We start from the raw sequence: 60,948 nt of genomic DNA on the forward strand, positions 1-60,948 counted from the left end.
GGAGAGAACTGTCTCCATCTTGTCAATCCAGTTGTAGAGCCCAATGGCCCCTTCGGTACCCTTGAATGGCCAAGGCTTACAGGCCATAAATGTCTTGTAGGAGCATCCTTTGTCCAAAGCTCCTGATTCGGGTTCTGGGGTCTCGTTCTCCTGACGACCCTGACTAGATTCGGCCTTGCTGGCCTCATGTGTTGCGATCGCTTGCGCGATTATTTCCGCGAGTTCCTCGGGTGTCATGGTAATTCCCTTGGCTCTAGTTGGAGGCATTCTCGCTTTAAAAGAGTGAAAACATATCAACTTAGCGCATGTACTCTGAGCACATAATGTTTTTATCTTTATTTACTAGACACTGTGTGACCCGTGTTCCTAAGTGTGTGTATAGTTTCTTTTGAAAATATTTTCTTTGAAAAATATTTCATGCGATTTCCCCAACGGTTATAGTCTAGGTTAAAACTTCTTTTCCTAGTTCGCTATAACCAGTGCTCTGATACCAATCTGTCACACCCGGCCCTGAGCGGCGGAATCAGCCGGGCGCGCGCGAGTGGGGATTGATAATTAAGCACGGGCCATTGCAAACATTCAAAGTAAGATTTTCATTGCGCATGAAATGTTTAATACAAATACATTACATTGTTTAAAAATTACATAAAAACATCCAAGTATAAAAACTGTTGAAGATTTCCACGCCATATCCCCTTGCGCGGCGGGAACAACCATGCGCATCGAAGGGATAGAACTAAAATCTTCCAAAAAGCTAGTTTTAGATGTTCATCGTGAGGTGCTCTAAGTGTGACTCCATGCGCTACCTAGTTATCTCCTGAAAGACACGTAAAAACATTTGAATCAGTATAAACTGAGTGAGTTCACAAGTTTTAGTAACTTGATAAATCGTATCGCGTCATAGTCTTGATAAAAATCATTCTATAACATAATTCTGATAGCATCATTGAAACACATGCTTAGTAAAACATAGTTCTGATAACATAATCTGATAAAATCGTTCCGCGGGTTACGCGCGAACATTTCTGGGAACTGTGCTCGTCTGTGTAAGTGGCGCTGCCACTACGAGCGAAATAAGTAATACCGTCCCGCGGGTTACGCGCGAACGTTTCTGGAAAACGTGCTCGTCCATGCAAAGTGGCGCTGCCACTACGAGCTAAATAATGTAATGCCGTCCCGCGGGTTACGCGTGGACATTTCTGAAAAACCGTGCTCGTCTATGCAAAGAGGCGCTGCCCCTACGAGCTAATCAATAATTCCGTCCCGCGGGTTACGCGCGGACGTTGTGCCGGAAAACAAGGCGCTCGTCCATGCAAAGAGGCGCGACCCCTACGAGCGGGCTCAAACCCATAGTACTGCCCCATGACCATACTAGGCACTCGTCCATGCAAAGAGGTGCGACCCCTACGAGTGGGTGGATCAAACCAGCAGTCCCTACCCTTAGAGTTCCAATGGTAAAGTGATCACTTACTCGAATTCTAGCGCACATACATCGAAAACCATAGATAACCGTTCGCATTGCTCATCATGAAACATAATTTAAACACATAATCGCTTGCATAGCTTGTAAGTATACCATGATAAAACATTATTTAAGTACGTGTCCCTCGCCCCGAAAACAGTTTAAAAGTAGTGAAAACAGTGAAAATAGGGGCTGTGAGACTCACCTGTGGTTCTTGTTAAGGGGTTAATCGAGATTCGGGTTTTCTTGGTGTTGGCCTTTGAATTGAAGGTCTAGTAACAGGAACGGAATTGAAAATCAAACGGATGCTTGGGCGATGATTAGTGCGTGCAACTTTAAGAGAGAAGTTTGAAGTGTGTTTTGGGTGATAATTTAGGTTACATATTTATAGGCAAACTCAAGGGAACACAATCCCTTGCTTTAGGGGATTGAAATCTTTTCATATCTAGGTGCAATGATGGTAAAGTATGGAAATTATTATTATTTATTTAAAAGTGGAGTAGTGGATAAAAGATTTTGATTTGATTTGGACAGGACATGCAGGTCTGTGGTTGGTGGGAGTAGGGTGGCTGACAGTTGACTTTTCATGTTACAGGGTGCTTTTTCAGATACTTTTGTCAGTGTACAGTAAAAAGTGGAAAATCTCTGAAACACGCTACTGTTTCCTTTTGGGCGGGAGTAATCTCCTTACATCTGGAGAATAGACTAAGTGTTCTGCGCGTATCACTTTGTGCGCATAGCTTTCTGCGTGAAGGACATTTCTTTGCTGCGGGTAGGTGCGTAACCTTCTCGCAGTCAGGGACATTGAGTTTCATTTGTAGATTCTCCAGGTGGTCTTGGTATTTCAACATAGTGATCAGTCATGTTGAAGTCAATTCCATCTTGGAGCTTCAGACAAACTAGCTCTCAATGTTCCCGCCATGCGGGGAGGTTAGTTCCCCTTCCGCACGCGCATAAACGATTTGGGATGCACCCGCTTTAGCATCATGCGGGACGGTCAACCCAATAGACAACATTATGGATACATAAAACCAATACACTCGCGCATGGCGCATATAACATATGCCCACGCAGGTTCTTAACATGGTGCGCTCGCGCACGGCGCATATAACAAATGCCCGCGCTGATTCTAACATGGCGCGCTCGCGCACGGCGCATTTAACAAATGCCCGCGCTGATTCTAACATGGCGCGCTTAATATTTACAATCACCTAATTATTAGGTTGATTACTTAGTTTATAGGATTGGGAAATTACCGGGTGTCACAAGTACCGATGAAGCTTATGCCCAAGGATGTGCTTAAAGACCTAAAGTGGTGGTTTGTAGATTGTGAGACAGCTGAGGCGGTGATGGAAGACGAGGATGAACAAGAAGTGCTAAGAGTTTACGATCCGATGCATTTGGTAAACTTATCGCAAGCTGATCTGCAGGTGCTCAATGAGAAGAAAATCTTTTATATTCCTGCTTGGAAAGACGAAGCAAGGAAATATCAAAGAGTTGTGTCGGTTTGTGTTAGAGAAGGAGTGCATGCGTGAAGATACAAGGTTGAAGATTACAAGACACGTGTTTGAAGCTAAAGAGATGAAGCTACTGCCAAGGGGGGGTCTGTTGGTGCATGATGTCAGTAGTTCAGTGTCTAGTGTCTGTAATCGCGTTTGTAATATTTTATGTTTTGTATAAGCGAAGTTGCTAACAAGTTTGCTGATATGAGCGAACTTGTTAGACAAGCGAAGTTAGTGACAACTTCGCCTGAACATGCCAGGCAAAGTTGTCGTGATTATATAAGCTATATGTTACGGCTTATTAGTAATTAATCATTCATTCAGTTTTCGTGTATTCGAGTCAGAGAGAGTCTGTAATCAAGTGATCTTCGTATCACGTGTTTAAGGTTGGTATACAACGTGTTTGATTATCGTGTGTTAATCGTATTGTTTTCTATACTCGTAACGTCTTACGTAGGGATTCCGCACCTGCGTAGTACGTGATATCTCGTGTAGATCCGGCTGGGAACCTACATCTGCAAAACAAACGAGCCAGATCAGTTCTGTTAGTGCACGGTTTTGCGTCTAGAGTCTTTGTATTTATCGTTAACATTTTATTTATGTTTAATGTAATAAATAGTTTATTTATTAACCAGTTCGCTAAGTTAAAGGCTAGTTCACTAGGGGATGTTAGCGAACTAGCCAAGTAATGTATACCTTCCTGGTTCGTTAAGGTATAATCTAGTTCGCTAGGGGATGTTAGCGAACTAGATATTTAATATATTCCCTCCTGATTCATTAGGGGATGTTAACGAATCAGGGGGTGCTTCGTTATGGTTATTTATGCAACGAAGGGGAAGCTGGTTCGCTAGGGGATGTTAGGGAACCAGATCACCTTCTATATATAGTGAACTACTATTCACTTTTAATTAAGAAAGTTTTTGGGAGTTAAATTAACGAATGGCCGTCCAAACTCTCTCTCAAGCTTCACCTAATATTATACAGATAATTTATTGATAATAGATATACATATATAATACTGAATCAATGTTAATTATGAGCTAGATCCTTAATCGTATTAATAGTATAAACACAGATCTGGGATATGTTCGTTGTTATTGTTATTGATACGAATCATTAGAGTTCCAACAAGTGGTATCAGAGCTGTTGGTGCTCATTACACTTGATTTGGTGTTTTAATTATTTCGATATTGTTAAGTTTTCTGTTTAAGAGGTTTTGAATCAATTTTGGATTGAATTGGTTGAATTATGGATGAATTGAATTGAATTCGTGTTGGTTAAGGTATTGTAGAGGTTCGGATTAGAGGAATTGAGGTGTGGTTTGGATTTGTGTTGTTTGGTATTGATTTCGGTTTAAGTCTGAAACAGGGTTGTGGTTTGGTCAAAATTGGTTTGGCTATTGATGTTAATCGGTTACGAGATCTTGTGTATTGGATTCGGAATTTGATTACGAGAAGATTGATAGGTTACTTGTACGATTTGGTTCAGATTTGAAAGAGTATTACAAATTTGGTATTTCTGGGTGTCTGGATTTGATCTTCAAAATTTCTAGAAAATTGCTTTGAATGTTTGAAGATTTGAAGATGAACTTAATTCGTTATCTTCTTCCTAGTGATTCGTTATCTGTTTACTCGTGATTCGTTATCAGATTGGTTACTTCGTTACTTTGTTCATTAACCAGTTCGTGTGACCTATTAGTTCGTGCTATCTAATTCGCTATCTAGATTACCGATTCGTGTGACACGTGTTCTTCTTGGAATTTGTGTCCTAACAACCTTTTCCACGTGGCATAAGGTGTCAGAGTTTGCTACAAACGGTTGTAACAACCTGATTCGCTATAGTGTGATTCGCTAATCCACTGTAGCTGATTCGCTAAGCATTCCTTAGTGATTCGCTAAGTTTATTTTGGCGATTCGTTACTGATTATCTTCTGATTCGCTAAACTAATCCTTTGTAATTCGCTAAACTAATCCTTTGTGATTCGTTTGGTCAATTCGTTAAGTGACTTGTGATTCACTAAGTTGACTTGTGATTCACTAAGTTGACTTGTGATTCGCTAAACCTTCATCTCATTCGTTATCTGTTTCGCCATTTATTAAATCTTAACCTTGTTAAGAGTTGATTCGTTAAACACTGTTCACAGTTCGCTATAACTGTTCACAGTTCGCTATAACTGTTCATAGATTGTTAAATTTTATTTGTTACACCCTTTAAATTTTTGAAACTTTTCAAAGATGGCCGGTATGTATGCATTAGCTTCTCAAAACATGTTAATGCAACAGATATTGCAACTTGATACCGAGATAGGTTTGCATTCTAAATATCCAAGATTGATGAAGTTCAGTGACTTTGCCAAGTGGGAACCTCGGTTTCGTGCACATTTGGGATCTGTTCATCCTGATTGCTCTTACTGTCTTAATGAAGTTTATATGGCACCAATGATTGATGATGATACTATTGGGTATACTCCTAAAGCTGTTTCTCAATACTCACAAGAAGAGAAGAAAGCTTTAGAAATCGAGATAAAAGCCTATTCTACTCTGACTATGGCATTACCAGAAAATATCTTTCATCAAGTTGGTAGTATCAAGAGATGTGCGTCTTTATTTCAACATCTGCGTATGAGAAGCATGGGAAACACAGCTGAGAGTAAGAATGTGATGCTCAAATTCAGTTTCGAAACTTTAATTTATTGAAGGGAGAAACAGTTGAAGAGATGACTACAAGATTTAGTCATTTAATTGCTGAAATGGACAAGATGAAAATGGAAATTTCTGAAAGGGATAAAATTGACACTATTAAAAGTGTGCTTCCAAGTTCCTACTCAACATTTCTAATGGTTTTGAAAGAGAATGACTATTTTGTGAATGAAGACTTGATAGCACTTGAATTTTAACAAAAGATCAAAGCTAGAGAATACGATCTTAAGTGTCAAAAATCCTCCAAAGAAAATCAAGATCCAGCTTTCTATGGTGGAAGTATGCCTCTTAGTTCAACGATCTCTCCAATCACTGCTTTTCTTACTCATGCTGCAATTGAACAAGAATCAACTATGGTTAATAATCCAAAAGTTTGTTTCTACTCTGCTGGTAATTCGGGTGGTTCTGGAAGTTCAACTAATACAAATCCATTTGCTACACCACCTAGTGTTAATATGAAGGAAGCTGAGCAAAACTTTGCTTTTCTGACAGCTTTTATGTCTTCATATGAAAACTTAGTGAGTAGTAAGATTTCCACAAGTGATTTAACAGATGAGGACTATGATCAGATAGATCCAGATGATCTAGAAATCATGGATTTAAAATGGAACATGGCTATGATCGTCCGTAAAGTTAAAAGATTCATGCAGAGAACTGGAAAAGATCTTCCAGCTTTAAACAAGAAGTTGGGTTTTGACAAATTAAAAGTAAAGTGTTATAATTGTCAAGAATTTGGGCATTTCGCGAAGGAATGTGACAAACCAAGGAAAGAATACACTGGTTCTCGTGGTCAAAATCAAAATGCTTCTTCTTCACAAGGAAATGATGCTGAAAAGAAACCATCTTCTTCTACAACACAAGCAATGTTAGCAGATGGAACCGACTGGTCACAACGGTTACTATGCAATGATGTTCAAGAAAATTTGGCTATGTTTGGGTTACATAAAAATTGTCAAGATGCAACTGGGAGTGAGATGTCTTCCAATAATGATTCTGGATCTGATTCTGACAACTCTTGCGACAAGTGTTCCAAATCAATATTTGCTTGCATGGCCAAGATCAATGAGGGATCATCCAAGACCATTTCTGGTGAAAACTGGATCATGGACAGCGGATGTTCTCGTCATATCACTGGAAATCTCAACCTATTATCAAATGTGAGAAATATTCAAGGGGGTTATGTGGTGTTTGCTGGGAATTCTGGGGGTATGATCACACAAGAGGGTGAAGTTTCAAATGATCACATTACGTTTGAGAAAGTGAATTATTGCGACAAAGTTGATCATAACTTATTGAGTGTATTGTAGATTTGTGATAAAAAGTACACTACGATATTTACTGACAAAGAATGTCTTATCTTGAAACCGGGTTATGTTATTCCCGAGGACATGGTTGTCATGCGATCACCACGATCAAATGATATTTATGTCTTAAATATGATTTCTAAGGTATCCATATCGATCGAAACATGTTTTGTCTCGAAAGCAACCGAGAAAGACTCGATTCTATGGCATCGTATACATGTCAGAAAGATGAATTATTTAATGGTAAATGACTTAGTTAAGGGTGTCTCGTTAAAGAATTTTAAGTTATCCGATCACTGCGTTGCATGCAAAAAGGGCAAGCAGAAGAAGAAGACACATCCCTCTAAGTTATTAAATTCCATTGATACTCCTCTTGAACGACTTCATATGGATTTGTTTGGTCCTGTGAATCATGCGAGTATTTCTGGGGATTGGCATTGTCTTTTAGTGACTGATGATTATTCAAGATACTCTTGGGTGTTATTTATGAGTTCGAAGGATCAAACACCGGTTTTTGTATAAAACCTTATTACTAAGATCGAATCACTGTATAAACAAAAGGTGAGGAGAATCCGAAGTGATAATGGTACTGAATTCAAAAACACTATATTGGATTTCGTTTGTATTCAAAAGGGAATTCACCGAGAATATAGTGCACCTTATGTACCTCAAAAAAACGGTGTTGCTGAACGGAAAAATAGAACTCTGATTGAAGTTGCACGCACATTGCTCGCTGATTCTAAGCTTCCTGTCCACTTCTGGAATAAGGCAGTGAATACAGCTTGTTATACGCTTAATCGAGTTCTAACCGTGAAACGACTCAAGAAGACAATCTACGAGCTCTTAAATAATAGAAAACCTAATTTAAAGTACCTGGAACCATTTGGGTGTCCGTGTACAATGTTGAAGAAGGATTCGGGTAAATTTGAAGAAAAAGCTATCGAAGGGTATTTCTTGGGATATGCATCTCCAAAGAAAAGGGTTTTTAATTTCACATCTGGTTGTGTTGAAGAATGGTACCATGTGGACTGTCAAAAGTACACAACTTCTCCTCAAGGGAAAGGTCCAGACTGGATGTTTGACTACGATAGTTTATTTAATTCATTTACTCCTTCGACTAAACACATCGACGAAGATCTGGTTCGAGCATACTTTGAAGATCATTTGACCATTCCAAGATTTTCAAGTTCTAATGATGTTGAAGCTCAACCAGATGCTCCAACTGAAGAACCTCAAGTTGTTTCTCCAGTTGTTATTGATAATGTTTTTACTTCTTCTGATGATGATCAAGCTGAAGATTAAGTTATTGACCTTGACAGTGATAATGTTTCATCTCCCGAGTTAGGTGAACATTACACTAACTTATTTGATAAGTTGTTGTTCCTGAGAATCCCACTCTTCGGATTCATGGATATCATCCACAGGAAAACATCATTGGATAACTTGATGTGGGCATTCGTACCGTCATCAAGTTGCTTCGTCAAGTGATAATAATATATTGTGTGCTTACACTAACTTACATTCTTCGGGAATTGTAAATCTTGCTAAATTCTCTTGCTTTCTATCTCAAGTTGAGCCAATGACAGCTCGTAAGGCACTTGAAGATCCTTCTTGGGTAGAAGCTATGCAAGAAGAATTACAGCAATTTGCACGTTTGGGTGTTTGGGACTTAATAGACAAACCTGCTAGAGTCAAGAAAGCTATTCCGACTAAGTGGGTATTTAAATGTAAGAAAGACGATCGAGGGGTGATTGCAGAAACAAAGCACGTTTAGAGGTGCAAGGATTTCATCAGCAAGAGGGTATTGATTACACAGAGGTATATGCTCCAGTAGCAAGATTAGATTCGATTCGAATCTTCCTGGCATATGCAGCTCATAAGAATATCAAGGTTTATCAAATGGATGTTAAAAGTGCTTTTCTCAATGGTGATTTACACGAGGAAGTGTTTGTTTTACGGCATTCTGGTTTTGAAGATCCTGATTATCCGGACCGTGTTTACCGATTAACAAAGCCCTGTATGGTCTTCATCAAGCCCTGAGAGCTTGGTATGGCACGCTCGCCGACCATCTGACTGATCTTGGCTTCAAACGAGGGACTGTCGACTGCACTCTATTTCATAAAACTGTTGGTGACGATCTTCTGCTAGACCAGATTTATGTCGACGATATTATTTTTGGGTCTACAAACGACACATTGTGTAAGGAGTTCGAGAAGTCCATGCAAACAAAGTTCGAGATGAGCTCGATGAGAGAGATGAATTTCTTTTTAGGGTTGCAGGTTCACCAGTCTGCTCACGGAATTTTTATTCACCAGACTAAGTATGTGAACGACGTCTTGAGCCGATTCAAGATTTCTGCCGGAAAAATCCCTTCTACTCCTTTTCCAGTAGGGCACAATTTATCACCGGATGAATTGGAGGATTCCGTTGATCCTACCCTTTATCGTGCTATGATCGGTTCTTTAATGTATTTAACGGCTTCTCACCCTGATATTATGTTTGTTGTTTGTCTTTGTGCTAGGTATCAAGCAAGTCCACGAGTGACTCACATAGCTGCAGTCAAGAGAATTCTTCAGTATTTGAGGGAAAATCCAGACATCGGGTTCTGGTACCCCAAGGATGATACTTTTGATCTTACTGCCTATTCAGACTCGGACTATGGAGGATGCAAGATCAACTTCAAATCAACGACTGCATGATGTCAATTTTTAGGAAACCGGCTTGTTTCCTGGCAGTGTAAGAAGCAGACAATGATCTCCACTTCAACCGCCGAAGCTGAGTGTGTTGCAGCCTCGAGTTGTTGTTCCCAGGTTTTGTGGATACAGCAACATCTTCGCGACTACGGTTTGAAGTTTCTTACTACTCCTATTTTGATTGATAATTCTGCTGCTATTAGTATCACCAAGAATCCCGTACAACATTCTAAAACGAAACATATCGAAATTCGATATCATTTTATACGGGATTGCTATGAAAAGAAATTAATTGATCTTGAGAAAGTGACTTTCAGAAAGCCGATCTGTTTACTAAAGCTTTTGACAAAACGCGTTTTAAATTTTTGCTTGATTTAAACGGATTGAAGACCCTCGCTGATATCCATAAACAAGGATGAATATCTTTATTTTCTGTCATATTTTTATTTTAAAATTTATTTTAGTTTTAGGGGGAGAAAATCTAGAAAATGCAAAAGGAGTGTGTTTTTCGTTTGTAGAGATAAAATCCAAAAACATTAAAAAAATTTCAAAATTCAAAAATATTGTGATTTCTGTTCTTTAATGTTTTTTTTTCTTTTAAATATTTAGAAAAACCTTAATATTTTTAAAAACCAAAAAGAATGTGATTTATGTTTGTACAGAAAAATTTCTGAGAAAATCCAAAAAGATTATGAAGGTTATTTTGTTTATAAGAAAATTGAAAAAGACAAAAATATTGTTTTTTTAAAGTTTGTATAGAGAAAAACAAAAAGATTTTTGCAGGCGTTTTTAGAGTATTTTTCTCGCTGAAAATTATGTCGGTTATTTAAGTTTGTGAAGCATGCTTGCATGTTTTGGTCCTATTATTCACTTGTGAATTGATGGTTAGCCATTTATTTATAAACTTAAGTTAACTGGGGCGATTATATTTATTTTTTCTTTATTTTATGCTCCTCAAAATTTTGAGTTTTTGAAGCAAAAAGGGAACATGATAGTACATTGATTATCTTGACCCCAAATCCAGCAAAAAGTAAGCCTAAAAGACTGTGTGCTTAATTGCATTGGTGCATTGGTAGGTCTTAAAACAACCCAGTAGAGTAAAGTATGTGATATAAACATAAAGAAACGCCAAATTGAAAGGGGTGTTAGTCTCTAGCAAAAGTCTCGGTGAGGATGGCAGAAATGTAATAACCAGTCATACTCAAGCCTTATATTTGTTGATCACCCAAAAATAAAATAAAGCAAATAACAAGCGTTAGGATTCTGGACACTGTGAGTCTTTATGCGGCTTAATCATCTGGGTATTCATAAGCATGAATATTTCACTCGCTTTTAAGAAGCAAACCCAAAGTCATTAAACTTGATCACTGCTGTACTTCGTACAATTTAAATTACTGACTTGATCAAAATCCGCTGTTAGTCATACAGTTGTTCCTCCCTTGCAAGCGTCTTAATACCAATAAAAAACGGACCCCAGGGGATACAATGTATGTAAGCCGACATATGGACTCGTGCATACTCACTCACAGTAAAGGAAACTTGATGCATTGCTCAAAATTTCAAAATTTGGTATCAAAAATTTTGATCAACAATATAATGGTTTAAGTCAAGTTGGGGTGATTTGGCAAAAATCAAATTAAGCTTGAACCGAGATTAGAGGCTGATAGTTTCTGATATTCTGTGCTTTAATTGAACAAATTAATCATATCACAAAAATACTTGAATGTGTGTTATTAGATTTATGAGGATAACAATACCAATGACCGACTTATCGCCAGTCATAATATCGCTGAAATATAAAACTGTGATGGAAGGGCAATTTGGTTAATATGATTCTCTGCTCAAACTCAACAAAAAATACAAAAATATGTTCTGTTTTTGAAAAATTAACGAAAACACAAAAAGATTGTCTATTTTTAATTGTTCGGATATTCTTTTGTAAATACATTCTTTATTTTTTTCAAAATACCAAAAATATTTTCGTTTTTCTTTGTACATATTAATTTAAGTTATGTTTCGTAAAACTGAAACATTTTTAAGGTATTTGGTTGTCGGGATAAAAGGATTCTCGATAACCTATTTATTTATTTTATTTTATTATTTAATTCATTTAATTATTTAATTTAAAATTAAATAAAATATTTCTTAATTAGAATCTAATTCGTTATTTATGGATAACGAACTAGGTGATTCTTTAGCGAACTAGCTTCTGGTTCGCTCACCTAATTCGCTTCCGCACTCTGTAACGAATCATCCCTTCGTTATGCATATTTAACGAATCATGACACGAATCATGTCTTGATTCGCTACATTTAATTTAACGAATCAAGTAGTGATTCGCTAACCTAAGGTAACGAATGAATTAGCGAATGGGCTAATTCGCTAACGTTAATTTAAACGAATCGTCTGATTCGTACAAGTTGTACCTCGAGTTGTGTGCAAGGTTATAAAAGAAAAGAATAATGAACAGTCCTCCACTGTTCGCCTTCTTCCTTCACCTTAAAGAAACTCTGTTCAAATTTTCTCTGAAATTTCGACCTTCTCGTTTTGACATTTCAAGGATATATTTGGGTTTCTTAGGTATAGACGATCATTGCGATCTAATTTTCGTCAAAAATGGTTGTGATTTGTTAGCTAAATTATTGATTTTTTTTAGGGTTTAAAGGGTTTCTGAGTTTTTAAACCTATTTATGTATAATTTATGTTAATAACTTGATGATTTATAATTGTCATTGTGATCGGAATGTGATTTCGATACCCTTGGTGGACTTCAATCATCATTTGATTGTTGTTTGCTGGGTTAATTATGTATCTGGGTTCCTTCGGTGTTTATGTTCTGTTTATTTAACCTAGGTAGTTAGAGATGTTGAGTCTCAATCTCATCGATCTTAGCTTAAGAGCGTGATTCCGAGTACAACGAGATCATTATCTCGATGTTTCAACGATAGTTATGGCCAAATTGAATCTGGGTTTATAATGTTGACTGTTGTTGTTCTTCCTGATTTTGACCTTGACTATGCGAGTCAAAGAACAAGTCTTCATTATCTTGACCATTCGTTAATCTTAGCGAATTGGGACTGTTTCGTGTCCAATTCGTTAAGATCGTATACGAACTAGCTAAGCGAATAAGATGTTACACGAATCAGATATGGATTCGCTTAAAATATAACGAACTAGAGTTTAGTTCGTCAAAATTAAATAGTAATTCGCTATGTTCAGTTCGTTAAAGTATTTACTTGATAGCGAATCTCCTGATTCGTTATCTTATTGTAACGAATCAGTGTGATTCCCAACGAATGACATTTATTAATTAACTTAATTTCAATATTCAATTAATTTAATTAAAGAATTTAAAACGTCTAATATGCGTAAATATATTAATTATACCTATCCTTTGATTATGTATACACCATCTATAGATATGGTGATATATTTTTATATCTCTTCTCATATTCGATTTTATTTATACAGTAAAACATGGCTGATCAAGAACAACAAAATCAACCACCACCATAACAACCTCCACATGATCAACAAGCTGAAGTGATCTTATTGTCGTTTGATAAAAAGCACAACATTTGTGCTTATGTTGATCAAGATGTACCTGATTTGGAAACATTTGGAGATTTGTTGACTTTCTTACGACGATCAAAGATACACTATGCTATCACTGCTAGACCAAAGGTGTGTCTAAGTATTATCAGACAATTTTGGAACACGGCTGCATATGTTGAAGAAAATCAGATCATCAGGGCTACAATCAATCAAACTCCAATTAAAATTGATGTTTCTGTGATTCACCGAGTACTTCAATTCGATGATAATGACGATTACCCGAGTGAATTTGACAGGTCATTAGTTAGAGGACTATTCACCCGTTTGCACTATAACCGAAATATTCTTAAGTCCATGTTGAATAAGAACGGGGTGTGTGCACCATACAAGTATCTGCTACACGTTTTACTTCATTGTATGAGTGGCCGTCGAGATGGTTTTGATGAGTGTAGACTGAGTTTGCAGTCGGTCTTTGTTGCCTTGATTCTGAACAAGCCGTATAATTATTCAGAGTTAGTATTTGATCATTTGAAGGAACAGGTTCAGCAAACTCTACAGTCAAAGAAGTTCTTGATGTACCCTCACTTTTTACAGCTAATTATTCAAGATTTGATTCCGAATTTGGTGATTGATCGGACGTTGGTGAACGATGTTCTTGATATGGAACATATGACAGCTGAGACAGTGCATCGTATGTTAACTTATAGAAAGGAGAAACCACATAATAAACGGATGATTGGTCATATAATCAATCCGGATTATGTATGTCCTCCTAATGAGCGCTGGATCCACGATGATTCGGATTCTGAGCGTGAAGGGGAGAAGGTGGGAACGGTGATGGTGGAGATGATGATGGTGATAGTGATGGGAATGATGGTGATGGTGGAGCTGGTGATCGAGCTCTTAAAGAACAACAAGATGCAGTCGATGCTGCTCTAGCTGCCACCATGAAAGCTCAGCTGGAAAGAAAAAGAAAGGGTAAAGCTATAGCTACTGGTAAACCATAAAAGAAGCCCCGTGTGTCTGCTGGGGCTGGGGTAATCATTGGAACCCCACCACCACATCATACAATGCCTCAAAGCTCGGCGGTGCCGCTAACTACTAGCACTCCGATGCTTACTTTGACGACGACATTGGTGTCACACGAGAGGCTCGGTCTTATTCCTCAAATGGCGTTAACCGAGATACCGAGACCTCCTGCTGCATTGTCTACAGTATCTCCTACCCCATCCATTAGACCTCCTCCTACAACTACAACTCCTCCTCCACCTCCGCCTAGTGATGTCTCGTTTATGAGAATTACTCGGCCTCAAGGACCAGTACAACCTGTTCACCTGTCCGTATACAACTTGCCACCAGGTCGTCAAACTGAAATGCTGTTGAATCTTCTCCACCTCTATGAAAATCAAATGGCAGCTGACCGTCAGAACCAAGAAAAGCTTATGGAGAATCAACGACGGATGATGGGGTACATTTCTTTCTGTCAAAAGGAAACTACAGCCCTCCGTGAGATTGTTACGTCTCAGGGGGTGAAATTGAAAGAGCAGGAGGAAATTATCCTACAACTGACGTGTAAAGATGATGCCCTGAAGCGACTCAAGAACGATGATGAGGATCCTGACGAGTCGGGTGCTGGGGGTGAGCCGAAACAAGCTCACGGTTCATCTACTGGTGCTGGTGTTTGTGGCGGTGATGATTCGAGCAAACAAATTATTATTTATCAAGATCCAACAGCTGCCAAGCCAACTGAAATGATTGCAGCTAACACAGTGATATTTGTTGATGGATCAGGGGTGGTTAAGAGTGTGGTGAATAGAGATGAGTTAGAGGTTGGTGAGTTTGTAGAAAGATCCTTAACACGGGAGCAGATTTCAATACTGCTTGGGCTGAATGACGATCAATTGAATGTGTTAGAGGCTGAGCCCGATGTTGAGGTTGTGAATGAAGAAGGGTTGGATGAGGATCCGTTGTTTATGAATACGGATTTTATTTATGAGAATGAGAACATTGAGATGGAGGACGTAACTGCTGATGAGTACCCGGACTTGTATCAACACACGAACGTTGATCAAGGTGCTCCGGTATTTAAAGAGACTGAGGATGAATTGGAAAAGGTTGTGCAGCGAACAGTACCCTCACTCAAAGAAGTGACTGATGAGGACGTAGAAAGATGGTTCAAACGTCATAAAGTGGGTAAAATTATCAGTGCTTATCGTTATGTAGATCAAGAAAGAAAAGATACTGCTGCTGCTTGGGTTAAGGCTAATCAGGTGACTACCTTCAAGACCGTTTCAAAGGTACACGGTGACATTGTTTCATGGGCTTATGATTCAGACCTTAAAGTATGTATAGTCAAGTGGGAAAAGGGTGTCCAGTATTACGAGAAGATAATGGACGTGCTGACATTACCGCGGTGGGATGTTCGTACCCTCGCGAGACGTCCATTTATCAATCATGGGGGTTACCGAACAGCTGAATGGTTTCACCAACACTTACTGTTCGAGGTCAATTATGGCTTCAAATTCTTCAAGCCCCAGGTCCCAAGACGTAAGCGCATTGACGAGATTGATCCAAGAACCGGCTGGAAGAAACTTGTCTTGAAAGTGAAGCCGCCAAAGATGATGAAAAAGGTTCCTGTGAAGACGATGCCTCAAGATATTTTTTTGTCTTTCAACCGTTGGTACTATGACAATCGTACTGGCGAGGCCGTTATTGTTCGTGGTCGAAGACTGCAGACCGAGCTCAACAAGATAATCGACCCGATGTGGTTGGTCAATTTATCAGAGACCGACAATGACGTGCTCTTCAGGAAGCAGATTTTGTTCGAGCGCTGTGAAAATTACGATCTGGCTATACAATTCCAACGAGTTGTTCGTGTGTGTCATGAACATGGAATTCATAGTTGCAGAGACTGGCAGTCCAAGCGCTTCAAATAATTTAAAGGCAAAGAGCTCAAGAAGAGGGGGTGTCTGTTAGTGCACGGTTTTGCGTCTAGAGTCTTTGTATTTATCGTTAACGTTTTATTTATGTTTAATGTAATAAATAGTTTATTTATTAACCAGTTCGCTAAGTTAAAGGCTAGTTCGCTAGGGGATGTTAGCGAACTAGCCAAGTAATGTATACCTTCCTGGTTCGTTAAGGTATAATCTAGTTCGCTAGGGGATGTTAGCGAACTAGATATTTAATGTATTCCCTCCTGATTCGTTAGGGGATGTTAACGAATCAGGGGGTGCTTCATTATGGTTATTTATGTAACGAAGGGGAAGCTGGTTCGCTAGGGGATGTTAACGAACCAGATCACCTTCTATATATAGTGAACTACTGTTCACTTTTAATTAAGAAAGTTTTTGGGAGTTAAATTAACGAATGGTTGTCCAAACTCTCTCTCAAGCTTCACCTAATATTATACAGATAATTTATTGATAATAGATATACATATATAACACTGAATCAATGTTAATTATGAGCTAGATCCTTAATCGTATTAATAGTATAAACACAGATCTGGGATTTGTTCGTTGTTATTGTTATTGATACGAATCATTCGAGTTCCAACAAGTTGGGTTTAACTTCGCCCAAAATCAACTTCACTCAGTCAACGCAAGGTCAACTTCGCCTACTTTGATAACTTCTCCACAGGCAACATCGCTCACCAATTAACATCGCCGTTAAGTTAAGTTCGCCCGTTATAACTTATAAACAGAAACACATAAAGTTGACCAAAGGTCAACTTTGCTTTAAAATTATCTGAAAAAGATTTAAACTTAACGATCAAAGAACCAAGTAACCAAAAGAATAAAAGTCTAAACATAATACCAAATACATAATACTTAATGGAATAATAGAATAAACGGGATCGAATTTTAGTCTTGACGAGAACCTGCATGTTTTAGAAAAGATCCGAACAGGAATGATACTAATTAAGTGGTTGTCACATAGATCCATGTTCAGCGATATTATGACATAAAGAAACAGGTTGTAGGCAGGTATAAAACTTAGTATGGTTTTCATCGCTTCTGTGATACGGATTAGGTTCAATTAAGCTCAAAGTTTAGATGGACATCACATGAGAGATTGTGATGCCTTTGATCTATTCTCAAAGCGTATTTAGCTTTCCCCAAGTCACCCCGAGTTGACTTCGACCCGTAGTGTCTGATTAATCAATGAGCACACGTCGATCTTCGGAGTCTTCTTCCCGTTCTTTCTTATACTTTGAAATATTCTTTCTTGCCTCTTTCTAGATTTTTGTAATAAAATAAGCTTCAGAAGGCTTAACAATAATAATTAGAGTTTTTTTTTATATCAAAGACATTAATACAACTTCAAATTGAAGACAACTGCAAGTCCCGAATCTGGATCACTGCAGATACTTAACACTATCTTCGCGGGAATCAGAACACTCACAGGCTCGTGTATGACTGGGTAATCACTTTTCTGCCTATCATTCGGAAAGATGTATATGGAGACATGCAAAACTCAGAATGATTCTCCACATTAAATCGAGAAGATTTAGTTTGTATCACTTCTACTTTTACGCACCATAGAAAGCTACCATAACATACAATGACTGTTCTAGAGTCTTTTAGGCCTAATAACCTCACCAGTTAAGCACACAAAATCAGTTTTTCTATCACTTTCAAAGGTTGGATCAATTTTCTTTTAAACACCGTATTGAAACTTCTTACGAAGTTATAAACTTGAAAAATTATATCATTTCCCCAAAAAAAAAAAATTAATTCTAGCGCCCCGATCAAGTCAAAATCTTTAGGTAAACGGTTATCCTGAAAATCCAATGGATCAGCCTGACCGACCACATACAAGTATGTGTCCTTCTAACTAAGTATGAATGACTAATTTTAAGCGAAAGAATAAAAACCTATCATAAACCGCCCCGGTCACTTCCAGTCATATGGTTAATGGCTATCCTTATAATCTACACGTAGAAGTAAGGACCAAACATATCCTAAGATATGTCCTTCAAACTTAAGCAACCGACATAATTTTAAGCGATAGTGATTTTTTTTTAAGACAAAACTGAAAACAAGGTTACTCGGGATTGATCATCCCATTAAGCTCAACAAGATTTTGAAAACGGGATAGGTCAAACGCTTTAGTAAAAATATAGGCAAAATTATCCAGTGAATCAACCTTTTCAAGCACAATTAATTTCTTCTCAGCACAATCCCGTATAAAATGATGACGAATGTCAATATGTTTAGTTTTACTGTGTTTAACGGGATTGTTAGTTACTGAGATAGCAGCAGCATTATCAATGCAAATAGGAGTTTGAGTAAAATTCAGACCATAATCGCGCATTTGTTGTTGTATCCATAAAACCTGGGAGCAGCAGTTTGATGCTGCCATGTACTCTGCTTCGCAGGTGGAAATGGCTACAGAGGTCAGCTTCTTGCACTGTCACGACACCAATCTTCCTCCGAGAAACTGACATCCACAGGTGGTTGACTTCCTGTTCTGATTGCAACCTCCATAGTCAGAATCGGTGTAAGCTACCAAATCCAGTTATCCCCCTTTCGTGTACCGTAGTCCCAATTTAGGCTTTCCTTTAAGATACCGCAAGATTCTCTTCACTCCCTTCATGTGTGATTCCTTCGGGTTTGCCTGAAAACGAGCACAAAGACAAACTGCAAACATAATGTCAGGTCTAGATGCAGTTAGATACATTAAAGAACCTATGATTGCCTGATATTGAGTGGGATTCACATCTTCATCACTGTCGGAATCAGAATCCAGTTTGTGGTTGACGCAGATTGGAGTGTCAAATGGGGTACTATCATCCATCTTGAAGCGTTTGAGCACATCATGGACATATTTCGTTTGATGAATAAACATGCCATCTTTCTTCTGATCTACCTGCAATCCCAAAAAGAAAGTTAATTCGCCCATGGCACTCATCTCAAACCTCTTCTTCATGACCGCTTCAAATTCCTGACACATAGTAACTCTTGAGGCAGCAAAAATGATGTCGTCCACATAAACCTGAACGAGTAGAAAATCTCCCCCTTTTCTCTTGACAAACGACGTACTATCAATCTTTCCTCTCTCGAACCCATTCTCTAGCAAGTAATCTGACAGTGTTGCGTACCAGGCACGAGGTGCCAGGTGTAACCCATATAATGCTTTGCTCAGTTTGTACACACGATCAGGAAAATCTGGGTCAGGGAAACCCGGAGGTTGTTCAACATATACCACCTCATCGACTTTACCATTAAGAAAGGCACTTTTCACATCTAACTGGAACACTTTCATCTCTTTGTGTGCAGCAAATGCCAAAAACAGTCGAATTGCCTCCAATCTCACCACAGGAGCAAACACTTCATTGTAATCGATTCCTTCCTGCTGATTAAACCCTTTCACTACCAATCTTGCCTTGTTACGTATGATTATCCCCTTTTCATCTCTCTTACATTTAAAAACCCACTTTGTACCGATAGCGTTCACTTCTTGCGGTTTTTCAACTAATTGCCATACTTCAATCTTCTCAAACTGTGCCAGTTCTTCCTGCATAGCTTCAACCCACGAGCTATCCTTCAGTGCCATTTGATAATTCTTTGGTTCAATCTGGCTGATGAAGCAGGTGTACAAGCATTCATTTATAATACCAGTGTCTTTAATGCTTGCATAAACACACGTGTGTTCATCCAAACTTCTTCTAGTACGTACACCATCAGAAGGATTATCGATCACATTCTCCAAAGGATGATTCTTGTGAATTTTGGTGGACTGTACCGGACCGACTTCCAGATCATTCTCAAGATTTGAAGAAAGTTCATCAGTGTGAGACTGAGGTTGAGTGTGAAATGGATTGTAGAATTCATCTTCATTCGAGACAACAGGAGTTTCAACCGCACTTGATGAGGTTGGTTGATTTTCATCATATTGTGGACGTTGCACAATGGTCTCCTCTTCGTCATACAGTATATGTGAGGCCATTCTCTCATCAATGTCTGCAAAATTCAAGTAGGGCATATTAAAATTTATGAATAGCTTATCATAGTCGAAAGCCTCTGCCGGTCCCATGCTAGGCCTTGGTGATTTGTAACTAGTAATGTCAGTGTTACAGACCACCTCAACCTAGCTGTTTGATAGATTAAAGACTCTTCTGTTGAGTGTCTCAACAACATAGCCAACTAAGATACCTTCGTCAGCTTTCTCACCAAATTTAGAGTTAGTCTTTAATATCGAACAAGGGGACCCGAAAGGTTCAAGACCCTTCAAGTTTGGCTTTCTACCATGCATAAGTTCATAACATGTTTTATTTAATCTTTTAACAGTTAAAACACGATTAAGGATATAACAGGCTGTAGCAACAGCCTCAGCCCAGAACACCACAGAAAGTTTAGCATCTGCCAGCATGGTCCTGGCGCCTTCGGTTAGAGTTCTATTCTTCCTTTCAGCTACTCCATTTTGTTGTGGAGTATATGGGGCACTATACTGATGCTCTATCCCTTTCTGTAAACAAAACATCTCCATCTGATAGTTCTTGAATTCTGTACCATTATCACTCCTGATGTACTTAACCTTCCTCCCAACAATATTTTCCACCTTGGTAATCAAATTAATTACCAACTGAACTGTCTCATCTTTTGCCTTCAGAAAATATACCCAAGAGTATCGAGAGTAATCATCGGTTACAACCAAGCAGTATGAAGTTCCTCCTAGACTCTTTACATTCACAGGACCAAAGAGATCCATGTGAAGTAGGTATAAGGTGCTGACAATTGAGTTAACCTTCTTGGAGTGATGGGGCTTTTTGTGTTGCTTTCCTTTCTTGCACGACATGCATTGATCTTCAAAGTTAAAATTCTTCAAGGGAACCCCAAGTACCAGCCCGTTCTTGACAATGTAATTCATCTTGCGAAGATGAATATGACCCATTCTTCGGTGCCACTGTTCTGACTCAGATTCTGTTGCTTTTGACAGGAGACATGACTCTTCTGTTGTATCTCGGTTGATCTCATATCCATCACATACGTGTTCTTCTCTCTTGGAGCTCTCATTACAACCCACAACTCCGGTATCTTGAAACCAGGATAAAGTACGAGTGCCTCATATTTAGTAAAATGAACAGTGTATTCTTTGTCACAAATCTGAGATGCACTTAGCAAGTTATGCTTCAACTCTTCCACAAAATTCACCTTTTCCAACTTGATTCTTCCATTCGTCACAGCCCCAATACCAATAATTCTTCCTCCACTTTCTTCTGCGAAACTAACCCTTCCTCCTTGAACAGATTTCCAGTCACGTAACAATTTCTTGTTACCAATCATGTGCCGGGAACAGCCACTGTCAACAACCCACATATTGTTTACAGCCCTGTTTGACTGTTCCTGCACAATTAAAGAAATAGATTAAAATCTGAGGACCCAAGACCTTCTGGTCTTGGGTTGATTAAATCTGTTATCCGGCATCCAGTACCTTGGTTGCCCAAAGTCAGTTTGAGGAGAGTTTCTATAAGTTCTGAAAGGAAAATTTTTAGATGACTGGCTATGAGGCCATCCAAACCTTCGTGAATTATTGGAATTATAATTGTTGGTTTGGTAATTTACTGGAAAAAAACGAGACTGATTTCTTTGAAATCTTGGTTTAGTCCAATGATTGAAATTTGGTGTGTTCACATTCTTACCAGCATCATAATTAGCATTCGTTTTATTCTCAGTTTTAGTAGGCCTCACATTTCTAGATTTTCTCTGTTTCAGAGGACAATCAGCGACAAAGTGTCCTATCCTGTTGCATCTAAAACAACTTATGTTCGAACTATTCTGGCTGTTTGGAACTTTCGTCTCAAAAGTAGTTGCAGATGTCGAGGTTGCGTTACTATCCGTTTGTCTCACATATGGTGGGACAAACGGATTTAGGGAAGATTTCTTTTCATCAAACTTATAGTCCTCCCCTCGTTTTAGTAACACAACCTCTTCTTTTATCTCACTCGATTCGGATGACTTGTCCGAATTTGACGAGACAGAATTAGAGACAGAACTTGACTTACTTGTTTCACTCTTATTAACTTCAGTTTCTTTAGCAGAAATTTTTATTGGAACTGTCTGACTAATCTCAACACTCTCAGATTGCTGATTACTAGGATCATAAGTATAGTTATTGTTGTATGGTGGTGGAACTTCAGAAAATCCAATTCCCCCTTTGTTAACCGGGGAACGTTGAACACTTATGATGTGCTAACTTTGCAGAAGAATTTCTAAATTGTTCAATTTTTCTGTTCAGTTCCACCACTTTTACCTGGTAATCAGCTATCTGTTTATCTTTTGGAGCAATTAGTTTGGACTTTTCTTCTAACACTTCATAACTAAGATCAATCACTTGTATTTTTTCAGCTAGGGTGCCTTTAAGACTTCTGATATCTTTTTCACTAGCTTTTATTTTTACCGAGTAACTGTTTTCTTTAGTTTTAGAATGGTGATGTTCTTCTTTTAGGTTTTTAAATTGAGTGTCCAAACTAACAAACTGATCAGTTAGTGTTTTCAATTGATCAGACAGGTTTTCACATTGTTCACAATGAAGTTCATAACTTACCTCAGAGAGTTGATCGTTCACTTCTGCCATGTATGCTTGATCTTCACCCGTCTCTTTGTCACTTCCTCCAGTTTCGATGTTTACCAGATTTGCCTGTTCGAACACCTCCTCAACTTGTATATTCCAGTTGTATCCACCGTTCTGTTGAGATACCATAGCCTTATTTTCATTAACACCCCCATTCTGTTGAGCAGTCCTGTCCTGGCTTCGTTCGACTCTCTCATTTGTACATTCTTTAGCAAATTGACCATTTTGTTGACAGTTATAACAATGAATTTTCGACTTATCAAACCCCGGTCTTTCTCCAACGAACTTTCTACCAGTTTTCTTCATGAATCTCTTTACCCTTCTTACTATCATAGCCATCTGCCACTCCAGATCCATTTCTTCCAGATCATCAGCGTCGATTTGATCATAGTCTTCATCCAAAGTTGCATGGTCGAGTATTTTACCTTTGATGTAATTCTCATAAGATGCAATGAAGGATGCATAGAGAGCAAACTGTTGTTCAGCTGATTTCACACTCATAGGCATCTGTGAGTAGTTCTTGCTTGGAGCATTGGATGAGAAATTACCAGTTGTGGTTTGAGGTTTTGAGAAACTACTACCTCCTGCTACGAAACATACGTCACCATCCATATTGAGAATCACGTGACCATCTGGAGTGGAGTTTGATTCCCCCTAGAGTAGTAGGCAGTGGATTCGGATTTTGAACTTGAGTTTGGAGTGACTTTCGCACCATACATTCCCGGATCCTGAACCTGATCAGTCGGTGTCTCCTTTAGAGCCATGTTAAGTTCAAAATTCCCTAGCTTATTTACCACCGTCTCCAAATCAATCTTATCAAAGTCCTTATCTTCTCTCATCAGAACAGTGTACATCTCCTATTTTGGTGGGAGAGCATCAAGAAGCTTTTCCACTATCTCTTCTTCATTGTATTCAATGGAGTAGTTATTTTGCTCGGTTATCAGATGATAATATCGTGTGATGATGTCATCAAGTGATTCGTTTTTCAAATACTTGAATACTGAGAATTGGGTTTTTAGCAGCATTGTTTTGGAGGTTCGTATCCCAACATTTCCTTCATATCTATTCTCTAGTGCTTCCCATAGCTCTCTAGCTGTTTTGTATTTCTTAAAAGTATAAAGAATCTCTTATGGAAGAGCCATCGTTATAGCTGCATGTGCTTTACTCTCTGCCTCATACATTTTCTTCTCATCATCATCCATCTTACTGTACTTTTTAATCTGTTCACGACCCTCAAACATGGATGTTGGAGGAATGTACCCGCCTTGAATGCAAACCCACATCTTTGCGTCCTGATACTTCACATACTGTTCAAACCGATCTTTCCATGCAACGAAATCAGTACCTTTCAGTAGTTTTGGAGCTTTAGTTGTAGAACCACCCTCAACCTCCATCTTTACCAGTTCTGTGATATTTATCGAAGTCATACTTGAACGAAACGAGACTTAGAATTTAAAAATAAGATTCTGGGTGCAGTAGGCAGCGAAGTTACTACAACTTCGCCTGTAGAACTTCGCTTAATGACAACTTCGCCTGCCACACAAGTTCGCTAAGGATAACTTCACTAGTCACAACTTCGCTGCTATACAACTTCGCTGCTATACAACTTCGCTGCAATACAACTTCGCTAGCAACTTAACTTCGCAGAAACCCTATATCTTCGCCAAAACCCTAGTTTGGGCGACGGCAACTTCGCCAGAAGAACGAGTGGTTTTGCAGGTTTGGTTACGGCTAATTTTGAAGGTTACGAATGTGATAGGATGGTGTTTTGATGAATAATGTTGAGAAACAGATGGAGAAGCAAGATATGATATAAACCGGTTCCGTGAATAGTCGAACGGAAAGAGTTTTAATACTCGTGTGATAATCACGAACCACACAATCACGAGCAAAAGCTCTGATACCAATTGTAGGTTCCCAGCCGGATCTACACAGGAGTATCTCGTAACACGAGGGTGCGGAATCCCCACGTATACGATACGAGTATCGAGACGATTTATACGTTGAATATGTAGGTAAACACATGAGAGTATACTGTAAATTTGAAATATTGCAAGAGCCAACACGTGATACCAAAGATTACCAAAACCAATTGTTCCAAAAAACTTAAACAAAATAGCCGAAGTTAAGGTATTTATAAACCTCGACAACTTCGCCTAACATACTAGGCGAAGTTGTCATAACTTCGCTAATCCCCAAGTTCGCCTAAACACTAGCGAACATACAATAAACAGTATTCAACACGAAACAAACAAACTAAACGATTACAGACACAGACAAACACAAGATACTGAACTACTGGCATCATGCACCAACGCGGCACAGCTTGTTGCCCGTTTGCCTGCCACTTTACTGTAATCATTTTGTACTTATAATATAAAATTTTAAAACACAAAAAAAAAGTATGATAGAATAGTCCATCATTTCTAAGTGAACTTACCCTATGACATAAAAGATAGTAGCATGCATAACTTCATGTCTACCACTAGAATGTCAATTTAAGTAAGCAGGTAGTTCTAGCCAAGTATAAAGATTATAATTGACTTCGATTTCTCAAATACTAATTCTAAACAACTTCGGTGGTTATAGCTTAGTCACACAACCTCCCCTTGGTTGATTTAAGTAGATTATAATTACACGTTCCTTTAACATATGATTTCTTTAACAAGTATGATAACCTAAGCAATCGTGTTAACAATGTTATTTCAGAATTATCAAAACTAGAAAAATAGATTATAACTTATATCTTATTATTTCTAAGTATAATATAAGGATCCATGTTTTATCTTAAATAAGTTATCAAGATATTCTTTTTACCATTTCTTGTCTCCAAGAACATGAGTGAATCATGAATGATTGTTAATTATCAACCTTGATTTGTTGTGTTAAAGTGACAAAACATTTTTCATCAAAGGATAATTTCATAATAACCATGTACTTTACTAGAACTAAATCACATATTTAATATAATCAAGTAAAAACAAAGCTTCTTCATAGAAATTAGATGGTAAATGGAGTTTTAGCCCATGGTGAGCATAGTTATGAACATCAAATGAGATGAAGATAACAAACACATGATAACATTCTAACCAAATATGGATGAATCTTCCTTCTTTAATGATGATGATGATGACCTCCAAGCCTTAAAACTCTCCCACAAAATCTTCAATATGAGTGTAAAGTGGATGTTTTATAAGTGAAACCCATGTAGAATTCTCTCCAAGCACACCAATTGAATGCAACATGCACCTCTATTTATAGGCTGTCTAGGTCATCAGGCACGACACCTTGTCTAGTGAGGCACGCCCATGTGTCCAGATGTCCAGTCACATTAAATGCTCTATCATATCGTACATGCTAACTCACCACGGGGGCGTGCTTTGTGAGGCACGACCCCGTGTTTTTGGGTGCCTGTTATATTTTCTTTTGTCTTTTTAGAATGGTGACCATGGCCCCATGTTCTCTAAAGCACGGCCTCGTGTCCAACTGTCTAGTATTTTGTCTTTTCTTGCATATTTTTATCTTTTTTCTTGCACAAGAAAGCATGGGGGCGTGTTCCATGAAGCATGGGGGTGTGTTTTGCTGTTTTCTTTGATTATCTTTGGTTTCTCTTTGCATTTTCATTTGTTTCTTCGTTTGAGACTTGGATATACCTGAAAATATATTTTAACATGATAAGTAGTTATTTGAACTATATTATATGTTAAAAGTTGCAGTTTTAAGAGATTATTTGATGCTTAAAATATGTATATTTTTATATACATAAAAAAACAATATCCCTTAAAACTATGGGTGACAACCTTGACCCAAACCATTTCAAATGGGTTAATTTGGGTTATTTTAAAATTTAAATGGGTTGATTTGGGTCATAGGTTTTAATTAAATGGGTCAAAATGGGTCACTTGAAATTCCACATTCTTATTTTTGGGTCAAAATGGTTGACAAATTTAACTACATGGGTCGATGTGGGTTAGTGTCTTAAGGAAAAGTGACATGTTTGGGTGAAACGGGTTTTAGATTGGAACGATATCGGTTTAGGTTTCGGCCCGGATCAGCTTTCGTGCCGACATGAGTTTTAGCACTGGACGGGCTGGGTTTCGGTTTCTTTCGAGTTTTCGCACTAGACGGGTCGATTAAGGTTTTTGATTCGTTTTCGTCGACATTTCGGTTTCGGTTAATTTGTCGGCTTTTTTTTTTTTGAAGAACGAGGATAACGACGAAAATATTTTAGTTTTGTTTACTTTTTTCGTTATTCATTTATATTTTGAGTTATGATTTTTTATTTCTTTTTTTTTTTAATTTTTTTTTGAGTGATTTTGATCTTAATAGAAACCATCAAAAAATATTCAAAAAAATCAATAAAAAAATCATAATTCAAAAATAAAACAAAAACAAAAAATGTAAAAAAAGTAAAACGTTTCGTCCGTTGTCCTCGTTCAAAAAAAATCGACAAATTAACCAAAATTGAAAATTCGACAACAACGAAACAAAAACATGCTGAAACAAGCTGTTAAGTGATGAAAGGAACAAATCGCTAAAGCAAGCTGTTAAGTGCTGAAACGAACTGAAAAATCGCTTAAACGAGCTATTAGATGCTAAAACGAACTGAAAAATCGCTTAAACAAGCTGTTACGTGCTGAAACGAACTGAAAAATCACTTAATAGAGCTATTACGCGATGAAACGAACTGAAAATCGCTTAAACGAGCTGTTACACGATGAAACAAACTGAAAAATCGCTTAAACGAGCTGTTACGCGATGAAACGAACTGAAAAATTGCTTAAACGAGTTGTTACGCGCTGAAACGAACTGAAAAATAGCTTAAACGAGCTGTTACGCGCTGAAACGAACTGAAAAAATCGCTTAAACGAGCTGTTACGAGCTGAAATAAACTAAAAAATCGCTTAAACGAGCTGTTACACGCTGAAACGAACTAAAAATCGCTTAAACAAGCTGTTAGGTGCTGAAACGAACTGAAAAATCGCTTAAACGAGCTGTTACGCGCTGAAACGAACTAAAAAATCGCTTAAACGAGCTGTTACGCGCTTAAACGAACTGAAAAATCGCTTAAACGAGCTGTTATGTGCTGAAACGAAATGAAAAATCACTTAAACGGGTTTTGACCCAAACCCGTTTTGACCCGTTCCACCCTTGACCCGTTCTAACCCAAACCTGTTGACCTTATCCCGTTCCGACCCGAACCAAAACAACCCTTTTTTAAGTGACCCGTTTCGACCCTAACCCGTTTCGACCCTAACCCGTTCCGACCCATGACCCGTTTCGACCCAACCCAACCCATTTGCCACCTCTACTTAAAACATTATAAAAGAAAGCATTCTAAGAGTCTATAGGAAAATAACACACTAAAAACTTATATTATAAACACAACCATGTCAACTGCGAGAACCATATTCTTTTTTCCCATAACGGGAAAACACGAAATCAAAAAGAAAAAAAGAGGTTTGGAGACTAGTCTTCAGAGGAAATAAAGATCGGAATACAAAGAAGATAAAGATAAAATGTGATATAATAACAGAAAAATGAGACAATCACAGCTCATTTTTACTTAATAAATTTGAAGCTGTGAGATAGTTTTCCCTCCCGAGGTTTTTTTTTTCGTAATATTTAAAGGATCAAGGGGTTTTCCTCGCTACATTGATGTGTAACTCGCATTATTTTCATTTTGCTTAGTGCTTATTTCACAAACATCCTACTTCACAATCAAAGTTTGGTTACTTGATTATCATTGTGTAATTTTTGACCTAAATAGAAACCCCTCATAATATTGAAAGTTGGGCTTTTACCCAAACACACAACTCCATACCATTGTTTTTAGATAAAGTTGCCTTCTTGACTTAACTGCAAAAGATTTAATCATTTCTTTAATGGTATCCATTTGACTACCTAATTGATTCTTCTTCTTACCCTGGCATTATTTGGCATAAGTTTCTCAATATAGAAAGGAATTTGAGCTATAGTAGAAGTAGCCATTTGACTACCTACTTGATTCTTCTTCTTACCCTAGTTGTCACCTTCTACAAATCTGTGACATGAGCATCTTCCTCATTAATATTGTCTTCGTTAAAAGTTACACAAGGATAATCAAGTAACCAAACATTGATTGTGAGGAGGATGATTGCAAAATGTGAAAATATGAAAATAATGTGAGTGACACAACGATGTAGCAAGGAAAAACCCTTAATCATGTAAGAATCTTCGGCAGAAAACCTCGAGAGGGAAAAACTATCCCACTGCCTCAAATTTATTAAGTAAAAATGGTGATTACAAGGTAGGAAGTGCTTACGATCACTACTATGAGTACAAGAGTGTGTACATGGTGTGTGTGTGTGTGTGTAGTTGTGTTCTAAACGATCATATCACATCTATACATAGTTACGATAGCAATAATGAGTATTAAATGCACTATGAGGATCTTGGAACCGTTATAAATTTGCACATCTTTATCAATAAACTTGTTATAACTGACTTCAACATCTTAATATTCAATTTTTGAACGGGTCTTTAGCTGGGTATTAATTATTGACCATTGCATGCAAGACTAGATCAAAGATAAAAGGATTATGTCTATTAATAAATTAGTTACCTAGGATGTTGTCTTTTGTTCTGACGCATGTTCTGCTTTTGCCTATAGGTTTGAATACTATGTTCGAGATCCTCCAGGAAAGGAATAACATCTTTCCTTTGATTCTTGGAATTGTTTTGGCAATGCCCGACTCATAGTACTCTCCCCCTTCCAGTTACTACAAGAATTCGTCATACCCCCTTACCTTAAGGAGAAAGGAGAAGGAGTAGAAACAAAAGTGTGGGAATTCTTATGAAATTTTCCATAAATAAAAGAATAATAACAATCTATGACTTTTGAGAAAAGATTTAGAAAATATTTTGAGATTTGAGGCATAGTCTCGGAGTTTATGTGTGTGTACATGATTAAATAAATAAATAATAAATAAATAAATAATAAATAAATAAGCTATAAACACATAAAAAACATAACACATAACGTAGTCGGGTAAGCACGTATAGGGTCCTAAGCATGCTACTAGGACATTTCTAACGACATATCTTATAGCCTTCGGCTCTTATACCAATTTGTCGCACCCCAACGTATGACGGAATGCCGAGGCGCGAACCGTTAGTTCACAACTCATAAAACACTATCATGCAATTTGTGACAATATCTACTTTGTTTATTTCAAATCAAACACACATTGTTTCAAAAATTACAAAAATAAGCCCCAAAAGAAAACAATTATCCTCAAAACAAATAATCCAACTTAAATAACCCATCACACTTTATCTTTTCATTAAATAGCATATGGTCTTTTCTAAATGATCTTCACATTCGTTTCACATCATATGATAACCTGCTATATGCGTACACACACACACATATATATATATATGTGGTTGTCAACACAAAATTGAGTAAGTAATCACCAGTTTTTGACACCAACTATAATATATGAGAAAAACTGCAATCAATATTGGTAGTATCAACAATTATATAACGAGAAAATAATTGGTGTCACTTGACAATTGCCTAGAGAACCGGGCTTTGGCTACTAAGACAAAATAAATACAAGTAAGGGTGTCGTTTAACCATTGCATAGCGAATCGGGCTTTGGCTACTAAGACAAAATAAATACAAGTAAGGGTGTCGGTTGACCATTGCCTGATGAATCGATCTTTGGCTACTAAGACGGTATCAATGAGTATGCTAGAATAAATGATGAACCTCTCCAAATGCTATAATTAAACTAATAAGCAAGTAAGCAAATAGCAAATAATAACTGATTAACAACACAATAGTTATGGTTTGCTAATATGGATAATATGTAGTATGAAAATATAAGTAAGCATGCATAAAGTTCCCAAAAAGGTTTTAAAAGCAGTAAAATAGGGAGTGATTGCTCACCTTAACGACTGGTGAACTAAACGAGTCCTTGGCCTTTAATGCGCTGACTGATCCAACATAAACTGACCTGTAACTTTGAGACAATAAACTAGAATTAAAAACCGACAATAATGCAACTGTAATCAGGTTAAACGAACATGTAAAACTCTAGTTATGAAACTTTTAATATTTATGCGAGCTGGTACTGTTCAAAATCCGCACTTCGAGTCAGGAGTCGGGTTCTTACCAGTACACTCAAAATTTCATGGTGAAAAAAAAGTCTTCTGGACTGAAATCTAGTTTTGACTAGAAGAAAGAGAGAAATTAAATAGTCAAAGGATTTGACTAAAATGCCCTTAAATGGTTTGGGATCAAATTTACCACAGAAACTCCCTCAATCCCAGAAATTTTGAGGGCTTTCATTAAGTGGATGAAAATATACAAAAACACAGAAGACAACTTACCCGAACAATGATTAGAACTTGGAGATAACCGAGGTTAAAGGGTCTTGAAGCTTGAAAGTCAAAACGAAAAACAAAGATTATTGAAGAAGAACACCAATGGAATACCACATGCAGAAAATTGAGATGGAGGCTGGTGTTTTCAGATTATTTTAGGGTTTAGGAATGAATTTTATTTAAGTATAGCACTCCAAATTCTTTTGTTTGGTAATAACACGTTTAAAAAACCGAAGAGAGAAATTATGACCAAATCAACTTAATTAATTTAAATATTTCGGATTGTGAAACAAGAAATGAATTTGGGTAAGTTTACAATATCATATTATATTGCTTGGACCTTAATTTAGTGATTGGGGTCGTTTAAGGAATGATATAGCATTAAACAAGAATAAAAATCGAATTGGCTGATCTGCGCGTCGGTCCCGCTACGTGACGAGATGAGGGGGGACGCCTTCACGGTACATGACGGATGGTGTTCCACCAAATTTTACAAATTGTCAAATTTAGTCCCTGTAGTTTTATAAATGTGTTTTCTAGCCACTTTAAGCAATTTTAAGAGTTTCTAAGGGTTGTTTGTTAGGTTTGAAAGTTACGAAAATATAACATAAGTTAAACCAAGTTAAATACCAACAAATAAAAGGTTTTATTAATACGAAATATCTGAATTACATTCTCGAGTCGGGTAAACGAATACGAATATGAAAAACCCGAGATGTTACAGTTGTTATCTATTTTTTGTTTGGTATGAAAATGTTTCATCAAAAGTTAATAAGTTATAAGTTAATAAATCGTCTTACATAAGTACAAAACGATTACAATAAAGTGGCAGGCAAACGGGCAACAAGCTGCGTTGCAACCCCCTTTTGAATAGCAAAGCAAATCCTACTAAAACGAAGCTTTGGGACCTAGGAGCCGAAGAGGTTCCGTGTACGAGACGCTGAACCCTACTCAAAAAGTTCATAGCCTCTGGGGCCAGAAAACCAAATGCATCAAAAGCAAATGAGAGAAATACATGTTGATTCTCTAAACAAGCTTATAGAGACGTCTGATAAATGGGAAAATGCTGATGTCATTGAATAATGAAAACCCACTGAAGATCCCGTCTGATAAATAAAAAGGAAGATGTTGTGGTAAACTCTATTCTTATAGATACGTTTTGTAAAATGATAATAACTATTGTTTAGTGGATACAATAATAAATAATATATGATAAATGAACGAATAAGATAAAACAAACTATTTAACATCCATCGAAAGCTTTTGCTTTATTTTTAGTATATTCTGACTCATAATTTGATGGCAAAGAGTCTTGTTTTCCACATCACACCGCATCATGCCATTTTTATTCCATGTTGCTATCTACCACATCGTTAAAGTCGAAACACACTTTCCTAACCTTAACCCTAAATGCTGTAAGTTTTCAATAAAAATAGTTACAACCATATATCCTAAATGCTTTTGTGATTTAAGTAAATTGAGTTTGTGGCATAGATGAGTGTAATAGTAAATTTTGTTACTCGTTAGTCATGACACAATGCTTTCATGGTTTTTTAGTTTTAAAAAATACTCAGGGGTTAAAAATAAGAAGAAAAAACTAGTGACGTGGCATGTAAGCAGAAACCCTAGGTGCTCAATAACGAAACACCACCACCAAAGTTTATATAAAGTCAGTCAGTCAGTCAGTCACTCACCTACAATCACCGCCGACTTCAAAACCCTAATTCTTCCTTCAAACCCTAATCACAATCATGTCTTCTGACGATGAGAAAGTTGAAGAGAAAGAGTTGGATCTTTCTTCTCCAGAAGTTGTCACCAAATACAAATTAGCAGCAGAAGTTCTTAACAGTAAGTAACCATTATTATTATTATTATTACTACTACTAACCCTTGTGTCTAATTTTTATGGGTTTTCTTTTTTACAGAGGCCCTTCAATTGGTTTTGTCAGAGTGCAAACCCAAAGCCAAGATTGTTGATATATGTGAGAAAGGAGACTCCTTTATCAGAGAGTAAGTTTTCTTCTTGATTATTATTATTAGTATATGAAGAAAAAGATTGTAAATTTTTAATTACAGGCAAACTGGGAGTATGTACAAGAATGTTAAGAAGAAGATTGAAAGAGGGGCTGCATTCCCAACATGTGTGTCTGTGAACAACACAGTCTGTCATTACTCTCCTCTTGCCAGTGATGAAACTGTCTTGGAAGAAGGTGATATTTTGAAAATGTAAGTGTGTTGTGATTGTTTTTGTGGTTGGAGTTTGATTGTGAGTGTGAGTTAGTGGTTGGTTTGTTTGTTGGGTTGCAGTGATATGGGGTGTCATATAGATGGGTTCATTGCTGTGGTGGCACACACTCATGTGCTTCAACAAGGGCCTGTCACTGGTAGAGCAGCTGATGTGATTGCTGCTGCAAATGCTTCTGCTGAGGTTGCCTTAAGACTTGTCAAGCCTGGAAAGAAGGTAATAATGGTTTGCATTTGTTTTTGGTTATATATACTACTAAACATTTTGAGATGATTTTTAGATGGTTTACAGTCTTTTTGGCATTGTGTTTTAAGTTAATCTTGGGCATTTTAAACAAATTTGAATCATTTTCACCTTTTGTTTTATGGCTTTCATTTATAACTGTTTTTGCTGTTATCAGAACTTGCATAGTTTTTAAAGGGGATTTTACTTGTTTAATCAGTTTGGTACTACATTTGTTTACACTGTTGGCTGATTTGGATTTTTGAACTTATGTGTTATATGTATGTTTGTGATTTACTGTTTAGATTAGGCAACTTTGCCGAGGCGATCATTCTTTTCTTGATCTCCTCTTTTTCCCTGTTGCCAATAACAACTTTGGCTTGCTATCGGGTTTTCTTAACTTTCATCCACACAATTGGTTGAGTGTTCCCTATGCAAGCCTATATCAACATTTTAAGGGTATTTTACTTGTATAGCCAGTTTGGTATTGTTGGTTATGTATTTGACATTATGTTTTGATTGTATTTTTTGATCTAAGAGTTTGTAGAGGAGGCAACTTTGCCGAGGTGATCACTTGTTCTTGATTTCCTCTTTTTCCCTGTTGCCTATATCGCTTTGGCTTGTCTTTGGCTTGCTTAACATTCAACTACACAATTGGTTGAATGTGGCCCTTGTGAGCCTATATAGTATTAACTAGTTTGGTACTGCATTCATCATTTGTTTCACTTTTTGAGTCTATGTATCGATGAGAGTATGTTGTGACATAGTGTTCACATGAGGGAACTTTTGCCAAGGTGCTCACTTGTTTTTTGATCTTCTCTTTTTCCCTGTTGCCTATATCTATTTTGGCTTAATCTCGTATTTTTTTACATTCCGCTACACAGTTGGTTGAGTGTAGTCTTGTGAGCCTATATATTATAATATAATGTTCATTTTTATTTTCCTCTTTTTTGGCACTCTTTAAGTGTTATTGTTTTGTTGAGGATACTATTTCTGGTGAGTGGAACGTGATCTTTCTAAATGATGATGCTTTTTAATGGGCTATGGAGTTTTTCCAATGATGCTTTTAATAGTCATAGTTACACTGATAGATAATCATGTCCAGTATAGTTATAAGCATTTTGACTAACAAGTTTTTTTCTCAATATTAATATATCATCGTAATTTATCGTAATAATTTTTGTGAATATCAATACAATCTCAATTTGCCTTTTCTCAGACACGTTTTGTTTCGTTGATGATGCATTTTCGGCTATTTGAATTTTAAAACATGATCTTTCTAAATGATGTTTATCAACGAGCTATGGAGTTTTTCCGATGATGCTTTTTAATAGTCATAGTTACACTGATGGAAAATCATGTCTAGTATAGTTAAAAAGCATTATAATTGACACTTCCTGTCTTCATTTGTCTCTTGACACTTTTGTTTTTTTTTTTCATTTTTTTAAGCGATTTGTAACGTGATCTTTCTAAATGATGATGCTTTTCAGTGGGCTATGGAGTTACTCCAATGATGCTTTTAATTGTCATTGTTACTGATAGAAAGTCATGTCCAGCATAATTTTGTCTTTATGATGAATATATCATTATAATTTCTATTATCTGCCTTGGGGCATCATACTAATTGCGGTTTGCTCTTTTTGACCTTCTGTTTTTGTTTTGTTAATGGTGCGTTTTTGGTTGAGGAGTTAAAACATGATCTTTTCTAAATGACGATGCTTTTTAGTGGGCTATGGAGTTACTCCAATGATGCTTATTATTTGTCATAGTTACACTGATAGAAAGTCATGTTCAGTATAGTTATAACATCTTGATCCATACAGCTTTTCTCTAAGAATTGAATACTTGTTAAGAAACCATGGATGGATATTCCAAATGTTTTTTTCTTTTTATTTTTGGCATAGTTACTCTGATAGATGTTCTTTATGGCTTTTAAAGCATACTTGCATTACATTAGTGCATATGCTTTATGTTATGATGACACATCAATTCATTCCCAAGATATTTTTGTTGTTTCAGAACCAAGATGTTACGGAAGCCATACAGAAGGTTGCTGCTGCATATGACTGCAAAATTGTGGAAGGCGTTCTTACTCATCAATTGAAACAGTTTGTGATCGATGGGAACAAAGTTGTATTGAGTGTTTCAAACCCTGAAACCAGAGTCGATGATGCTGAGTTTGAGGAAAACGAGGTTTATGCAATTGATATAGTCACCAGCACAGGAGATGGGAAGGTATTTACGAATTTTTGTTTTCAAAAACCTTATTATTTTTCTTTATGTTTGTAGGCAATTAGACATAACTAATAATGGTTTCTTGATTATTTTGCAGCCGAAATTGTTGGATGAAAAACAGACAACGATATATAAAAGAGCAGTTGATAAAAGTTATCACTTGAAGATGAAAGCATCTCGCTATATATTCAGTGAGATCAGTCAAAATTTCCCGATCATGCCATTCTCAGCTAGGTATATACTTGATATATGCGCAAGTTGTATTTTATTTTATTTATTTATGTGTTATAAGTTGAAATTGTGTGTTTGGTAACAGGGCTTTGGAAGAAAAGCGTGCACGGTTAGGATTAGTGGAATGTGTTAACCATGAGCTCTTGCAGCCATACCCTGTACTTCATGAAAAGCCTGGTAATTGAATATTTCAGTTTGTATGGTACATTATAATATTATATTGCTAGACTAAATGTGGACCGTTTATGGTGCGCAGGTGACTTTGTGGCTCATATCAAGTTCACGGTTCTTCTTATGCCAAATGGATCAGATCGTATAACATCTCATGCGCTTCAAGAGTTGCAGCCGACTAAAAGCGTTGATGACCCAGAGATCAAAGGGTGGCTATCACTTCCTGTGAAGTCCAAAAAGAAAGGAGGTGGTAAGAAGAAGAAAGGTGAGTTGGCACGAGTATTTAGTTTATAAATTAATGGCTTATTGACTTCATATGCCAAAGATCCTTTTCATTTGTAAATATGTTTAGATGCCACTTTATCAGCAGGTTACCATTTGATATGCATACATTGAACTAGTGACTTTTCAAATTAAGTTTGATGTGCCAAAATTGAGTTGAACGGCTCATAATTGGTTAAAAAGGGTTAATTTAATCTAATCATGAGTTTTGTGATGACAGGGAAGGGAGGTGAAAAGGTTGAAGGAATGGAAGAAGACGCAACAAATGGTGATACCGGTGCCTAAGGATGTATGGGAGAGTTTGAAATGCAAATTTGGTTGAATCAAATTGTTTGTTGTTTTAAAAGCATGTACACATTTGATTCATAACCTTTGTCTGATATAAAGTTGATATAATTTGCTTCTTAGATTCAAAAACCGGCTTTTGTTTTCAGTTTTTTACTATCTTATCTGCTTTCTTTGTTTGTTTAACGTCCAAAGATTTTTTACTTGTTTTGAAACAAAAGTTTGCATTTCTTTTACAACCCTATAATTTTTTTGCAAACAAGGAAAGATGACATTCGAACGGTTTTCAATGGAGTGGTAGGTAAGTGGGTAACAAGCTGTGTTGTAACTTCTTTTTGGATAGCAAACCCAATCCTTACTAAACACTCGGTTCATAAACCGACGGAAAATCCCCAAAATAAGCGTTTATGAAAACGTTTTTCAGGTTTTAAGTGTCATTTGTAAGAAATTCCAAAAATAGGTATTATAATCTAGTTGTGACGAGTTTTAGTTTGTATAATCAATTAAAACTTTTAGCACGTGTCCTTAAACTAACCATAACGAGCAGATGTACTAACTATTTACTCGTAACGACTAAATAGTTTTATGCCTTGTAATCAACGCTCACGAGCAATTCATAAGTTCTTTAGTCGCGACGAGCAGATTGTAAGGTTAGACTAGTTGCGGCGAGTTAACTACTAATAAATTACTCGTGTAGGGAATGTAAACCAGGTAAACTAGTCGTCGCGACTAAAGGACTTATAAAAATTACTCGTGGACGTTGGTTACGAGACATGAAACTTATTTAGTTGTGACAAGTAAATGATTAGTGGACCTGCTCGTTACAGTTAGTTTAAGGGCACGTGGCAAATTTTAACTGGTTCTACAAACTACTCGTGTGTAAATCATAAACTACTCGTCACGACTAGTTTATAATACATATTTTGAGAATTTTTTGCAAATGTCACCTAAAACCTTAAAAACGTTTTTATAAATGCTTATTTTGGGAATTTTCCCTTAATAATAAACAGGGAACTAACAACTAGCCGTGTTGTGATGGCGCAATGACGCGAACTCAATTGGTTTGGTTCGTTATAGTACCTCAGTGGACGCCGATAAAAGTAATATATTTTAATCCAATGGGCAAAACATTTGCCCGACATTGCGACAGAAACCGACATGAATTTGGTTGGTTTCGGAATAAAGCCAAATAACAATTAATTTATTTAAACACGTAAAACATAAAAATAAAAAATAAAAAAATGCAATGCTAAAATAGACCCAAGCAACAAAAGAAAAAAAGTGTCTCCCACATGTCCGTCCACAAACAGGCTCGAATCGGCGTTCAACAAATTGTTATGTTTCAACATACCCACAAACTAATAAAAAATTACATTTGATAGGATTTCAAAAAACCATTAACAAAACTAATAAAAAATCAAAAAATAACTTTGTGGCACCGACCACTGATATCTATTCAAAAAACCATTAACAAAGCTTTTGTTTCGAAACAATTTTCAACTATTTGTTGAGCAACAAAACTCAGTCCTTTTTATTTAAAGGCGTCTATTATAGTGGTATCGATCTCTTAAATTTAAAAATGTCTAATGACGGTCTCTTAAAGGTCAATGCTTGTCATAACCCAAAACAGTAAAGCACCCCACCAAAGTGGTGATTGGCAACAAAATTCAGTCTATTCATCAAAAGCAATGTAATGCAACGAACTTTTAAAGCATAGGGACATAAAATTTAATGAAACCAAATTCATCAATTGAATCATTTTTCCTAGAAATACAGGGTATATAAGTTATGCAAGTAAAGAGATCTATTTATTAATAAGCAAAAAAATAAACGGGACTAGATTGATTAAAAAATAGAATCATGGGTTGCATATATATTGATAAGAAAAAAAAATGAATGGAATTGATTTTAAAATAGAATCATGGGGTGCAAACAATATTCCAATTGATGATAAAAAAGAGAATTATCAGTCCACCTTAAAGACGCTTCGCTTAGAATCAAGTTTTCGGAAACAGGTTTTGCCTTTTTTTTTTATGAGTTATCTAACTACTCCCTTTAATTCAGTAATAGTTAACTTTCTCTAAAGAAGTTTTAGTCGATATATAATTTTAAAAACTATAGTAATTCAGTAATAGTTTAATGTCTAAAAAAGAGGATTCTGGTCTATAGATGCACTAAAAATACAATTTAGGCAACTCAGAAGTATCTTCAATTAGGTGATCAAACTAGAGCTCAAATTGAAATTCAAACATGACTTCAGAATATAATATAAAACGAAACAAGCTTGAGCTTATAAAACTTAGACCTACATAACACAATTTAAACAGAGTCAAGAATTTATCACAGGTTTTGACATCAACATAACAAAATATAAGGATCCAACCATACAACTCAAGCCACCATCATCCAAATAAAAACAACCTTAAGCCTCTGCAGCAGGCTGGGTAACACCATACTTGACTAACATCTTACTCAAAGCATCAGGCGTGCACACCTCATACTTAACCTTCCCAGACGAGGTCAAATAAACTTCAGCCAGCTCAAGCTTATCAGAACTAAGACTTGTACTGTCCATCGTCTTGCTAAGAACCTTAAGCGCCAGCTGGACCGCCTCCTGTCTGCTAATATCATCCTTGTAGTCCTGTTTCAGCATCGACTGAGCAGCCTGATTATTAGCACCGATGGCCGCCGCCTTCCACCCACCATAGTTCCCACTCGGGTCACTCATGTAAAGCTGGAACCCGTAGTTCTTATCCCACCCAGCAAACAAAAACGAGACCCCAAAAGGACGGAGCCCACCAAACTGAGTGTAGCCCTGTTTGGTGTCACAGAGTGACTGAACCAGCTGTTCAACGGGCATGGGTTCTTGGTAAGAAAAGGTGTAGCGTTGGCCTTGAACCCGGGCCGTGTTGATGAGGATGTTGGCGTCTGACATGATCCCCGCTACAGCACACGCGATGTGGTCGTCGATTTTGTACATTTTTTCGGTTGAGGTTGAGGTTTGAAGGAGCTTTGAAGTGACTTTCTTTTCACCAACTAAGACTACACCATCTTTTGAGAGGATCCCGATGGCAGACCCTGCGTTTCCAATAGCTTCCATTGCATACTCGACCTGGTAGAGACGGCCCTCAGGTGAGAAGATTGTTGTTCGGCTGTCGTACCTTCTCGACATCTGTTATTTAGCGTTGCCATAAAAATAAGATTTAAGCAGTTTCAGCAATTAAGAAACAGAGAGTTAGAAACAATGCAAAAGCATAACAAAGTTGAGTGTTGGGTAACAGGTTAGGGGTCAAACTGGTAATTCTTTTGTATGGGCCGGGTAGACCCAAAAAACTTTGTCCAAAAGTTCTTACATTCTTTTATAAACAGTTAAGTGTGTCTGTTACACGTTACAAAACCTCATAGTTCCAATAAATAAGCTTTGAAGTCCAGATGTTATTTCCTTGTAGTTTTGAATTTATCATATTGACTTATAAAACACTATCAAGCCATTCATAAGAAAATAGGTAAAAATCACCACCTCTAGCTTTAACAATATCAATCAAGGAACTAGTGATGTAACCCAAAGCAACTTTCTAAGTCATAAGATTTTAATTTCATATGATCACGAGTTCTTTTCTCTAGAAACACTCTGCAATTCTTACAAGTTTTAATAAGGAAATTGCGCATTTAGATTAACAAGGCATTTGCACTTGCATTGATATATTATAGAAAGAGATGTTTTAAATCTTCGTGCGCAAAATGTCTTAAACAAGATATGGGCCACATCAGTCACAAGGAAGCCACACGACACATAAACATATAACTCGTCCGTGCAGTAAAACTGATCTAGTTTCCATGTTCCAGTTTATTCACAACTGCCCACAACAGGAATCATAAAATCAAATATTAACAATAACGATAGAGAAAATGACAGTCATCATCTTTCTCAAGAGCTGAAAAAATGAACTCCTGATCACGTGAAACTAGTTTTATCAAACTCTTGGTCTGGAACTCATATGTTGAATAATCTTATTGATATGTGTCATCGACCAGTAAAGTATGTTTTGTTTTAGATTAGGACTTGCTAAAATAGTGAAATTGGTTGGTTAACTACAACACTAGAACAGTAGTAGTAGTACTCTAGTCCTAGCAACATATTAAGGGGGTGTTTGGTTCATGGAATTTGTCAGAATTGGAATTAGAATTGGAATTGGAATTGGATTTTGAATTGGAATTGGAATTGGAAGAATCCATTAAAAACCCGTGATGTGTTTGGTAGTTACGTTAATCTATGGAATTGGAATTTAATTTACATTAAAAAGACAAATTCACCCTTTAAAATTAAAAAATATAAATAATAATCCAAAATCAAATTGTCCCTCATATAGATCTGCACGAACTGAATCACCATTTCCTCCTCTGTACGCATATACAGATTAGCATAACCAGTTAACCACCGGAACAACTACAACAACGGCTTCGACGTTTCTTGCTTCTCGTCGCCGGAATTTTATCAAGTATCGGTGCGACGCCGGAACTGAAACAGAAGTCAAAATCCGACGCCGTGGAGGTACACAATCCAACGGCGTTTAGGTATTCAAGAGCCACAAAATCCTCCGGCGAGATTCACGAAGAACTTCACAAAATCGATTGGCCGCTTGTAATGGTGGACCCGACGATACGTAGGAGTTTGTGGTGGTGGAGGTGGAGAGTCAGAGGAAAGGTTGGTGTCGGCGTTAATGGCTGTTCAATTGGATCAGATTTCTGGTGAAGATGAGAATTGAGATTGGATGAAAGAGAGAAACTTTTTTTATGATTGGGGAAGGGTTATTTGGTAACTTACCTGACATTCCAAGGATTTTTAAACTTTCCTTCCATTTATTGATGGATTTTGAATTCCCACATGTAAAGGATTTGGTGGGATTTTAAACAAATTCCAATTCCAACTATTAACATACCAAACATGCCAAGGATTGGAATTTAAATTCCAATTCCATCAAAATCCTTTGGATTCCTGCCAACCAAACAGGCCCTAAGTCAATTTACTAACTGTTAGTAAAATCTGCTGCAGGCGCTGATAACTTTCAAGCAGCCTCAGACAAATAAATAGAACTCAAAGAGCAAATATTCATACAAAAAACATCCAGAATTAGCTAAGAATATATCTCTTGATAAAATTTGCAAGTGTAATACTTTACTATGGAGCAATTAAATGATTATTTATTAGGTTCAGAAGGTAACTCACACAGCCTAATACAAGAAACAAGGTTAATCCTTGCAAATAATCTAAATCTACAGATTGGAAATTAGGGTTCGAATGTAAATTAATTGGATGGATGTATAAATATAAATACAGACCTTGATGAGATCAGCAAGAAACAAATGTCGGATTGAATTGAAGAAACAATAAAACTTGCGAGCAGCTGAATGAATGAATCGAGAGTGGTAATGATATTGATATTGATCTTATACTCCCATTCGGACTTTAATTCTTCCCCAAGCTTTCTTATTTTTTTTTTTTTTTTTTTTTTGCTTTAGAGAAAATTGCCTAAACTGCCTTCAAGTTTGTTTCTTTTTCATTTTCACCCTGAAAGACTTTAATTTACAGACATGTCTTTATTTATTTCCAAACACTAGGTTAGGTATCCATGTCTTATACGGGTTGAACAATTTAAAAGAATGATAAATAAAATTGAGTATTATACATTAAATAAGTACAAAGTTAAATTGCAACTATAATTCACAAACTTAAAAATAAATAAAATCCCTAAATAATCTTTCGATACAACATTAGATGATACGCTAAAAATATGGTAACAACTAAAATAGAATAGTATTACGAGAATATAACTGGTTCAATCGAAACAAAAATGAACCTATCATAAGTCAAGAAAGCTTCCGGTTAGTCAAAAATGTGCAGTAAAGAGAATCGATATGGTTTTGATCAACAATATATGGATAGAAAGAAAGAGATTACGGTTACAGAGAAAATGAAAGCGAGCCGAGTTCAGTTAAAGATCCACGTGTTTTTAACAATGAACCCGAGTAAGATTTAAATGCTAAAATGATTCATATATCTGTAAAATGTTTTATATATAAAAAGAATGATATAATTCATACTAGAGAAGTTAAATAACGAAAAATGTTCAATTTATAAGAAAGTTTAATAAACAAACCTTAACTTTTTTTTAAATAAAATATATTTTGTAAAAGCAGTTATATAAATCAAAATGAATTAAAAAATATGAATGTTTAATGTATAATTAATATGAGAGAGGGGTGAGAAAAAAATATAGGAATGCACCAGAGAATGACATGTGACAAAATAAAACCTTTATTTATTAAATAGTACAGATTCAAGGATTTTTATTTTCATTTTATACATCTTACTATAAAAGTTTTTATACTTTGTGTTTTTTTCTCACTTTTGACTTTACTTTTTGACCGATATCGAATTCATTCATTGTAAAACTTAAAACATGGAATTTGTAAGGTTTGAATGATACTATGTTGTTTTGGTTTATATATTTTTATGGTGTCGCATCAGATTGGTTAGTCGGATTGAAAATCGACTACATGAGTTTCAACTTTTTGACTACATGAGTCGGATTGAAAACCAACTACATCCGTTTATCAGTCAAACTAAGTTTCAATTTTTTTGTCTAAATTTTATTTTTGGTTTATTCACTACTTTAATCTCGATATTTTCATTAACATTGTAAATCAACACCAAAAAGTAAAGGCATCATCCCTATTTTGAAACCCATTCAACTAATCAGTTATTGGCTAAATGATAATATGTGTATAAAATGAGGTTATCATGTGGGCAAAGAAGAGATCGACACCTATATTTCAACACGTAGACAATAACATGCTATATCAATAGTTTTACCTAAATACATTTCCTAATTTTATTGCTTTTTAAAAAGACCAAAAAAATTTTCATTCAATAGATTTTCTAGTTTTTTGTTTAGAACGAACACACATCTTCAAAAACAATTCTCCAAAAATACACATCATGCTTATTTTGAGGACTCAACCCACACCACTTTAGTGTGGGATTAACATTTGATGTCAATCAACTAACAGGCCATCGACCTTCTTTTAGATATTCCATTATATTGTTGCTAAAATTTGTGGTCGCAAACTAGCGAATATGATTTAAATTTATACAAACTCGTATAAAAAATGTATTTAGAACTAATGAAATGAATTTATGTTCTTCACACGTGAAAATAAAATTAAGAGTTAAAAGATGAATATATATTTTCTGTGTATTAACTTGAACTTAATAGAACTGAAAGGGATAAATGGAAATATATCCCCAAGAGGAATAAAAAATGAATGTCGTGGGATTTGAACCCACGTCCTCTCTCGAAGACCAGAACTTGAGTCTGGCGCCTTAGACCACTCGACCATCAATGATCATATGAATGAGTCACCGTTATGGAGAACTAAGGGAACCATAACACATAAACTTTGGAGAACTAAGGGAACTAAGAGAACTAAGGGAACCCAGTATAAGATCACACATAAAATTTGGAGTCCATTGGAGAACCCTAGCTATGGTTTTGGATTCTCATTTAATCGAATTTTAACGGTCGGTTGTTGCTCGAAAAGGTATTTTAGCCAAATAGTTTGGTTCTAGAAATTTTACAGGGACTTTTTGAAGATATCTTGACCATTTTGAAAAATAATCGGATTTTTCGGACATCGTTTGGTATAAACGCACGAATTATTGGTTAAAAATAACCTATAAAATGATTTTTTTTATAAATAAATAAGTTTAATAATTTTAAAAATATTTTTATAAAAATTTAAACTGAATAATTAGCAAGTGTGCAAATTTTCGTAATTTAAATATGTTCAGATAAAAAGGCGTGCTAATTTGAAATTTAAACAAATATAAGTTCTACTAAAACCGCAACGTTCTAATTAATGAACCTGCTGGGATATCAAAAAAACAAGAGTGGCCAAATGTTATAGTTTTAAATAAATTTAGTAAAATCGAACTTTTTAAGTAAATTTCGGGCAATTCGGGTGAACTGGGCGCATTTTCTACAGCTCAATATGTATAAAAACGGATTCGCACCCTGTAGCGAATCCGAACACCTAAACCCGGATTTTCTTTTATAGTTTGACTCAATTTGTCAAACAGCACGTTTACTCTAGTTTGTTTGATCTTACTTATTTTTTAAACGCTTAATCGACCAACTTGGCTAGGCATGAAAAACGGTGATACCGAGCCAGAACTGATTTTGAATATTAGACAGTGTACAACGTCACAATCTGAGACTAATGACGTGTTCCAGGTGAATTAGCTATACCAAGATTATATATATAGCCAAATTTAGCTAAAGATTATATTAGCTTTAACCGTACGATGCCGATTTTAGGAATCAGATTATCAGCGAGACACATTAGCAGTAAACACGTTGTACTAACGCTTTATCACTATAAGGTGAGTTTCATGACCCTCTTTTTAAACTGTTTTAATGCATATTTGGGGTGAAAGCATGTTTATATATTTTTACAAATCTGGAAACGCATTATGATGTGAATTATCAAAGTGCTAACACATGAAAAGTCCCCACAAACACGAGTGATTAACTATGGGCCGATGACATGTGAATAGTACTATTGCTTTGACAAACCCAATTGAGCCGGCGCGGATGCTGAGGTTGTACTGCAATTGCACGACCATAATTTACACAAACACGCTATGTAGTGTTAGGCACAGCTACTCAGGACATATCGTGGGCAGTGGAGGCCCCGAGGATGACGTGGGTAGTGAAGACCACGTGGTAGAAATGCATGTCAAGGGTTCACTTGTGGCTTAGTATAATTACATCACATATATATTATGATTATGATGAATACACTGATCTGATTTCGTTTAAACTTGTGAAACTCATCAACTATTCGACCCTTTTTAACATGTTTTTCAGGTATATCGAAACTGGAATAAGATGCTTGTGTACTATGTGCTCGAGTTGTGAACAATGCCATTGTAAATAGATACAGGTATGCTAGTAAGGAATAAAACAGCTGAAAGAACTAGTTATGTTGTGAAACACTTAGTTTGTAACCAGAATTAGAATATAGTATGATGTAAATTAATTTGTTAATGTTTCCTTTATAAACAATGTGGTTGATACCAGAGGTGTCTGTTGCATTCTCGTTTTACACTTCTGCTATTGCTAGTCGGGGGTGACGATAATGGAAACAGTTGTCGAATGTAACCGATGCAAGGATCTGATCCCGGTGCCCTACATTATCGTTGGATTTACTCATAAACACAGTTCTAAATATCAGAGTGAATTAAAACTTTTTGTGGAATGTAAAACTTCAACCATAATATAAAAAGTCATATTAAAACATCATAACATTCTTCTAAAGATGTCAGCCTCTTCAGTCCAATGTCATGTGTCTTCAGTCAAGCTAGCTGCCTTAGCTTATTCACCTGCGTGTATACTAAAAGTCAGCAATGCTGAGTGAGTTCTAGCTAATCAGGCAACATACATTTCATACACATGCTTTTATATAAGCATCCAAACACCCATATTATATACTTAACATGTTTCCTTTCTTTCGTACTTGCATACAATCCTTTTTACATACATACATTCTTTCATACATTCATACTTTCACACTACATGCGTAACTATCTTTACCATCTCAAATATTTGTAGGGTCTGGTCCCTTCTATCTTAGATATTGGTAGGGTCTGGTCCCTTCCTTTTTCTATCTCAGATATTAGTAGAGTTTGGTCCCTTCTATCTATGATATTATTAGGGTCTGGTCCCTTTTTTCCATACATTTCATTATATATATACTATCATACATACTCTTAACCTTTTCCATATCATTCATCAAACATTCACATAACATACACTTACCACTTAAGGTAAGTGTATCAACTAATCACATCGAAAATGCACACAACCTCGAAAACATAACAAGAAAATGGGGCTAGAAACTCACCTGTATCCTGTTCCTCTCTCAGTTAACTGTTATACCACTCCTTAACTATGCACGACTAACTATTTAATAAATATAAGTAAATTAACTATCTCTAACTGTATCATACTTCTATGTTAGTGAAACCCCTAGCTAACGGCGGTCCGGGGGCAGCGCCCCTGGTAGTGGGGTTCTAGGGGCGGCAGCCCGTAGTGGGGTCCAAGGGGCAGAGCCCCTGGCTGGGGTCAAAATTCACCAGAAACTGACTTTCCATGATTCTGGGTCAAGTCTAAACCAATCGGATCGAGTTTAAATTCCAATCGAATCGAGTCTACATTCTAATTGAATCGAGTCTAAATTCTAATCGAATCAAGTATGAAATTCTAATCGAATCGCGTCTCAATTCAATTCGATTTGTTTCCATTCGATTCGATTCGTTTCCATTCGATTCGATTCGATTCATTTGGTTAAATTCGATCCATTTCATGCCTTTCCATTCTAAATCACTTTCTTACGTCCCGTTTTGCTGACGAATTGAGCTCTGGGCCATAAAAACTTCATTTTCTCACTCTAACATGGTCCAAATGTCACCCGTTTGTCCCGTTTCATTCCAAACAACTTGTTTATGCTTAAGTTTACATTTTTCTTACCTAATAAGGCCTTGTTTTCTCAGTATCAAATCTTAGGGCAAATCGACATAAAAAACTTAACCTTTTACCTAAAACGTACCCTTTTGGTTCGTTTTTTTTTTGGCTCATATCAACACGTGAATCTAGACGTGTTTTATAACAACTCGGTTTTTACCAGTCTATATTAACCAATCCGTTTTATGTTCGGGTAATTTTAAATGAAAAATTTTATCGCGTTTAACGAGTCATTATTTAATATTATTGTTTTAATATTTTAAAACTACTTTGATTAATATACATTTTTAACCCAAATCTAAACTTTAACCCTACTTTGTTTCCACCTAAATAGTTCAGGGACTAAACTGCAAGATTTCAATTATTATTATATTATTATATCCTTTAACCCATTTAACCCAAACCCTTGTACCCGTATGTCCTGACCCGTTAACCCGTTTTGTTTGCTTGTACCATAATTCTTGTATCAAACATAGAAATTGAATCATGATTTTTATTATACTTACCTTAACGACTCCACCGACGTATTCAATTAGGAAATAGCAATCAATTGCGATATGTATTGCTTATTAAACAAAGCGTCATGAACTCGTTTATTGATATTCATTAAAACGACCATAAAATTTCAATTAAATCCGCATAAACAACCCTCATGGTAGCGCCTATCGATCCCCCATAATCAATTAAGTTAGTGTTACTTTCATTACGTGATCTTGATAATGTTTCAGCCGGCCGTTCATCATTCAAAATAATCATCTTCAAATCATCGTTAAAGGTAATTATGTACATGTTTCTGGTCTTCGTGTTTCTTTGTATATTAACCCTAAGGTTAATCGAATCAACATGTAACGAATTAACGGATTGATGAATCTAGGGTTTATGTTCTTAAAAGGGTGGTATGGTCTGCTAATAATAAGGTTTCTGTCTGGTTATTAGCCATATGACGCAACCAGCTCAGTTGGCTGGAAGGTTTGGAGACGACCATTGGCGCGGGTTTGAGTCCCGGCCATGGCAGTTTTGTTCTTATTTTTGTTTTTTTTAATTGTTTATGAATCTAAATGGTTTTGTTAATGTACTATAACTAATATTAAGTATTTATAAACGTAATTATTTTAAAATTGACATATAAACCGATCCTTTTTCCGAACTCTGGTTATACGCCATATATATGTATGTCTATCAGTTTATTAAAGGTTTTAATATTTAAGAAGAATTTTTAAATTAAAATATATATTTAAAGTTTATCTCGTTTATTCACGTATTAAAAGTATAGTTCGAGTTTTCATAAAAGATCATGTTTTATATAAATATTATTATATACTATTTTATGAATTATTATCTATTATTTACAATATTAACTTAAAAAGAAATCTTTATTAAATAATATATATATATATATATATATATATTTATATAAATACGTTAAACCTAGTTCTAGTTTTAAACATTTAAAACAAATATCTTCATATAAACTATATTATAAATATTATTTATTCAAGTATTCTACTCATAATGATAATTTTAAATAATTAAAATCATATTATTTATGATAAACCTTTGTTAAATAAAAGTGATAATAAAACTAATAATGAATTAACGTAATATATAACTTTCGCAAGAACACACTCGACCACCAATTTCCGAACTATCTAATTTTAGCTTCGTATGCAATCCATATTTATTTTCCCGCAATTATTGTTACTTAGGACTTTTCGTTGGTATCATTCCCGAAGAACTTCGTTTACCGCTTTCTTACCTATTCATTATCACTTGCTTAATCGCTAAGGTGAGTAATCACTTCCCTTTTTACTTATTTTAAACCTTTTTGGGAACATGTGCGTATCTTAAATATTTACCTATTATCTAGTATACACAACCGCAACTGTTAATCCTTGTGTGTATATCAGTTTATGCTTAACTTGCTATTTGCTTACTTGCTTTATTTGAACGCTATTTGCTTACTTCGGCAACCGATGTCCATTTTTATGGCAACGGTTTAGTCCTTGCTTTGGTAACCAATGTCCATTTATATGGATTGGTTGAGCCCTTTCTTTATGGTTTGCTTTCTTTATGGTTGATTGCTTGTTTATATGCTATGGCTTAACTGTTTATTCTCACAGGAACAATTTGCATCTTTTTTTATTTATTATATATTATTATTGTTGTGTCTTAAACTGGTGTTTTACTCACTCAATATGTGTTGTTGACAAATATTATATTTTATACGCATATGCAGATTATCGTAGAATTTAATGCAGGTTGGTGAAGACTTAATGAAGAATTTAGTTAGAAAAATAATGTAATCAAGAAATATAAAATTTGTATTGTTGTATGAATTATGTATTTGTTTGTATTTGATTTATTTGAAAATTGAATTTAATTAATAGATATTGTCATTTAAATATTACATGTTAGTACCTTGAGAGCTGTAACAATCAGCTCACGCCCCGACATTTCCGCCTTAGGTTGGGGTGTGACATGTTTCTTGCTTCGATTGATGAAGATTTAAGCCGAAACCTACTCCTTCTTCACTTTGAATCTGGTCTGAATGGTAGAAGAGTGTTTGTGTGTGTTTGAGAGTGTGGAGGCAAAGTTGGTGGAAATGAGGGTTTAGGGAGGTTTAAGGGTGTTTATATACCCTAAGCCCATGGACCTAAGGCCCATCACCATCTCTTATTCCTCATTTTATTGTCCAAGCCCACACTCTATTATTTTTATTTCACTTAATAATAACACACCATTAAGTAAACGAAATTCTTTTATTTATTATTATCAAAAGTAGGATGTTACAACTGAGCGGGAGTGATGATCTTCAAGTCTACAAATTCACATGCGACGAATGAAAATCCGAAGTGGTCAACAAGTACAGAACGGTAAAAACGTGGGACGAGGATGACTTATGCAAATACTCAAGTCGTGCTCGAAATGGGTCGATCTAGTTACACCGGACCTTGATGGTGACTCGATGCAAAAGTGTACGAAAATTACTTCGTTCGGTGTATATGTCTCATCTAGTAGCTCGGATGCTCATGTAGGGATCGACCTAAACGTGTCTGGGCAAAAAGGTCAACCACAATTCCTACGTCGACCACCCAGAAGAGACCGGTGCAATATATCAACCACAAGTATCGAGGTCGATCCGGAATTTGTCGAAGACGCACACAAAATATCAAGTAGTACTGAGGCGGAGACCGGGTTGAAAGTTTCAAAAGATAGATTTAAGAAGTTAGACTTTCTTACCAAAGAATTTGGCAACCTAGACCCCATGCGCCAAGAGGTATTCGAACAAGAACAAACACTTGTTTTTGAGGAAATCAAAGCAGATCAAGAATGAAGGAGAAGAGCAGGAGACGATGGAGATGGAGAATAAATATGTATTTTTATTCTTAAATTTGTAATTTTTTTATATTGTTAGGATGCTTTTTTTATTTGTATTTTTTATGTTATTAGGATGTTTAATGTTTTTTTATTATATAAATTATTTCTTTATTTATATTACTATGTTATATTAAAAAAAATCAGATAATTCATTGAAACCATCGTTCGCCTGGGCTTAGGCAGCTTCAGTAGTTGCTTCATCGAATGTCCAGTCAACACTACATGTCACAATATTATTGGATGAATTTGGAGCTTGGCTTTCACCACAACAAACTGTCTTAAAAAGGCTTGGAAGGTAGGCATTTTGGTCCACTATTTTAATCTTCAAAAAACCCATGTAATTTAATCTCAAAAACCCATTTACATCTTTACTCATCTCCTGCAACCACCACTACTCCATCGCCACCACCTTGACGAAAAAGTTTTCGGAAAATTTCATCGGAATTTTAACTGGGAAGTCGTCGGAATTTTTGCTGGAAATTTAGCTGAAGAGTCGCCGGAAAATAGGTACTAGAACAGGTTGCCGAAAAAAGCATAGTGGAAAACACTGTGAAAAACACAATGTAAAAAACACAATTGTGTAACACAATTTGATAAAACACAATTTGGTAAAACACAATTATTGGTAAACACAAATTGTAAAAAACTAACTATTTTTTTTAACTTTTATATATCTACATGATACTCATATAAAAGATAAAAAAACAATTGTTATTATGGTGATTTTGTTTTTTTTAATGTCGTATAAAAAAGTTATGAATGTTTTAAAATGATGGTGGAACTGACATGTGTCTTTTATGTGGAGAAACAACAAATTTGTTATCCCTATTATGTCATTAACCTTATCACTTGATTTCCCCTATAAACTAATCTGAACATCCATGTTCATAATTAATGGACTAGATTACCTTTTATCCTTTATATAAAAACCATACTTCCTATTATAACATAACCATATTAATCAAATTATTAGTAGTTAATCTACTAAATGGTTTATACCTAAATGCAATAATTTGGGTCATCATTTTTTTCGGTTCAATCTTTACAAGCTCAAATGACAAAAACTGAAAAATCAAAATCGAACAAAAATGAAAACCGAAAAACTGAAACGAATGGTTTTTAACAAAAAAAGATTTGGTTTGATTTTAGGTCGAAATCGACTCAAACCAAACTACACACACTTCTAATTAAATATTATCTTAAAATAAATAGTGTGTCACCCAACACGTTATGCCAGGGCACATTGGTAAAATCTGGGCGATGGTAAAACCCAAGCGTTGTCGGTCCCGGGTGTTGAGACAATAGGTCGACACGAATTCCTTCGGTTTCGATTACGTATTTTATATATCGGAAATAAAACCAAAAAGATATAATAATTTGAGGTTTACCAATGGTATAACAAAACATAACATTAGCTAAATGGAAACTAAAAGAAGTAAATTCCATCGTACATTGGTGGAGAAAATAAACCACCTTGGTATAAATAAGAAAGTAAGTTCTTATTACACATTGGTAGATTACAAAACTTGTAAGCTCTTTATTAGAAAGACAACTCATATGATAATATTCTTATAAGAAAAATCACACCCAGTGGTCCTAGGTGCGAAGAACCCGACGCGCACGGGCTAGGGCAAAGTGCGATGAGCGCAGTGTGGCGCTTTGATTAGTATTTTTGTGGAAAATTAAAATATATTTTTGGGAAAAAGGAGCTCAATATGAGGCAAAGACACCGGCTAGAAGTTCTTAGCGACTATGATTGTGAAATCCAGTATCATGAAGGTAAATTTAATGTAGTAGCCGATGCATTATGATAAACCAATAAGAGTATGAGTTTTAAGGTTAGAACTTCATATCAATTTAATTGATGAAGTGAAAAATGCTCAGAAACAAGAAATGGAAGAAAATAACATTGCTGATGAAAAAAAGAAATGGTACCATTGATCAACTAGTCAAAGGAAATGATGAAATTCTCCAATAAGAAATAAAATCAAGGTACCAATCATAGGAAATCTACGAGAAAGGATTCTCGAAGAATCCCATAAATCCAAATATACAATGCATCCCGGAAAAGATAAAATGTATCAAGATTTAAAGAAATTCTACTGATGGACATGAATGAAAAAGGACATAACTAATAATGTTTCGAAATGTGTAACTTGTTCACAAGTTAAAGCTGAACATCAAAAGCCATCATGATTACTTCAAAAATTAGAAATGCTATAATGGAAATTAGAATTTATAACAATGGATTTGTTATTGAATTACCTACAACAAGAAAAGATAATGACACGATCTAGGTGATTGTGGATAGATTAACAAAAACAATTCATTTTATACCAATGAAGGAAACTTTTAAAATGGAAAATTAGCTAAATTGTATGTAGAGAAAGCCGTCTCATTGCATGGAGTTCCATTATCCATTGTATTTGATCGGGAGAGCCGTTTTACTTCTCATTTTTGGAAAAGTTTCCAAGTAGCCATGGAACAAGGTTAAAGTTGAGCACAATGTACCATCCACAGACTGATGGTCAAAGTGAAAGGACCATACAAACTGTAACATCTCGGATTTTCCGGACTTATTCTTTTTCGCTTCTAAACATCCGAACGTTGGTGAAGTAGGAAAATAATATCTTGAGCATATATTTATAATATTATCTATGTGAAATCACATGTAAAATGATTATGTGCTTAGTCCATGGCTTGTTTCATGAAATTTCAATCGTTTGCGCGTAATTTGTTCGTTTTTGGCTTTCACGAGAATAATATTTAAGAAACAACAACGAGGGTTTATTTTATAATATTGACTTAGTATTTTAGTCATAATGATTCGTTATAATCCGATTCGGTATTAAAAAGTTCGTTTAAGCCCGAACCTCGTACTAAATGGGTCACTCCTGTAAATATGATTATTATTAAATTAAGTAAAATATCCCACACCCATAAGCAATTCTGCCTCCTCTCCCTCTCATTGATTTCAACACACACACCCTTCAATTCAATATTGTTCTTGCAATTGGTTGTGTCTTTGAGTGTTTCAAACCATTCCTAAGGCTAACTGGTAGAATGTAGATTGGTTTGAACTGAACTTTGAAGAAGATGATATTGTAAATACCAGCTCTAATTTTGTAAGGCCCCGTTGCCGGTGCCTCACATTTGGACGTTGGATTTACTCATTCACATAGTTCTAGTCATCAGAGTTAATAAAAACATTCGCGGAATATAAAAACTTCAACCATAATATATTACATAACTTACAAATCTCGTTTTACCAAACATTCATAGTCATTAAAAAAATGAAACATAGTCTTTAGATCATCATAACATTTTCTTGAGATGCTAGTATCTTCAATTCCATGCCATGTGTCCTCATCAAGCCAGCTGCCTCATTCTACTCACCTGGGTGCATACTAAAAGTCAGCTACGCTGAGTGAGTTCTAGTTAATCATACAACATACAATGCATTCGTTACTACATACTTCATATTCTCATGCCTCATTCAAAGTATATATATATACTTACCTTTATACTTTATTCAAATTTCTACTTTACATTGTTCTATTCTACCTCGGATATTATTAGGGTCCGGTCCCTTTTTTCTGCCTTGAGTATTATTAGGGCTCAGTCCCTTTCTGCCTTAAGTATTATTAGGGCTCAGTCCCTCTCTGCCTTGAGTATTATTAGGGCTCAGTCCCTTTCTACCTTGAGTATTATTAGGGCTCAGTTCCTTTCTTCTGTACCTGACCATCTCTTACATTCATTCATAACATACGTACATGTCATTCACACATTATACCCAACATTATATCCATAATCATAACTTGACAATACGTGCAATATCCGAAGATCGTTCACGTACTGACAAGCAATCAATCATATCTTTCACATCATTCACATAAGGCATACACTTATCACTTAGGATAAGCGTATTAACAATTCACATTGAGTATGCACACAGCCCCGAAAACATAACAAGGAATGGGGCTAGAAATCACCTGAATGCGGTTACGTTCACCGTTAATAGTTATTCCTTTCTTGAGCTGTGCACGGCTAACTGTATAATGATTACATGTATTAATTAACTATTACTACTTATATCGTATTTTTATCTAATCATAACCCTCAACGAAAGGGGGTCCGAGGGCAGCGCCCCTGGCAGCGGGGTCTAGGGGCGGCAGCCCCTAGCAGGGTCCAAGGGGCAGAGCCCCTGGCTGGGGTCGAGCTGAACGAATTAAGCCTAATTCGTTATCACAACACTGACTAATTCGTTATATAATCTTCCTTGGTTCGTTATCCAGATTCGTCCCTTATTTTCATTACTGTCGTAACACATTTTCCATTAGGATTTTATATTATTATTTAATTCGCTAACTCAAAAGTTCAAGGGCTTATTTGTAATTAATTCATTCTTTTCTAAGTTCAGGGACCATTCTGTCCTTTTGCTAAACTTCTAGTTCGTTACATTGTTCTTAACGAATTGGCTTATCTTGGCGAACTGGTCCAAGTAGCGAATTGAACCCTTTAACGAACTGGTTATTAAACAAACTGGTCCTTATAACGAATCAGTTCATGTTGCGAATCAGTCCATGTAACGAATTGGACTTTCGATTCGTTATCTCAGTTAACGAATGGTCATAGCGAAGTGGAAGTTAGTTCGTTACATTATCCTTAACGAATTTGAACACGAACTAAGTCTAGTTCGTTATCCTTTCCTTAGCGAATCGTCATAACGAATTAGGGTTAGGTCAGAGAATGTCAGAAACATTCTCTGAAGCCTAACCTCGTACCAAACATTTCCGGCGCCGTCATCGCCGGAAAACTGCGTTTTCGCCGGAAAAACGAGATCTCACTCGTTTTTCCACCGTTTTCGTCGTTTTTCGTCCCGTTTGATCCAGATCTGAGCTAGGGTGATCCCAAAGCTCATCTTAGGTTCAGTTTATCCCGATTTCACACGGATCTCGTGACTTGAACGGTTTAACGGTTTTGGCTCATCGTTTCGCGACTAGATCTAGCGGGTTTAAGCTGATACAACATCATACTATTATTACCTTGGGTCGGTGTTCCATTTCCTTCTTGATTTCGGCTAAGATAATGAGAGAACTAGAGAGAGCTTAAGTGTGTGTTTTGGTGGAGTATGGAATATGTGTAAATGAGGAATTAAATGGGAATTTATGACTTATATAATTATGAATCATGGGCTTAAGCCCATGGTCTTTCCTTCTTTCTTTTATAACCCATATCCATTCAACCCAACACTAGTTCGACTCATAATAACTCATATTTTCATTTATTAACTGAAACTAGAAAACGGGGTGTTACAAATTTCGATAATTGTAATATTATTATAACATAAATGAATAGGTTATAAGACCAAAATACCCTTGACTTAACGATCAAATAAACAGAGTTAACGATTCGGACGTAATTGGCAAAAAATGAAAAACCTCGATGGTCCAATTGAAAAAAAGAAACTTTTTGGGCGAAAATCGCACAATTAAATAAAACTTAAGGACGAATTTGGTACCTTACTTATTTTCAAAAGATTTTAATTACATTACACTGATTAAGTCTCTGTAAACTTACGAGATAGTTATTACTGGTATTGTGGGGTTTTGTATACAAGCTTTTTCTACTAGGCTATTACACGTTACTTATTCAAAAAGTGTTAGCCAGTAAGTAATATGACTACAGTCACAGATATGGTCGAGTGACAAGTGCCTTTTGATAATTGTAAGCAGGCAGATGTAAAAACATCTTAATGTTGTAACTATAAAATGTGTCATTTATAAATGAATGTATTCACTAGCATTTCCTACTATCAAATATTTTTAAACATGTTTCAGTGACTATTTAGAGAAAAAGGAATGATGTCTGCGGGCTTCCGGCTTAAATAAGTGGCTTGTCACAAGAATAAAGAGACGTGTTTTGTAAATTATGGTTTATCCACATAAAACTCATGTCTGTATAAAAATGGGTTTTATTACCAGTTTATGAAATAAGAATCATGGTTTTTTTATAACCCTGATCATATATCCTTACTATGGTCTTAATGAAATATTTCCGCTGCAATTTATTTTAATAAACACCGAAACCACAACTCAATGTTCACAACTCCCCTACCGGGGTATAGGGGGCGGGGGCGGGGTCTGTGACAAATGGGGTGGCGATGATTGGTAAAACTTGTGTATTGGTAAAACATGAGCGTTGTCAATCTCAGGCGTTGAGGTGGCGAGTCTACGCAAATTCGGTTGGTCTCTGTCGCGTTTGTTACGGTAATTAGAACTAAATAAAAAATAAATATGGCATTTTTTCGTTTTCGTTACGTTCGTAAAAACCTGGAACTAAAACATAATACGGTGAGTCTGCAATTGGCATTCAATCGATTCACGTTGTTTTCGTTATGTTACCAAAACTAGAAAAACAAAAACATAAACAATACAAAAAACTAAAGTGACCACTAAGGTGCCACCAAGTGGCCCCATCGGGCACTTGCGACACAAAAGTTCTCTTTTATATATATTAGTATTATTACTAATAGTAATAGGGTCAAATTATTCTATAAAGGGGAACAAAAATGAGAAGCATGAGAAGGATTTGTAGTCACACAAAAAACCCCCTAAAATAACAGAAAAAAATTAAAAAAAAAATCTTAACTCAAAATTTAATAAAAAAACGAAAAAATAAAAACACCAAAAATGTTTCCATCGTCTTTCTCGTTTAAAAAAGACACAATGGTGAGTGAAAAAGATCATTGTGTCTTTTTGTTTATCATTATGATTTGTGTTTATTTTTGTCATTGATTGTGTCTCTTTTCCTCAACATTGTGTCTTTTTTTTTCTTCTTAATATTGTGTTATATTACTCAACATTGTGTTATATTTTGTTTGGCATTGTGTTATATCATGCGATCTATTGTGTCATTTTTTAGTTATAATTGTGTCTTTTGTTCATTTTCGTAATTGTGTTTTTGATCTCGGCATTGTGTCTTTTCGTCATTTTTTTTATTATTTTTTTGAACAGAAATGATGGTGGAAACATTTTAGTTTTTTAAATATTTTCATTTTTTATTTATAATTTGAATTATGATTTTTTATTAGTTATTTTGAATTTATTTTTAAGAGATTTTTTTGTGCGTTTACAAATCTTTCCCACGTTTCCCATCTTTGTCACCCTTTATTTTTTAACTATACCCATAGTAATAACCCATCTTTTTATGAAGCTTGTTATATCGTAATCTCTTTCTACACGTATTTACTATTTTCCATTTTAATCAGATTGGGATTAAATAGATGGCACGAAGTTATTTATAGAATTTACTTAATTAGTTTTTCTATTTTTCTGATTTTTATTTGATTTTTATATTGTTAGTTTGCTTTATAGTTTGACAGGGCCGGCCTAGGGATGTGGCCGGGTAGTCGATGGTCACATGCCAAACACCCGCTAGGACTGATTTTTTTTCTAAAATTATATGAACTTTTATGAAAAAAATATTATGTATAATCAATGTTATAATTTTATAAACACTAGCTTGGTCTAGTGGTAAAGAGGTTTGATATTTCACCAAGAGGTTGTGGGTTTTAGTCTTAGTTGATGAGACATTTTTATGTTTATTTTTTTATACATAAGTTTTTTACACAACTCAAATCATAACTAAGTAAGCCAGTTTCAAATTAAATTGTTTAAACCCCAAGAAATGTTTCTTTACTTAAGACCCAAAAAAAATTTCGTCTTTGGCCCAAAAAATTTCGTCTTTTCGGAGCCGGCCCTGTAGTTTGATTTACTATTGGGTTTGGTTCTGGTATTAGTGTATCATCACAAACCTAACTGATACCGATCAAATTCATGCAACCACAACGAACGTGTTATAACAATCGGTACGTTGGAGTGGAAGAATTATTTTTTAGATTTAGCTCCGTAAGTATTTCCGGCAGGGCCGACTCCGAAAAGAAGACTTTTTTTTGGGCCAAAGGCGCAATTTTTTTTGGCTTTAAGTAAAAGGGACATTTTGTTGGGTTTAAACAATTTATTTTTAAGTAGACTTAGAGCATTCTCAACCCCGTTCCTCATCCCTATCTTTAGATTACACTAAAAAACACTACATTTCTCTCTCATGTTCAATTAAATAATATTTTTATATCTTTATCATTACAATTTTCTCTCTTCTCTACTCACAACCAATCCAATAAATATTAAAAAATAAATAGGGGAAACATTTAGGAGAAACAATGTTTCCCCAAATGTTTCATCAAATTTACAAAAAATCACTACATTTCTCTCTTCACCCTATAATTTACACTCACAATCACTCACAACCTCACCATATAATTTGCAAACTTTCCTCACATAATGTAACACCCCGTAACCGCAGCGGAAACGTAAACGGGATGCAACAGACACCTCTGATATCAACCACATTGTTTATAAAGAAAACTGAATACATTAATATACTTCAAATTACATTATCTCTTATTTCATTACCGTCTAGGTGATACACACATCATACAATACGATACATAATTCTATTTATTTTAATGTATCCTAACATCCCGCACGCAAATCTTACACACATCAAGCACTTAGCACGTAAGCAATCACTTCATCTTAATTGTACCTGAAAAGCATGTGAGAAAACGGGTCAACTACGAATAGTTGGTGAGTTTCACAATTTGAATAAACCATGATAAATCCATATCATAATATAATATTATCGATGTAATTATGCTGAGCCCACAAGTGAAACCTCTGTTAAACCAGTACTGTACCTGTTCCGGGGGCAATGTTAACCCAGAAACACTTCTAGGGACATCTGGGGACACTGTTAACCCAGTACAGTACCCATTCCGGGGCCAATGTTAACCCAGAAACACTTCTAGGGACATCTGGGGACACTGTTAACCCAGTACAGTACCCATTCCGGGGGCAATGTTAACCCAGAAACACTTCTAGGGTCATCTGGGGACACTGTTAACCCAGTACTGTACCCATTCCGTACGATTCCCGTACAACCAAATATTTATAAATACACGCAAATCCATGCGTTCAGTATGTACTTAAACATTTCAATAGTAACATGCTTTCCGCCCCGGGAAAACATTTAAAAACAATTCAGAAAAAGGGGCTCGTGAAACTCACCTTAGCACATGCAAGCAGGTAACAACAATCATTATCAGTTAACACGTCCAATCTGTATTATGATCCCTACGATCGTTATTATACAATTATTGTTTATATAATCTTTAACCGTATCAACCGGTACATCTGGGGACACTGTTAACCCAGTACTGTACCCATTCCGGGGGCAATGTTAACCCAGACACACTTCTCCGGGGGCAATGTTATCTCGTCTATTATTGAACCCTCGGTTCGTTCGGGTTTCAATAACTATCGATCGATTAATCGCATGTTCAATACGATAAATTGTATATTCACGTACAATCGATACAGTGAACCATGTATTCTCGTATCATTACTATGGTAATTCATGTACCCGACATTAAATATAACGTAACTATTGTCTACCGGTTAGGGTATACCTGGTTTCGTCGGAATCGTTGCATTCTCCCCCCGTTAAGAAATTTCGTCCTCGAAATTTTACACGCCCACTATCCCCTTCCGAAGGAAAGGTGGGGGTTTTTCTTTCAGAATTCACCCTCGCGTTACCAGGTATAATCTGGTCCTTGCTGTGAATTCCACTTAATCTTAATCATTAAAGCTTGGTATGTCCAAACTGTTTAGTTTTCCCGTCTACTATCTCTACGGAATTATTTATGATATTAAGCAAGTTTTCTATGAGTACCTCCATTACTAGTACTCTCGTTGCCTCGTCGCTTAGGTACTTTTCAATCCGTATACATGGCAAAACATCATGTATAGTACTTAGCCCCTGGAGTACTTTAATCGATAAACTAAAGGACCAATCATGAAGATAGTCTCATGAGGTCCAATATATTAAGAAGCTATTTTCGGTTTTGCCAAACCTCATATCACCTTTCTAAGGTGATGCCTTAAAAAATGCCTTGTCACCTCCTTCCAGTGACAATTGTTTCCTATGAATGTTGGCATAAATCCTTTGCCAATCTCGCGCTGCTCTCAACTTATCTTAAATATTATAAATCCGATTGGTTGTTTCTCGAATCAATTCAAATCTTATGGT

General features: G+C 36.0%; 2 protein-coding genes across 2 annotated transcripts; one reads left to right on the forward strand and one right to left on the reverse strand.

Moving 5' to 3' along the window:
* The first annotated feature begins 32,845 nt into the window (after positions 1-32,845).
* LOC143550278 (ERBB-3 BINDING PROTEIN 1-like) lies at positions 32,846-36,943 on the forward strand. Its single transcript, XM_077040956.1, has 9 exons — positions 32,846-33,012; positions 33,090-33,174; positions 33,241-33,390; positions 33,472-33,625; positions 35,651-35,866; positions 35,964-36,100; positions 36,183-36,274; positions 36,354-36,533; positions 36,771-36,943. Exons 1-9 carry the CDS (start codon positions 32,916-32,918, stop codon positions 36,833-36,835), a joined length of 1,176 nt encoding a protein of 391 aa, XP_076897071.1. The 5' UTR covers positions 32,846-32,915; the 3' UTR covers positions 36,836-36,943.
* Positions 36,944-39,104: 2,161 nt separating this feature from the next.
* On the reverse strand, positions 39,105-42,248 carry LOC143550279 (proteasome subunit alpha type-4-like). Its single transcript, XM_077040957.1, has 2 exons — positions 42,176-42,248; positions 39,105-40,007 (listed from the first exon to the last, which is right to left on the reverse strand). Exon 2 carries the CDS (start codon positions 40,005-40,007, stop codon positions 39,258-39,260), a length of 750 nt encoding a protein of 249 aa, XP_076897072.1. The 5' UTR covers positions 42,176-42,248; the 3' UTR covers positions 39,105-39,257.
* Between the last annotated feature and the right edge of the window lie 18,700 nt (positions 42,249-60,948).

The sequence above is a fragment of the Bidens hawaiensis genome, unplaced genomic scaffold (genome assembly GCF_021521415.1).
Source record: "Bidens hawaiensis isolate Kalapana, Puna unplaced genomic scaffold, B.hawaiensis_p1.1 tig00015979_1, whole genome shotgun sequence".
In the NCBI taxonomy this organism is placed as follows: Eukaryota; Viridiplantae; Streptophyta; class Magnoliopsida; order Asterales; family Asteraceae; genus Bidens; species Bidens hawaiensis.

Bases quoted from the DNA above. Each gene is read 5' to 3' on its own strand.
- LOC143550278 (XM_077040956.1), top strand. From the start codon at position 32,916: ATGTCTTCTGACGATGAGAAAGTTGAAGAGAAAGAGTTGGATCTTTCT. The intron at 33,391-33,471 runs GTAAGTGTGTTG...GTTGGGTTGCAG, and splicing joins GAAGGTGATATTTTGAAAAT to TGATATGGGGTGTCATATAG. The intron at 35,867-35,963 runs GTATTTACGAAT...ATTATTTTGCAG, and splicing joins CCAGCACAGGAGATGGGAAG to CCGAAATTGTTGGATGAAAA.
- LOC143550279 (XM_077040957.1), bottom strand. From the start codon at position 40,007: ATGTCGAGAAGGTACGACAGCCGAACAACAATCTTCTCACCTGAGGGC.